The sequence below is a fragment of the Nicrophorus vespilloides genome, unplaced genomic scaffold (assembly GCF_001412225.1).
Source record: "Nicrophorus vespilloides isolate i.1.1-1 unplaced genomic scaffold, Nicve_v1.0, whole genome shotgun sequence".
Taxonomy (NCBI): Eukaryota; Metazoa; Arthropoda; class Insecta; order Coleoptera; family Silphidae; genus Nicrophorus; species Nicrophorus vespilloides.
In genome coordinates, this window is record NW_017095845.1 from 1 (window position 1) to 55,191 (window position 55,191).

Consider the following 55,191-nt stretch of genomic DNA (forward strand, 5'->3'; position numbering starts at 1 on the left):
TTTTTACATTTCAATGATTTACTCGAAAACTATAATACATAGATTGAATCCAAAAAATGCATATGAAAGCTGAATGTTTGGGGAATCCAGCAAGTATTGATGTATTACTGTGGTTTTATCCGTTTGGCTGTAATTCGTGTTCAAAATTTAAAAAATGCTCGAAAAAGCAGTGTTTTTACATTTTATTGATTTTCTCGAAAACTATAATACATAGATTGAATCCAAAAGATGCATATGAAAGCTGAATGTAGCAGTATAGATACATTCCTGTGCTCATATCCATATTGCTGTAATGCGCGTTCCTTTTATGAAAGGGACGGAGGCGTAGTAACTTCAAGTTTGGAAACCACTGCATTAATGAGATAGTAAACTACAGTTAAAGTAATTTATTTCAATTGCATCTGCCTGAGGACGGTGAAGGACGAGAAGGCTTTCTTCATGAACTGTAATCATTTATTTAATGTAATTAATTATTACGATCAAGTTGCAATTGGTTTGATTGGTTACCTCGAGGAAAGTGTCGTTTGCCAATGGTAGGATCTTTCCGGCGACGATCCTCACCGGTCTTTTCATGCGCATCAAGACTATGTGGTAGTTCTGCAGGAAACTCTTGTTGTTCACGACGTACCAAGGGACGGTGTACAGGGCGAGTCTCATCTCTTCGACGCTGGTGGAGAGCTGCTGCCCGAAATAGCAAAGCAAATAGATTTGCAGAACGCTGCCCAGACAGTACTGGCTTAGTCCCAAGTACAAACTGGTGTCGGATGTCTGAAGAAGAAAAAAAACGATCGAGGAGTTGTTTAAGCGATTTGAGTTAATTTACGGCGACGAAGACGTAGAGCGTGAAGATCATGTAGATGTAATTGAAGTACACTTCGATGACGAGGTTGGGCGAGACGAATCTCTGGTAAGCGGTGAAGAGATTCAACAGCTTCTGATGTTGTTCGATGCAACCGTTGAAGTTCTGCCGGAGACGACGTTGGAATTTGCTAGAGCGAACGATTGCATCGACGTTCATATCTAAATCTTCGAGCTGCTTCTGTGAGCAGCCGCAAGCGCGAAAAGCGTCTTCGACGGTGCTCGCAAAGTCTGCGGCCAGGATGCGAAACTGCTCGGCCGAGAGAACCATGAAGCACATGCTCAGCAGATCCAGATTGGAGAACGAGATGACCATGTTCAGCTGCGACATGGTCTGCAGGAAAATTGTTATCTGGTACGCTGGAGTCGTCTTCCAATCGTAGAACGTCCACACGGGTAGCACCATCTCCCTGCACAACATTACTTAAAAACTATACTTATCATTATTCATTGCGCTATTTATTTAAACCTTTCAGGATTCAGAACGACGGCTACGGCCATCATAAGCCCGGCGAAGATCACGAAGGCCGTCCACACCGTGAAGAACCTCTCGCACCATCTGTACGTGGCCTCCATGGTTACGGGTCGATTGGCCAGTTTGGTGCCGGGCTGAAACTCTTCTCGAATCTTTTGGATCAGCTTCTCGGCGGTGTCCAAGTTCAAGATGAAATGCATCGTTCTGATCGAGATGCTCGCAAAAAGACCTGCAAAAGAAGCAAAAAAATCCAGTCTTGCACTCAGTTTAAATATCTAAATTAATAAACCTAAGTGCATAAAGCTGATGCTTATGTACGTCATATCCTGTTTGCTCTCGTTCAGCGCGATCTCCAAGATCAGGTAGAAAACCGTGCTCAGCAGCGAATAGTACCAGATCGTACGCCAACAATAGTACAAGAGAGTTTGCAACCAATTCCATCGGGCATCAGTTTTGTACATCGACATTAACTTCAAAATAACCACGTTCTTCTTCAGATACTCGTACTGCATCTTCGATGTCCGAAAAGACTTCACTCCTCCACGATTCGTTCACATTTTATACTGACCCAACGTCGCCAATTAAAGGTAATTACAAGAAAGTTTGCGCGATCAACTACCATCTATCGTCCCACATTTCAATTATTCATCCCGAACAAATTTGTCACCTCAATTACACGACCAATTAAACTCTAAACTGTTCGTCCAGTGCAATTATCAGAATTTGATCGTCCAACCAAAGAAAATCAAATATTCATTCCCCGTACTTACACAAACATTTAACAAACAGTTCACCTATATTATAAATGCTCAAATTAACAAAGCAATAAAATCCAATTATCTAATAAATGATATATAATTCAATGTAGTTGTTAATAAAAAAAAAATCTTAATTAACTAATAACAATCAATGTAAAGTCAAATTATAGATATCTTAAGAATAAATTGCGTCCAAAAGATTACAAGATATACAAGCAATTTGAATGTTTGCAGTTTATGAAGTAAAACTAATTCAAACTTTTAAATTTCTCAAAGAAAATAACAGTTTACCAACCTGATTCGATCATTCATTCTTAGCTTTTCCTAAGAATTTTCTTTAAATTAAATGATGGCATTTCCTATTTCAAGTTTAACAATCAGATTTTTGTATGAAAATCATTGAAAATTAATTGTTTCATGAATTGCAAATTCTTATTATTTGCAATTGGTAGACTTGATTAAAGTGAATTCATTATGTTATTAGTGCATTTGTTTTATTTGTATAATAATTGGAATTATATAAATTAATAAAAAAAAAATCTTAATTAACGAATAACAATCAATGTAAAGTCAAATTATAGATATCTTAAGAATAAACTGCGTCCAAAAGAATACAAGATATTAACCGTTAATTGCAATTTGAATGTTTGCAGTTTATGAAGTAAAACTAATTCAAACTTTTAAATTTCTCAAAGAAAATAACAGTTTACCAACCTGATTCGATCATTCATTCTTAGCTTTTCCTAAGAATTTTCTTTAAATTAAATGATGGCATTTCGTATTTAAACCTTAACAATTAGATTTTTGTATGAAAATCATTGAAAATTATTGCTTCGTGAATTGCAAATTCTTATTATTTGCAGTTGGTAGTCTTGATTAAAGTGAATCATTATGTTATTAGTGCATTTGTTTTATTTGTATAATAATTGGAATTATATAAATTTCTAATATAATTCAAGATAAAAGCGTCGGTTTGTTGCATTGGTCTTGATTTGGTAAGCGGTTTTAGTCGTTTTGTATAATTTGTTTGTAAAGTTTTTAGGTTAAAGGATCATTGTTGATGATGGAAATTTCAAATTTTTTTGCGTTACCATGAGCAAAGCCTTCTGAGTTATATCATCGTTGTGCAAGTAAAATGTTAGCTGTATGTAAATAGAGGATATTTTGAAGATGAAGAATTATCAAGTTTGTTTCGCTGAAGACATCTTCCTGACAAATTGGTGAGTAATAATTGCTGAATTATTTATATTTATCTATTGTATCATAATTGTAAATAAGGTCATCCAAAATGAGAGCATAGTTTATTTTTATCATCAATCTCTGATCACCGAATGTATGCTGGAACTAGATAAGATAAGATACTCTTGTATTGATTTTGGATGATGTTTAGTTTAGTTTATTTGCACAATGTGAGCTCAGCTTAACTAACAGTGGATTAACTAACCGACACTCATTGCTTGTTATTATTACCAAATGTTGCAGGTCAACAATACCCCATTGGGATCACGCACATGATGCCCTGGAAACGCTCTCGGTCATCCTGCCATCGTTCCTGCTCACATACATCTCTGTCAATGTGTCATCTGCTCTGTTCTCGAGGAAGGATTACGTGAAGAGATTTGTGCTGGATTTGTTTGCAATCACTCTGCCGGTGATCTTAATGACAACAGTGCTGTTCCCTTACGTGGATAAAGTCAGTCTGGGATTGGCCCTGCTCAGTGTGGGGCTGTGCTTTGGTACGAGGGGCATGATCAATGCCTTTCGAGAGGTTGTGAAGGATGATGGGTCGGATTTGGGGAGGAAGAGTTTCGTGACGAACGCGAGATCTACGATAAACGTGCTGACCGCCGTCGCCATACTTGGAATTGATTTCAAGCTGTTTCCGAATCAGTTCCACAAGACGAAAAAGTATGGAATCAGCTTGATGGATGTGGGTGTCGGACTGTACGTGTACGCGAACGGGATCGTCGCGCCGGAGATTCGCGGTCACAAGGGGACTTTGCTGAAGACGATCTTGAACGTGTTACCTTTGCTGGTGATTGGGGTGCTGAGGTTCGTGATCACGCACGAGATTGATTACCATGTGAGCGTTACCGAGTACGGGGTGCATTGGAACTTCTTCATCACGCTGGCGGTGACAAAGCTAGTAAGTGCGCTGATCATGTTACCTATTAGGAATAGTTTCACGAGTTGCGCGATTTTGGGATTCGCGGTGCTGGGGCTCCACCAGGCCGGTCTCTACTGGGTTTTAGAGGATTGGGTTTTCAGTGGAGCGGCGCGCAGTAATTTTCTGGAAGCGAACCGGGAAGGTGTGGTGTCTTCGATAGGATACGTCGGGTTGTACTTTCTTTCGGTCGCGTTCGGGTTCGTCCTGCACGGCAGGAATAAACAGAAGACTAGGCTTTTGGGTGAGCTGTTTAGTTGCGTTTTATTCGTGGCGGTCTGCACTGTTTTGTTACACTCTTGGTTCAACATTTCGCGGTGCCTGGCGAACAGCACCTACTGCCTCTGGGTCCTCTTCATCGGCGTCCTCATGACGACCCTCTACTACTTCCTCGAGAACTTCTTACGTTTCTTCTACACCAACGTCGAGAACGTCATCCACGTGCCGTTCATCTTCGACGCCATCAACTACAACGGCCTCACGTTCTTCCTCGTCGCCAACCTCCTCACCGGATTCGTCAACATCGTATTCAAAACCAAGAGCATCACCGACCCCTACAGCTTGTTAATACTGACTATTTATATGACGGTGACGAATTTCGTCGTCTGTCTGTTACACGTTAAAAAAATAAAACTAAAATTATAAAGAGTATAAAGTTATCACAAGTTAATAAGAGATTCGAGATTTGTTAATGGCACACTTCAGAGTTCGTCTCTTAAGTCGAAATCGTACGATTCGTCGTACTCTATCGGTTCCGCGCTGCCGACGCTGCTGTACTCCACGCCCTCCAAACTCTCCACGAATCCGGGATGCTTCTTCACGTAATCTGCAGCTTTGGCGACCAATCGCGCGAACTCGTCCACGTCGAACGAGTAATTGGTGAATTTCGCGTGCGCCCCGCCCTCCGGGTGCGTCCCTTCGTCCTCGGCGAACAACTTCGAGTCGTCCTCCCAGGTCACGTACTTCAAGCCGCGCAATCTCGTCAGATCCATGTAACAATTGGCATCCTCACAATTGTACCTGCAATTTCGTAAACAACATTATTATATATATATAGAATGTTTGCTTTCATTTCAATCTAGATTCATCAAAGCACGAAATTATAAAAAAAAAAATAATTCAGATCATTTTTTATAATTATTTTTCCTTCCATGTCCCGATTTAGATGATTCTAGATTGTCTGAATCTCAATATGTATATATTACAATTCGAAAACTGCGGCCCAATCGGGTAAGAAGAGGGCGTGCGTTAGTCCCGCCCCATGGATACCAATGAGGACATCCGAATTTTTGATCACTTCCAGCTGCTTCTTGAAGCTGATCTCCTTGTTGAACACGACCCTCTCCACCGAATACTCTTCATTCCTCTCTAACGCCTCCACCAATTCCGCTTCGTTCAATATTTTCCTATACTTCGTGTCTCTGGACAGCAGCGTGATCTTGACTTTAGCGTCGGTTCGCTTAACCTGCGGAATTCTTAATCTGTGCAGCACGTGCTTCGAGAACGCGTTAAACAGACCGCTGTTCTGACACCCGTAAATGATGGGCGTGTTGTAGTACAACCCGAAGATCATACGTGGCAGTAACGGAAATATGATGTTCTTGAAGCACACCGTTCTTCCGCGGAAAGTCTTCAGATCCCAAATGGGGTTCTCGGTGAAAGCCTCGAAGGTTGCCTCGAACGCTGATTGATAGTTGAACGTCTCCCAGACGAGTATGTGGATGTCCGTGGAGAAGGCACCGGCTTCTGTCGCGTTCAAGTGCTGCGACGCGTACAGATTGAAGAAGTCACAGAAATGATGGTACATGTTGACTACTGGAACGAAACGGAATGGAGCGTGCAGCCGGAGTCTGGATGCAAAGAACTACTCACTTGCGTCGATCTTCATGATGAACGTCGGTTTCTCAATTACCACGTCGCAGCTGCCTTCCACTATGGGCCTCTCGTTCAATCTCGTGAAGAACCGCATCTCTGGCGCCCAACTTTGCAGAGGGCTCATATGATCCAAATTCTCGTTCAAACGTTCCTGATACAAATCGCAGTAACCACCTACAAGAAAACATCTCTTCAATAAAAGAACAAAAATGAACGGAGTGAGATTACCAATTTCGCCCATCTTCAGCACGTCCATTTTATAACGCAAAGGTTCGTCGCGCTGCGCCAACGCCGTGAAGTTCATCATCAAATTTCTTCCTCTGCAGAACCTCAGATGCTCAGAGCATTCCAGAGAGCTGTCATCGGGAAACATTGGCTCACACAGAACCATCATCTCCTTCATCTGCTGCTTCACGTACCCGAAATCAGCCTGCGTGTCGAACGTCCTCCCCTGATCCGCCTTCGTCTTGACCCAACCCCTATGGTCCCCCGGACACTCTGGTCTCAAGTACTTCCTCTCCTCTTCACACTTATCCTCGTAGCCCCAACATTTTGTCTCCTCAACGTAATCCTTGTAAGGACAATCCTCATCCTCGAGACACTCATCTCTCAGGGCTTCGTTGTTCGAGAAGAACGCGCTCAGATGTTCAGACGGAAGATTGATGGAGGCGTAATCGGCGCCGGACGCAGCGACCAAACACAACACGAAAAGAGATTCGAACATCGTGTTTACAATAATCTAAACTAAAAGCGCTACAAGTTTTACGGATCACATCTAAGAGTTTCCTGCAGGAATACCGAGCGTTCACTTCATATGTTCCATGTTTAAGGTTAAGGAAAACACCGTAAACGGTTTCGAATACATTAGCGATGAATGAATGAATAGATGATGAGGCGAAGAAGTGAATGGATCCGCTTGACCTTTTTCCGAATACTTTTTATAAATAATTATTACATAATAACGGAGGATTGCGTAACTAGAGGCATCATCGATTCGTGAAGAAACATCATTTCTTTTTGGTGTTTCAAATTGCCTTGGACACGCTACCAATAGATAGCATAATTCATCATTATCTTTGGTACCAGCTCACGAAGCGCATCGAATTTCGATCAAACTTTGTCCATAAAAGCTTCGTTGCCGCTTCCAAAATATCCTTATACGCAAACAGATGATTCATTTACGAAAAGTATGCTAATTCAAACAGAATATGTATATTATTATTATTACTCATCCGCTCTTTACGCAATCCACCTGTTATATAAACGGGGAAAGTATGCAACCAAACTTTCATCAAAGACCATTGTTTTCAAATTTGGTTTAAAATGGCAACCATTTACATTTTCTCTTAATTATAATTAAACGACGATGCTCATTAATTAATTACATATAATAAATAATTCATTTTTCTGGTACAAGTTATGCAACACAATGTTCATTGATAATACTATATGTTAAATTAAACTTAATCTAAACTGTATATAGTTTAGGTAAACTGTATAATAAACTTATTGTACTTAAGACTAGCAGTGGGAATCTAAAAGGGATGCAAAGTTTGTGAAATAGAACTGGCAACGTTGTTTGTTAGTTTCTCCCCCCACCACCAATATTTACACATCTGATATTTCCTGAAAAAACAAAAGGTGTATTTCAGGGGGTGGTAAACTAACTGAAACTAACTTTCACTCACTGTGGTTCCGTTGTGAGATGGTTGATAATAAAGTAGAGATGAGCGACGACGGTGAAAACTTCGTGACCGCCACCACGAACGATCCGAAGAACGTTCAAGAGCTAACCCAATATGTGAGTAGATGCTACAGATTCACGTTTATTTTTTTTTACTAATTGGGTGGTGTTTCAGGTGCAGACTCTGCTGCAAACAATACAGGAGAAGTTCCAGAACATGTCGGATCAGATATTGAATAGGATCGATGAGATGGGCACACGCATAGATGATCTGGAGAAGAACATCGGAGACCTGATGACTCAGGCCGGAGTTGAGGGTGCAGAGAAGTGAGAACAGAACACACTTAACATATTCACATCCAAAAAATTTATGTTCGCAAGTGAACATACAATGTAAGCCACCTTAGACATATTTATAATTTATATTTGTACATTTTATGTTGTTTATTAAAAAAAAAAAAAACGAAACAAACTGTAATGATAAAGACTATTTCGTGTATTGCTTGGCGATGAACGGATCCTCGTCCTCTTCGCTCTCCACTGAATCGCTTTCCGAATCCTCCCTGTTCACCTCATTCTCGCTCCTTGACAAATGCCTTTTCGATGCTAGACTTTGTTGACCTGAAGCAGGTTAAGATTTAGTGGAAATCGGAACAGTTTTCGATGCATTACCATTAATACCAGCGGATTTCTTTCTAGGCGTTGAGAAGATCGAGCTGAGAGAACCCAAAGAGCGGTTGCGGTGGCTCTTTTTGCCGGAATGCGGGATCGTGTCAGGTAAACGCAAAGACTTCTTGAACTCCTAAAAAACCAACGCAAAAGCAATTAACGTAACGCTCCACCCATTGTTATTTCCGTGAACCAATCAGAGTTTACCGATTCCATTTCTCCGGTTATTTTAAGAAAGTCCTGATAATAACAACAAATCAAGTTAACAATCAATCAGTCTGCGACGCCCACTTAATGTGTGTACGTGTACGTTCATTGGATGAATTCTATAGAACAACTACCTCTAGATCAGATTGCTCGTCGATCCTATAGATCTCGTTGTAGGCTTCGGTGAGCAGTTCTAAGACTTTCGCGTGGTACCCGAGCTCGGTGGAAACGAAATCCAACAGGATTGCCTTGACGTCGTGCAATTTTTGCCGCTCGAACGTTGTGATTTCCTCCTCCAAACCGTGCATGGTCTTGATGACTTCCGAAGTCGCTTGCACTAGCTCAGTTTCCGCTTGCACCTGACAAACAAGGCTTAAGATTTTCAGTTTATTAAGATCTTAAACTTACGATCTGTTGTCGATTCCTCGGGTTCTTATCGCGCACCTTATCCAGCGCCTTCTTTCGCGCCACCTCCTTGTCCCTCACCACGAAGATCTGTTTGACCTCATCCTTGGCATTCTTGCAGATGCCCTCGTACTGCGCCAGCTCCGCCACGATCTTCGTTTCTATGTTCTGGACGCGCTTATCGCCGTATCCTCCTGCTGCGCTCAGAATATCCGAAAACTTGGACAACCCTTGACTCAGACTCTTGTTGATGTCTTCGGATTCGGAGTACGCTAGAACCGCGTTGGCCAGTTCGTCGTTTTTATCGCGGAGACGGGCGGCCTTTCGCGAATACGCGCCGAACCCTTGGCTGAGACAAGCGACATTCCTTTCCACTGAGGCAATCCTGTCTTGAATGAATTTCGCCTCCTGCTCGCTAACAAACAAACAAAAACAAGAACTACAACATAAATAATATATGGAGAAGCGCGCTTCTTGTTGCGTGCTGCTAACATTATCAATAACTAAATCGGGTCAGAGGATATCGAGTGGCCTTTGCACGCAATAAACAACAATTGCAGAGGAAAAAAGGTGAAGCGAAATCCGCGACGCGATGGAATTCGCATTTTCGCGCACAAGTTATCGTTTTCAATTAACAGACTGGCTTCTATTGCCGTTCAATTAGAGAGCGCGCGCTTCGCGTAATAGAAATAACTCACCTGTTAATGTTCTTCATGCGGTTCAACATTTTTCGAAATGTCAACGTGCTGCTGTTGCTACGATACAAACAAAAATAGCAGCTGCCTCTGACGCGAATCGATTGTTTACATAACTAGGCGACGAGGGTGCATTCTTCTGTTTCACACAGTTTACGCCCACTCTGCATTGCCCGATGATACTTTTGTTATTGTTGTTGTTTCATAATTTTAATAAAAAAAAAAAGACATTTATATATATTCTTACATGCAAAATAAATAAAAAAAATCGTTTACTTTACATAAATTATAATTACATAATCCAAACTTTACAAAATTCTGAATGATTTAATTAATATATATATTTTTGCTATTTCATTATCTAATCTACAGGTGGATTCAATTCAATCAATCAATTCGAAATTCATAACATTTTTTATATAATTTAATTTGACCTAATTAACATTTCTTTCTTTTTTTTCTTCGACTATTACATTTAATTTAGTGTTATGAACATATTGTTATTATACAGAATTTACAAAATCAATTTGAAGTAAATTATGAGTGCACAATAAAAACGAAACTTTGTCTTTCGTTATATATCTCTACTTGTAAACTTTTCTAAACCATTATTATAATTATATTAAAAATTTGTAGTTTGTTATGCAGATCGGAAAAACGATTAGATGATTATAATAGTAGTAAGGCTGAAAAAACAGGTGTCTTGTAAAGTGGATGTGTGTGTGTCTGGGTTTAAGAACGATGGGAAATTGGGTCAAAGATTGCGTTGCTTTTGCGGTGGTCGCCTCGTAGAAATTGATTGCTCGCTTGTTTTGTTTGTTGTTTTTACCTTATCTTTATTTTACGTCCTGTATATAGATAGATGTATTTTTATAATTCGTATGCCAATTGTATTTATGTATATATACATATAAGAATTGCTAGAAACACCCGCTCGTATATATATATATAGAAATATTTATGTATGTACATGCATCACATTAAGTAATAATTCACCCCCGCACTCGCGCGTTTTTCGATTGTCTTTTTTTCTATGTGTACGTGTGTGTGTGTGTTTGTAAGATGATGTTGGTGTTTGCTTGCTGTTGAATCGTACGTTGTTGTTGTTATCTAATTGGAGATGTATTTTCATGTGTTTTGTGTCCATCCATCATTAATCTTTGCTTGTGCTTCTTGCTCGTCCTTATGTCTTTCCCAGCCTCCTTCTTTTCCTTTCTTGCTGTTACAGTTATTGCAATTTGCCAGAATTGTGTGTGTTTATATATGTGTGTGTTCGAATCGAATAACATATGTACATGTATCATATTTTATTATAAAAATACAGAATACACTAATTAAATCATTATAAAAATACTTAATAATATGAACATGAAAATATCGTAATTAAGATAATAAAGTAGATGAATAGAATGTTTTCGTTATTCGACGATCGCGAACGAATGACCTATACATGCGAAGGCGAGCTTGACCTTTTTATTGGCTAGGATTTGTTTGGGCTTGAAGACGTTGTCGGTGTCGTCGGTGCCGCAGTTACCGTGCTCGTTCCAGCCCCAAGTGAAGAGCTTACCGTCCTTGCTGACGGCGAGATTGTGCTCGGAGCCGCAGCTCAGCTGCACCACGTCACGGAACGCCGGTATCTTCTCCGGTTTATGGGAGACGGCATGCTGAGCGCCGAGCTGACCGTACGAGTTGCGACCCCAGGTGTACACCTCGCCGGAGCTCGTGAGGGCCGCCGTGTGCGTCCAACCAGCGGCCACCTGCTCCAACGACTCGTCGCTGAAGATCTCGGTGGGCACGAAGATGTTCGCCTTCGCCGAATCCAGTCCCAGTTGACCGTGCTTGTTCTCGCCCCAGGTCAAGACGGTGCCGTCGCTCTTCAGACAGACCGTGTGGTTCTGTCCAGCCGCTATCGACTTGACGCCCTCCAGATCGGGCACCTTCGATATACTCATGTACCCATCATCATTGTAATCGTCACCTATGCCCAGTTGGCCCTTGCTGCCGGTGCCTGCCACCAGCATCGCGTCCTCCTTCGTGATCATCGCCATGTGTCGCAGACCGCAGCTCACCCTCGTGAAGCCGGTCGCGAGCTTCTGGGAGACGTGAAGGCGCGACGGGATTCCCGTGCAGGTGATGCTCTTCGAAAGGCCGAGCTGCAGGTAGGCGTTGTTGCCCCACACGAAGAGCTTGCCGCAGGCGGTCAGCGCCGAACTAAAGTCCCATCCACACGACACGTGCACTATTTTGAATCCGGCGAGGATCTCGATCTGCTCGAACTTCAGGGTATCATCGGACAGACCCAGCTGTCCCTTCATGTTCCATCCGCAGCAGTACACATGCCCATTGTTGTCCAGCACCAAGGTGTGTCCGGCGCCCCCGGATATCTCCACAATGTTCTCCGCTCTCAGTCCAGTGCCCTCCAGGTGCACCTCCCTCGGCTCCAGCTGTGCATCTGCCTTCACACCCAATCCCAGTTGTCCGTAACTGTTTGCACCCTGCAATCAATCAAACATCCAAAAAACCAATTAAAAAAAAACAATAAATAAATAAAAAACAAACAAAAAATCAACATTGCAACTCATTTATATCAGAATGCGTCTCTTTCATCAAACTCACGCACACACAGCCATATGCAAACACACACACACACATACATGCATAAACTGTACGCGCTTGGTCGAGAATTTCAGATGCATCCGATGCAATAGTCGCGCGATGCTTCAATTAATTGTAGAACAGCGTACTCACCCATGCATATAATGGCATATTGCAGATTTGTTTCTGATAAAAGTCTGGCCTTATATCTGAAGTGAAATATGGAGCTTGCTAACACGCGTCCTTTCTTTTTCGGAAATATTGAGGTTAGGATCTTCTCAAATGTCAGCTGTTTTTCTACTTCTACCACTACAACAACACAACAATCCGCCGTTCGATTGCTTGCAACGACGCAATTCCATTAATTAAATCCCACTTCCTAAAACCAAATCCCGATTCAGATCGATTCACTTTTTATCGGATTATTATTATCTGTCTCCAATTGAATCCACGAATCGGAACAGCAACGGAACTGGACGGAATTGAAAGAGGAAAGGCAGAAGGAAGGAAAAAAAAAACTGAAAAAAAAAATACGCGCAACGAAACAAATGATACAATCGACGCAACGGTTCCGTGTAAATCAGGAATTGCACATTTATCGAACGGTGCAAATGTTTGATTACAGCAGGATCGAATTGTATCAGTTTTCCGGTTTTTTTTTTAGTTTTTTTTTCTTTCGGGGTCCACTTTCGACGGTCGTTTACTTCCAAAGACTACTGCTCGATATATTTCTTGATGTTCTTGCACTAGATTGCATCGGATCCGCGCGCGCGAGACGACGACCACGGAACACTCACTTGAAGTTAGCACCGAAATGAGTCCTCGGAAAACTCATCGCCGATTCTCCCCCTGATCGAATCGTAGGACTTTAAACCCTTCAAAACGCATCGCCCGGCTCCTCTTTTTATAGGAAAATTAGTCAGAGCTGGAAAATGCACGCGACTTGCAACCCAACTAACACAGCTAATACACGGGTTGCCTACATCAGACTCATTTAAATTCCCGTTATTCTATTGAAAGGGTTAATTGTTGTAATCTTATAACAACAGATTATTATTAAGTTCATACGTAACAAAAGTTGCAGAAAATTAATAAATACAATCATATATCATTTATATATATATTGAGTTTATTTCTTATATTATACATATCACCAATAAATTATATTTATACACATATAGTTGACTTAAATCAATGTTAATTCAGTAATTGAAACACCGATTTTGTCGAGTGTTTAGCAATTACGAAATAATTTTGAAGACGTACTAAATAATAAATGCCTCCTCATCAAGATCCGCACTTGCGAAAATGATACATAATAATTGTAATGATAATAATTAAAGCCATTCTAGACGACAACGAATTACATGAACAAATAATAAAAAAAAAACAACAACAACAACGTCGTTCATCTCTCATATTTTTCCACCTTCTTTTTGGTACTGAAGCTCTCCTCACTTAAGCTTAGAAACTAGTATAAAATCGGTTATGCATCATTGTTTTTACATCTACCGAAATTGGTAAATGTCAGGAATTCCAAAAACCCCTGAAACAAGTGCATTCGTAAAAAAATATATACTTCTCGTTGTAGATTTGGTTATATTAATTATTGTTTTTTTTTCTTTCTTCTTCTTGTTCTCTTGTGTTCGTGCGAAATGTATCTTATTGTCGTTCTTGGTTCCGATAATCGGTAAACAATTGGATGTACCTGTGCAGGAGGTTGTTGTTGTCGTCGGCGGCGCGGAAGTAGGCGTACAGCCCGAATAATACTGTCGCAGCGACGAACGCGAGGCCGTAACGGTTGCGGTAGTGCAGGAACAACCAATCGGGGATGCAGCCGTAGACACGCCTCCACACCGTCTTGTTCTTGTTGAGGCGGCTCCTGACGCGACGCTCCTCCCTCTTCTGACGCTCCGCCCTGCAAACAGAGGCGAGGTGGTGAAGAGCAAAAAACGCGTCACTGACGAGAGATTCATTTATTGGAAAGCTCACACAGACTCACACGATATTTACAAGAGTGCGAATGAGATTGCAAAATAAAACGAGTTTTTAAAGCGTGAATTATAATGCGGATTTTGTTAAATTTAATTTTTTGATCTTTTTTAGTTGCTTGCGAAGAAGCTTTTTCATGAGCAGTGGCAGTTTACGGAAAGCGATTATTAAATCATTGAATACGTACTCTCGTTTGACGCGGATCTTGACCTCCGATTCGAGCTTCTCCGGAGGATACTTAACGTACAGCTTGGAGGCACGCCTCAGCACCGCCTCGAAATCCATATCGTCGGGGATTATCGATAGCAGACAATGGATTAGGGCCATATCGCATCCTGTTTCTAGAACCTCCTCCCGTCTGTGTATCACCAATGACGCGGCGGCGTAAATTGGCATTAGGGGCGGAGACGCGAGGAAGAAGTCGTACAGTCGGACGACATCGCTGTACCGTTTCAGCGAGTGCCCGAACCACGTCAAGTACCAAGGTAAGGCGAATATCGTGCCCAGCATTGCTCTGCAAGTATTACAAATACAATTAGAACATACATTTACACACATGATTCGATCAATTTACCCATCCATAACCTTGTACAAATCCTTATCCACCTTCTGTATCAGCGGGTAAATGTACGACAACCTGTACGACGTCTTTTCCATCGTGGCCTCCATACACTCATGCAAATGATCCGTGCTGAGCCTCTCCATAATTCTAAACGAGACAGTCTCACCAACAACCAGCAAGAAAGTGATTGCCACATCATGATAACCCTTAAAAACATCACAATTGTAAAAAAATCACAATTTAACACGACTGAAACTCACCTGATAATATCTGAGATGTGGATATTTCATAATAACTCTTAGTATTAACACAGTCAATTGATCTTGCAAAGCTAACCTCTGTTTATAAGGAATGCCTATCGTGCGAGTTTTTAATTAATACGAAACCAACAACAACAACAATATTTACCTGGAGGAAATCTCTTCAGCGATCTGTTCACATCCAACACCACCTGATTGTATTCACAATGATTGATCAGATCACTCAGCAGAGGCACTTTCTCTGAATCTGTTGGATCAACTTCCAGCAGAAGTGGCCAAATCTCTCTCCGCAAATCATCTAAAAAAAAAACAAATAACGTAAACACAATTCTCACAATTAATAGTATTTACACGTACCATTGACTAATCCGTGCTCCTCGAGAGCCAACCTCTGCCAAGTCTGCAGATTGCTGTTGCCATCTGCTAGGGCCTCCGCGATCCTCTCACGTTTCAGCCTCTCCCCATCACTTTCGATCACTGCCAAATCAACACACAATCAACCTTTGTAACGCACAGATTCGCGATACGAAACTTACCTTCGTCGAACTTGAGTTCGCTCCTCGTATCCTCCTCGCAGTCCGAGATGTTTACGTCCTCGAACACATCGAAACTTTCCACTTCTTCGTCCATCTTCTCGGCCTCCTATAAATATCACGCACTCAAACCGCTTATTTCGCCGCTAAACTGCTAATAATGAAAACATCACCCTCCCTTCGCTCGCAAAAACACAACACTAACATGTAAATAACCTACTGTCAGTTCCAGTCAGTTCTGCCAAATCAATAATCGCGTTGATTGATGGCGCGTCCGGTAGTTCAAAAGTTACAGACGATCACGTCCCGCATTTATTTAGAATACACTCGAATCATGAGTCACAAATTGAAAAGCTATAAATAATTCAATTATCTAATTAAGTACAGGTTATTACTATGTTACATATGGCTCGATTTTTAATAATTTCAAATACGAGCATCACTGGTTGCCTATATCAATAATAATTTAAATTTAAAATTTCATTAATTTACAATTAAAAAATTATTTTCTTATATTTCTTTTATTAATACAAAATAATAATATTTAATAATAAGACAATCGTAATATATTTTGTTGTTACACATAATACAGATAAACGAGATAAGTTACATACTTTTATTAATCTACAATATATATATTATCTAAATTAATTAACGATAAGTATTGTGAGAGAAATGATACATTTTTAACAAAAGTTTCTACTATAATTCCATTGATTTTCGTCTGAAGTTTTGATGTATTGATTTTATTTGTATATTATTGAGATTTCGCGTTAAATTTAACCTAAGGATTCTATATTATATAGAACTTAATACAAAAAAGGATACAAAAAAATATATATTTGTTAGACTGTTATTGATTTTCTTTGGATGGAAATGCTTTATTCGATGGCGACTGTGGCGCAACCGTTGATGCCTTGAATCTCCTTGGAGTTGAAATTGGCGACGATGGAGCGCTGACCGAGTCGCTTCGGTGTGAAGAATTCGGAAAATTCGACGACCTCGCTGGGACCGACGTCCGGCTTCGAGATGGTCTTCGGCTTGCTGAGGCCCGGACCTTCGACGGTGACGGTGCATTCGGTCAGAGGCATATCCTCCAAGGGATTCCTGAAGCTGAACCTGACGCACGACTCCATTCCGACGATGAACGGAGAGTCGTGATCGATGTTGAGTGTCGGTTTCGTCAGTGTGAAGTCGTCCTCCTCGCTCCACGTCTGCCGCGTCTCCTTGACGTTCGCGATCGAGTAGATCTTGATTAAGCTGTGATCGACGAGCTTGTCCAAGTACTCTTCGCGCTTCACGTGCACTCTGAGCACTTCAGTTTCACCGGCTTTGACGGCGAAGACGCCTTGCGCCCTTTTGATCGGTTTGGCCGTGGCTCCGGTGTAATACACGGAGAAGGCGGAGAGGATGGCGCTTATATTCCTCGTCTCTTCAGATTCGTTCCGGATGTTCACCACCAGATCGAAGTTCTCCCCGAAGGGAACCGATTCGATGTCCACCAGATCGAAGAACACGTCTTCATCCTCCTTGTTGGGCATCTCGTAGAACTGCTGCGCCTTCGGCACTCCTTTAACAGCGTTGTAAACGGCCAACCTCTCCGCTTCAGTTCCTTCCGGGTTCTTAAACGAGCGCGTTATGTCCAACAGATCCGAATCACCATCATCATCGTTCACGTCTATCGCTTTAGTTATGATCCTTCTCCCAACGCTGCAATTATTATTAACATTTAAATTACAAAATTTAGAATTTGTGTTATTTACATACTGGTATTGGTTGACGGATGTGCGGCTGAATCCCCAATCGGATTCTTCGTCCTCTTGGAAGTGGCAGACATCCGCGTTCACCTCGGCGAAGACGAAGGGTGTATCGAACATGTACCCGACTTCACCTCTGCGGACGGCCTCCACCGAAGCCGGGCCGCACCTGAAGATGCCGCCGCTTGCTTCCTGCGGGGTCGCATCGATGACCTGCCACCCTCCGTAACCAGCAGGAAGATCAGGTCTCGTCATCCACACGTCGTTCCACACGTGGAAGTTCCAGCAGGAATCGTTCGCGCCGTCCGGACCTTCCTCGATCTTATTTCCAAACAGATCGAAATATCTAAACCGAGAGTAGAATCGTGCATCTGGATATGTGTTTCGATTTTCTTTGCTTACTTATCGACTGTTAAAGAGCAATTCGTGTCGTGAGCCGAAACGTAGTTGGTGGTGGATCTGCAGGGGATGCCGAGAGCTCTGCAAACAGTCACCGTCGCAGCGGAGAAGACCCAGCATTGGCCGTACTTTATTGGTTGACCACCGGTTGCGAGGTACAGATCCAGGATGGCCGTGGATCCGGTCCAAGCGTGCGGAGAAGTTCCGTCCTCGTACTGGCCGTCCCATCTGCCTTCCAGCAAACCGCTATCATCAACAGAATTGATCTGAAATGATGTTAATTATACTTATGTAATAATCGCAAGATGATATAATCCTTACGATGGCTGAAATCGCCCTGGAGACAGCGACAGGAGAAGCGCGATCCGTGACAGGAATACCGGCCTTCTCCAAGAGGAACACGGATGCCGGTAGAACAACATCGTCGAACTGTCCGAAGATCCACTTCTTTCCTTTCGGATTCTTGAACGTTCCGCACCAGATCTTTCCGGTCTCGTTCATGATGTACTCCTTCAACTCGTCCTCGCTCTCCATGAAGACTCCGTCCTCCCTACACCACGGGTTGAACAAGATGTAGATGTCTTCAACGACCTGATGATCCTGTCTCCTGGTTCTATCGCCTTTGATGTTCGTCTGCACGGAGCAGTGCCAGATTCCTACAGGAACGTTCGCCGGGATTCTGAGCGTCAGCATCAGCGTGTTGCCGTACTGCTGGTTCAAGCACATCTCCCATCTGTCCAGATTCTTGTTGTTCAATGTTTTCTTGTTGGGGAAGACTGGAAGGATGGCGCGCGTACCTTGAAGCACGTGCGGTTTCTCGCCTAACGAAGCGACAACAATTAATAATAATTTGAAATCATCTTTTTTGGATCAAACTAACCGAATCCGAAGCTGATTCGCACGACGTCCTGTTCCTCGTCGTAATCTCTGGTGAAGCGGACGGCGAAGACGACGTTGCAACCTCTTCGGAAGACCGGAGTCGCCACGTCCGGATTGTTGACCAACTCGTACTCTTCGGTGCGTGATTCACGCGCATTGTCACGCGGATAGAATTCCGTCATCTCAACTTCCAAAGGCTCCATTTTTTCTTTTTCTTCACCTCTAAAGAAAACATCGAAAAAAAAAAAACTTGTTGAAGAAGATATGGTTACGTATCGCATTATCGCCTGAATGTACACGCAATCAAATTCACAACCACAACGAATAAGATCGTTTTGGTCTCATGATCTCTCATGAAAAATGATCAATTACAAAAAAAAAAAACTTTATAATAGCATTGAATTAATTATACTTTCGGTGACATTGATGATTGTTTGAATGCAAGAAAAATATCTTTAATTACTTTGCTATTATTTTTTTTTTCAATCAGATTCCTAAACGACAAAGAATTTGATAATTAGCTAATTACAAATCGTAATCGATAAATTAGTATGCGCGGAATGTTGAAACAATAGCAAATCTGATAATTAGAATGCAATAATCTTGACATTTCTTGATATTTTTTTTGTTGTTGTCTTATGATGTTTAGATAAAATAACAAATAAATTATGTTGTCAAGGTAACATATTTTTGTACAATTTAAGTATAAGAGTGTCATGAAAGAAGCATCACTGTTTTGTTTTGAAGCCATTTTTGTTCTAATTAGGTTATGTTAATATTCTAATGAGAACCATAAAAAATCATCGCTGAATGTGTGTAGACTGAAAAGTTTATTATTTTGTTTATAATTAATCATTATGTCCCAAATAATTTGACAATTAAAAATTGTTAAAACAAAAGTCAAAAGTCAAAACAAACGCATCATCTATATAATAAGTTTATGGTTTCCTAGCGACGAATTGAAAACAATTGAACTTATCTTCATTAATAGTTTAGCGGTCCGTTGAATAATAAACGACAGTCGCTTGCATGCATTAATATTGAACGTCTCATCTGACTTTCAAATCGTTACTAATTACTATTATGAACGCAGATTAACGATAAGAAAATTATATAGTATTTTCCATTTATTTCCTTTATTACATTGTTAACTAACATTAATCATTTAAACTATCGATTTTATAGAAATTTTTATCAAAATGTGGCAATAATTATTAATAGATTTCAACAGTTGCATATGAAAGTTGAAATACATTTATATTTACTTTTTGTATCCATGGAAACGAAACATGTGGATTGTTTCAATTGCCAACGTTTCTGGATTATTCTATTCTTTTTTTTCAATCGTTTCTCTTATGTTTCCATATGTAGCTTGTTTATATATTTACTATTTAGTCATCAATTGTGTCATACTGTGAGACCGCACGTTTTGAAAAAAAAAGAAAAGGAATCACGAATGTATGAATGGAGCAATTAATTCCGTTTAACGAGAAGATGACAAATGTACTGGGGATTCGTGCGGAGTGTTAAACGTTTATCGTATAATGCTCTTCACGTGTAATTGTTGGAACTGGAATTTGAATAACGAACGTTTAAAAATAGACCATATGATTTATGATTTATTACAGAATGACATGTCATAAGACGTCAAAAGTTTTACTGTTTCTAACGTTAATTGATTAATTGAAAACTTGATTGATTAACTGAAATTTTCAGCATATTTCAAAACAATTGTTTAAAACTGGAACAATGCCAATATGATTTGATCTATTTGTTACTGATTGACAACTGACATTAGACGTCAAATTTTGTTTTTTATTGTTACGTCAAAGGTTCGAACTGATAGTCAGTTTTAACAGTTTTTTACTGATTGACAACTGACAATGTTATGACATTAGACGTCAAAAGTTTTACTGTTTCTAACGTGAATTAATTAACTGAAAACTTGATTAATTAACTGAAATTTTCAGCATATTTTTACCGAAATTTCAAAACAATTGTTTAAAACTGGAATAAGGCGAATATGATTTGATCTATTTGTTACTGATTGACAACTGACATTAGACGTCAAATTTTGTTTTTTTATTGTTACGTCAAAAGTTCGAACTGATAGTCAGTTTTAACAGTTCGTTACTGATTGACAACTGACAATGTAATGACATTAGACGTCAAAAGTTTTACTGTTTCTAACGTGATTTGATTAACTTAAAACTTGATTGATTAACTGAAATTTTCAACATATTTTTACCAAAATTTCAAAACAATTGTTTAAAACTGGAATAATACGAATACGATTTTATCTATTTGTTACTGATTGACAACTGACATTAGACGTCAAATTTTGTTTTTTATTATTACGTCAAAGGTTCGAACTGATTGTCAGTTTTAACAGTTTGTTACTAATTGACAACTGACAATGTAATGACATTAGACGTCAAAAGTTTTACTGTTTCTAACGTAAATTGATTAATTGAAAACTTGATTGTTTAACTGAAATTTTCAGCATATTTTTACCGAAATTTCAAAAGAATTGTTTAAAATTGGAATAATGCGAATATGATTTGATCTATTTGTTACTGATTGACAACTGACATTAGACGTCAATTTTGTTTTTTATTGTTACGTCATAGGTTCGAACTGATAGTCAGTTTTAAAAGAGTATAACTAAAAGTTGCATATAATATCATTATTTGTTAGAAATTAACAAAAAAAAAGAACTTGAATATTTAGATCTGATGCAACGGGAATTTCGCCGGCAGTTGCTAACTAATAAAATCTAATTTCGTGAATTCTCTACACATATTTTCACGTACGCGAGTTCATCTCTCTCTCTATTTTTTTCTTGGCCTTCGTTCAGAATTTACATACAACAATAATTCACGTGTAATTGATGTGCCTTACGCAAAAAGATGAAGAAGCGAAGAAGTGAGTGTGTATAAATAATGTTTATAGAAAAAAAGTAATTGTATTTGTGATTTGATTGCTTGTAGGAAGCAATTTGCTAACGTCAAATAAAGCAGAAGCAATTATCCGTGATTGCTTTGTTTATTCGCAGACTTCTTGATGCATCGACAGTTTTAACTGAAGATTTTAGCGAAAAAGTCTTTGGAATGTAAATTTCTAATAATAAACACATTAAAAAGACGTTATTAATCGATATTCAATTTGATTAAGTAATGAAGTTAGCAAATTTATATCTCAAAAGTTGATTTGTTTACAGCAAATTAAAAAATGTTTATATTTACACTAAATAATCAAGTTATTTATGAAACAAAAAAAAACACATATGAATGATCAAAATTTGAAGGAATTTCTTAATAACTGATTCATTCAGATTTCAACTAATAATTAAATAGTTTATAATAAGTTTGTAATGCAGTTTTAGTCAAATTAATAATTGATTATCAAAATTAAAAATTCATGCAAATATTTTTATAAAAACACATGTTTACATCAGTGAATATATTTTGATACTAAATTAAAGATATTTAGAAACATTTTTATATTAATATAAAAGCTTAATAACAAAAATAAACAAGTTTTAGAATCTAATTTATTTCTCGTAATTAGCTTTTAAAATTCCATTGTTTATTTTTATAAAATCAAGTATTTTAATTTTATCATAATAGTAAAACTATAAAAAATAAGTGGTGTTTATTTAAATTATTTTAAAATCTACACATCTTTCCCAATTTGAACGAATGAAATTTTGAGAAATCGAAAAACTAATTTAACGTTTGATTATATTTCAAGTAAACTATAGCAGTTAGAGTTACAATTAAAAATGCATATTAAAGCTAAAACTATAGAGAATAAACTGTGTTTATTTAACTATTTCCAAAATCTACAAATTTTGTATAATTTTCTTTCTCAATTTGAACGAATGAAATTTTTAGAAATCGAAAAACTAACTTTACGTTTCATTATATTTATAGTAAACTATAATAGTTAGAGTAATAATTCAATATGCATATTAAAGCTAAAACTATAGAGAATAAATGGTGTGTATTTGAATTATTCCAAAATCTACAAATTTTGTATAATTTTCTTTCCCAATTTGAACGAATGAAATTTGCGAGATCTAAAAACTAATTTTACATTTTATTATATTTTTAGTAAACTATAATAGTTAGAGTTATAATTAAAAATGCATAATAAAGATTAATCTATAGAGAATAAATGGTGCGTATCTGAATTATTCCAAAATCTACACGTTTTGTATAATTTTCTATCCCAATTTACACAAATGAAATTTTGCGAAATCGAAAAACTAATTTTACGTTTCATTATATATCTAGTAAACTATAACAGTTAGAGTTATAATTAAAAATGCATATTAAAGCTAAAACTATGCAGAATAAATGATGCTTATTTGAATTATTTCAAAATCTACGATTTTTGTATAATTTTCTATCCCAATTTGAACGAATGAAATTTTGAGAAATGAAAAAACTAATTTTACGTTTCATTATATTAGTAAACTATAACAGTTAGAGTTATAATTAAAAATGCATATTAAAGGTAAAACTATAGAGAATAAATTGTGTTTATTTAACTATTTCCAAAATCTACAAATTTTGTATAATTTTCTTTCTCAATTTGAACGAATGAAATTTTGAGAAATCGAAAAACTAACTTTACGTTTCATTATATTTCTAGTAAACTATAATAGTTAGAGTTATAATTCAATATGCATATTAAAGCTAAAACTATAGAGAAGAAATTGTGTTTATTTAAATTTTTCCAAAATCTACGAATTTTGTATAATTTTATTTCCAATTTGAACGAATGAAATTTTCAGAAATCGAAAAACTAACTTTACGTTTTATTATATTTCTAGTAAACTATAATAGTTAGAGTTATAATTCAATATGCATATTAAAACTAAAATTATAGAGAATAAATGATGCATATTTGAATTATTCAAAAATCTACAAATGTTGTATTTTTTTTCCCAATTTGAACAATAGAAATTTTGCAAAATTGAAAAACTAATTTTACGTTTTATTAAATTTATAGTAAGCTATAACAGTTAGAGTTATAATTATAAATGCATATTAAAGCTAAAACTATAGAAAATAAATGGCTTATTTCTAAATTATTGCAATTTTTACGAATTTTGTATAATTTTGTTTCTATTTTTATATATTTTTTTAATCATTATTCACATTATTAATAAAATTAAAAATTTAAGAATTAGAAATTGTTTGCAAGGATTAAATGTTTGTATTTCATTATCTCAAATTCTTATAAAATTAGTATGATAAAACTTCCACAGATTCATTACACAATATTTACTTACTCGAAAAAACAAACAAAAAATATATATAAATATAAATTTTATTTCTTTCTACAATCTCAAATCGGCAATTAAAATGATAAGTTCAAAATCTAGTTCACTAGTCTCTCAAAACATGACAACAGTCCGGACACGTACTGAACTAAATTAGGTTATAATTAGGGAAACTAATTAGAATTATCTATTGTTTTTTTAATAACAAAATTTTGTTTTTTTGTTTTTCATAAACTTCTTGTTGAATAACAAAAATTATTAACATTCTCAACTTACGTTTTTTTCTTCTCTTTCTTGATTAGTTGCAAACAAGATTTGGATTCACACACAAAATAATAAAATGTTGTTTGTATTAGGCGAGAGTGTTGGTGTTTTTGGGATTGGCACGGTGCGCCGGTCGCGGATTAACTGACGAATAGAGAGACGCCTTGCGTATTTATAAAAGTGAGTTAAGTCGAGTTAAAGAAAGAAGGAAGAAGGAAGGAAAGATCCGAATGCATCCAGCGTGCATTACGACACGATTACCAGGGTTCGTTTTCAGAGAAAGAAAAACGAAAAACGCGAAAAACAATTGAAACACGAAACTGTGGCGCCGCCTTGGATCGTTCGGCGATCCGATTTATTTTCGGGGAAAATACAAAAATACTCTTACGCAATCGCCGATGCGAATTATTATGTGTATTTCGTCTGCTACATTATGTGGGACAAGTGATTCAGACATAAATTTAACTTAGTCATCGATGGATGTTTAAATTTGTGTATTTCTCTTTGCATTTATTTAATATTGATAAGATTTGAGTGTATTTCTTGAAAATTATTTGATTTAAATCTGAGATATCAAAGATAAATGTATAGAGAATGAATATTGTATATTAATATTATTGTATAATGTGTGGTTTTTGTGTAATTTTGTTTCAAAGTTGAATGAATAAAATTTTACGTTTTCTTATATTTCTAGTAAACGATAAAAGTTAGAGTTTGAATTAAAAATGCATATTGAAGCTAAAACTATAGACAATAGATGGTGTGTATCAGAATTATTCCAAAATCTACGAATTTGGTATAATTTTGTTTACAAATTTGAATGAATATGAATGAGAAAAACTAATTTTACGTTTTCTTATATTTTTAATAAAAATTACAGTTTGAATTAAAAATGCATATAAAAGCTAAAACTATAGACAATAAATGATGTGTATCAGAATTATTCCAAAATCTACGAATTTGGTATAATTTTGTTTACAAAATGAATGAATATGAATGTGAAAAAGTAATTTTACGTTTTCTTATATTTCTAGTAAACCGAAATAGTTACACTTATAGTGAAACATGTATATTAAAGCAAAATTATAGAGAATAAATTGTGTGTATCAGAATTATTCTAAAATCTACGAATGTGGTATAATTTTGTTTACAAAGTTGAATGAATTTTAATGAGAAAAAGTAATTTTACGTTTTCTTATATTTCTAGTAAACCGAAATAGTTACACTTATAATGAAACATGCATATTAAAGCTAAAACTATAGAGAATAAATGGTGTGTATCAAAATCATTACAAAATCTACGAATTTGGTATAATTTTGTTTCCAAATTTGAAAGAAAAAGTTATAAAAAAAAACTTTAATTTTTATATTTTTAGTAAACCATTATAGTTACATTTGTAATTAAATACGCAAATTATAGCTAAAACAATATAAAATAAATGATTTATAATTAAGTTTTTGAGCAAGGTTGATTAAATTTCACAAAAAAATGATTTTGTTATGTGAAAAAAAAACAATATTTTACATTTCTTTATGTTTCTGGAAAACTGTAATAGTTATTAATATAATTAAATATAGAGATTGAAGCTAAAACTATAGAGAATAAATGATTTATATGAGAATTATTCTAAAATTTGTGAATTAGATACAATTTCGTTTACAAAATTGAAAAAATATGAATGAGAAAAGTAGTTTTACGTTTTATTATATTTCTAGTAAACCATAACAGTTACACCTATAATTAAACATGCATATTACAGCGAAAACTATAGAGAATAAATGGTGTGTATCAAAATTATTACAAAATCTATGAATCTGGTATAATTGTTTACAAATTTGAACGAATAAAATCGAAAAAGTTTATTTAAAGTTTTCTTATATTTCTACTAAACCATAATAGTTAACGTTGTGATTAAAAACGTAATTTACAGCTAAAACTATATATAATAAATTATTTATAATTATATTAAGTTTTTGAGCAAATTTGATTACATTTCACAAAAAATGATTTTTCTATATTGAAAAAAAAACAATATCTTTACATTTCTTTATATTTCAAGAAAACTAAAAAAGTTATAGATTCAATAAAATATGCACATTGAAGCTAAAACTATAGCGAAAACATAGTCAATATCTGATTTAATGTACAAAGTACAGATTTTGTGTTTTTTTAATATCAAAATTGAAATAATTAAATTTGCAACTTACAGACTTTTCATTATATTTCATAAAATCTCTGATAGTTATAACTATAATAATTTATACATTTTGAAGCTAAGATTATATAGAATAAATAATGTACATTATAATTGTTGTATCAACTGCGAAATTTCAGTAATTTCATTCAAAGGAATAAAAGGATGAAACAAATAGTGTTTCTTAGTATTTCAAGAGTATTGCAATAGTTATAGTTACAATTAAACATTCATATTAAAGCTAAAACTATAGAGAATATAATTCGATAACAATTTTTGTGAATTTCTGAAAGAAAACAACATTTTTAATAAGATAAAAGTCTTGGTAATAAATATAAAGTATCTGCTTAATCATTTTTTTACGTAATACACAATAATCAAAAATTTAAATAACAAACTACTTTTACATATATTTTTAATGATAATTTACATATTAAAATAGAAACTGCTGCGAATAATAGATAAAAAGGTGCATTTGCATGATTGTCACGTTTAAATGAAATTCATGTTTTTCCAGTTTTTCTGTAAAACTGTTAAGAGTATAAATAAATGATGAAGTAGATAAATTATAGCTGAAACAATGTAAATTATTATAATATATGATTGAATAATGGATTTGTTTTGCAAATTTATTTTTAAATTTCATCAGTTTGTTAAAGATTTTAAAACTTCCGAAATGCAATCAAGAAAATTTCACTGTTGAATTTAGTGGATTTAGAAAGAATAATTAAAATTGACTAAAATGTAACGTGATGTACAGTGTTTTCATTATTCAATTAAATTGAATGCAATCTAGTGACCTCGACGCAATCAACGAGTGATTTATACCCATCTGGAAATAATTGAATATACATATATTTTTGTTTTGGACAGAATCAATAAACTATGCGTTTCTGGCGAATTCGAAGTTATTCAAATACATGATTCACATGGATTTAGAGCAAAAAAGAAACGTATTTTGGTTACGTTTGCTAAAATTTTGGGAATTCGTGTGAATTTTGTGCATACGGCACTATCTGAAATCATGACGTTTCTAACCTCTGATCCTTTGAGAAAGAGAGAGACTAATTTAATTAAAAAAAAAGCGAATCTACGAAAATATTGTTATATAACGAGTGCACGTTTCTTTTAAATCAAGTTTTCTTTAATTTCTGACATTTCACAGGAAATAGGTTGTCATTTATGACGTTTCTCAAGAAATAGATTGTCATAACTGACGTTTCCCAATAAGTTGTCATTTTTGACGTTTTCCAGGAAAACAAGTAATTTTTTCAACTATAAAAGAGTCTAAATTGAAAATTGCATTCGAATCTTTGGAATATAACGAGTGGACGTTTCTTTTAAATCATGTTTTCTCTAATTTCTGACATTTCACAAGAAATTGGTTGACATTTCTGACGTTTCTCAAGAAATAAGTTGTCATAACTGACGTTTCCCAATGAGTTGTCATTTTTGACGTTTTCCAGGAAAACAAGTAATTTTTTCAACTATTTTTAGCGTTGTTTTTCTCCCGAACGCAAAGAACACCTGATAAAACAGTCTAAATTGAAAATTGCATTCGAATCTTCGGAATGCACTTGAATTTTGTTTTCGGCGGAGCTGCACAGTGCGTTTATATTTAGTTTTCGACCGTGCGAATTATTGTTCCGTTCGATCGGCGTCGCGACGCCCCGCATCCAGAACATCCCGAAAATAATCGTGACATAACGAACGGAGGTTGTTGTGTCATCGCGGTTCGCAGTCTCCGCGCAATCCTAAAACAGGAAACAATGGATGAACGTTATAAATCATTATTTATCGATTAGTGAGGAATCGTGTAATTTAAGAATTAAGCGAACATGATTGAACGTAGTCTATGTTTTATTCTATTACACGTGAATTCCGTTCCTCAGTAATTTTATTAATTTATGAGCGACCATTTGAAACTCTGCCAGAATTAGTGTAACTGTGCAATTTATCTGTTATTTAATGGGCAATTCACAAGGATACATACTTGGACCTATTAGTCCATTAGATAAATTAAACTTTTGAAAAAGCAGTCTTTAGATTTTTGTGAATTTCTCACGAACCACAATAGTTGGAGTCAATAACAAATATGCATTTTGAAGTTAAATAAATAGAGAATTAATTGAGTAATATGAAGTAATTGAAATATCTATACATTTTTGTGTAATTTGATGTCTAACTTTGAGTTATGAAATTTACGCAGTGTCTTCACATTTTTTTAAATTTCTTATAAACTACAAGGGTTATAGCTAATAACAAATATGCATATTGAAGTTAAATAAATAGAGAATTAATTGAGTAATATGAAGTAATTGAAATATCTATACATTTTTGTGTAATTTGATGTCTAACTTTGAGTTATGAAATTTACGAAGTGTCTTCACATTTTTTTTAATTTCTCATTAACTAGAAGGGTTATAGTCAATAACAAATATGCATATTGAAGTTAAATAAATAGAGAATTAATTGAGTAATATGAAGTAATCGAGATACCTATACATTTTTGTGTAATTTGATGTCAAACTTTGAGTTATGAAATTTACGCAGTGTCTTCACATTTTTTTAAATTTCTCATAAACTAGAAGGGTTATAGGCAACAACAAATAAGCATATTGAAGTTAAATAAATAGAGAATTAATTGAGTAATATGAAATAATTGAAATATCTGTACATGTTTGTGTAATTTGATGTCAAACTTTGAGTTATGAAATTTACGCAGTGTGTTCACATTTTTTTAAATTTCTCATAAACTAGAAGGGTTATCAGTTGTCAATAAGAAATATGCATATTGAATTTAAATAAATAGAGAATTAATTGATTAATATGAAGTAAATGAAATATCTGTACATGTTTGTGTAATTTTTTGTCAAAGTTTGAGTTATGAAATTTACGCAGTGTCTTTACATTTTTTTAAATTTCTCATAAACTAGAAGAGTTATAGTCAATAAGAAATATGCATATTGAAGTTAAATAAATAGAGAATCAACTGAGTTATATGAACTAATTGAAATATCTATACATGTTTGTGTAATTTGATGTCAAACTTTGAGTTATGAAATTTACGCAGTGTCTTCAGATTTTTTTAAATTTCTTATAAACTAGAAGGGTTATAGTGAATAACAAATATGCATATTGAAGCTAAATAAATAGAGAATTTATTGAGTAATATGAAGTAATTGAAATATCTATACATGTTTGTGTAATTTGATGTCAAACTTTGAGTTATGAAATTTACGAAGTGTCTTCACATTTTTTTAAATTTCTCATAAACTAGAAGAGTTATAGTCAATAAGAAATATGCATATTGAAGTTAAATAAATAGAGAATCAACTGAGTTATATGAACTAATTGAAATATCTATACATTTTTGTGTAATTTGATGTCAAACTTTGAGTTTTAAAATTCACTTTTTTTTTTAAATTTCTCACAAACTACAAGGATTATAGTTGTACTAAAACATCTATATTAAAGATAAGTCTATAGTTAATAGAAGACGTAAAAAGTAGAATGTTTTAGTTTATTTTTCTAGCTTTGAGCCGACAAATGATTATCACGAGATTTTTCCATTATAATTAATTTATAAGCAACAGCTCGAGGCTTCGGCTGCAATCCGGAAATCTGTACATATTCGATCATTAATTATACGTTCGTAAAACACAAATGCTTACCTCTGTGATTATTTTACGACCAGTTTATCCTCGTCTTCGAAAAACTACGATTATTAAACCATCAACAGAAGTAGAAAAAAAAATAGACAACAGTTTAAGAACAGCTTAAGAAACATAAATTTTATAACTTTATATTTAAAAGTATAAAGAATCAAGGAAAGCCGTTTATTCATTTGTTTTGTTTATTAGCTTATATAGTTATTAGGCAAGTTTTGACCCAAATATTATTTCTAAATTTGTCCAAAAAAAAATATATACTTAATACTAATTTATAGTAAAGTTTATTAGAAAATCGTATAAATTTGTATGTAAATTTGATAACCTCCAATCAGTTTTTTTTTCTGGATTATATAAAAAAAACACAAGACTTTCACTTTTGTTTTTTGGTACATTTAAATTTCTTAAAGTTTTTAATTTAATTTAAATATTTAATTTTTTTTTCTAAAGCAATTACAATCATTTGTTTTGTCTAATTAATTGCATTAAACGTGAATAAATTGTTGTTGTATAAAAGTTGACAACTTTATTGCCGTGTCCCGACGTAAATCTTACATCCATCGATTAATTGCAATCAAAGAAGCGTGCGAAACAATGGAACGATGAAAGTAATTTGCGTGCGTGACTAAGTATTTTGTAAATAAAAAAAATAATAATAAAGTTGGCGTGGGCATCGTTTGTTTACGTTTCCGGTTGCGGTGGCAACGCTTCGTCCGCGTGTTTACAAACAAAGTAGCGGCTTCATTTTTATTTAAGATTCGCTTAGATTTATTTGTAGATTTTTTTGTACATTAAGTTAATTAGTTTGGAGGTGAAAGATGTTGGTGGTGGACGTTTACGAGAGTAATCTGAGGATTGTGCACAAAGCAACATTCTTCTCGAAAACTGCGTGGTTCGTTTTCGCTGTTTCCTGTCTCTCCCTGATATTCCCATTCGTTTTCTCATACAGAAGTCGAGGTAATTACAAAATTTCAATAATTATTAACAGTTTTTGTAGTTTTATAATGATTTACAAATGGGAATTTAATTCGTAATTGTTAGAAACAAAAGAAAAATTAGTAGAAACGTCATTAATGACGTTTCTCCTAATCGTCATCAATGACATTTCTCCTTATTTGGGTATTTAATAATATTAATTTGGTAATATTGTTTTTAAGTTACATAAAATAATTTTCAAATATTAAATTGTTACTATAACTTTTCATTGGAAAATCGCTCTGGAAATGATTTTAATGTAAAAATGTGATGGTTTTCTTGTAGGTTTTTGGTTGAAGCATGACACGTTCTTCGAGCAACCGGACGTGCGATTCAGAGGGGAATTCCTATTCGTCGGCATAACGAACAACCTGAGCAACTTGATCATCTGCAATAACTTCAATTACGTTCAGGAATTCCAAGCGTTCGATACATGTACAACAGTCAAGGTAAAAAAAAAGCTGAATTACGTTTTATATTTGTTAGAATTTGTCTGCATTTGGACTTTCTCCATTCAACTTAACGCACGAAAGGAATCATGATTCATGGCGTTCAAATTAATTGATTATTTTTAAAAGTGATTCTTTCATCTCTAGAGATGCTCACACTCTAAGCCAGTGGTTTCCAAACTTGAAGTTATTACGCCTCCCTCAAAAGTATGTAATCATTTGGCGCCTCCCCTTTCATAAAAGGAACGCGCATTACAGCAATATGGATAAGAGCACAGGAATATACTTGCTAGATTCCCCAAACATTCAGCTTTCATATGCATCTTTTGGATTCATTCTATCTATTATAGTTTTCGAGAAAATCAATGAAATGTAACAACACTGCTTTTTCGAGCATTTTTAAAACTTTGAACACGAATTACAGCCAGACGGCTAAAACCACAGTAATATATCGATACTTGCTAGATTGCCCAAACATTCAGCTTTCATATGCATCTTTTGGATTCATTCTATGTATTATAGTTTTCGAGTAACAATGAATCGATACTTGCTAGATTCCCCAAACATTTAGAAGATATTTGGAAAATTGCTCACTGCTACTAATATTCGCGCCTCCCCTTAGACTAGTTTACGCCTCCCCAGGGAGGCGCGCCTCACAGTTTGGAAAACGCTGCTCTAAGCTTCAGTTGATACGTCAAGTATTTGACAACTTGCACAAGTTACTTGACTACTTTTGAGTGTATCAACATTTAATATATGAAATTGATGGAGAAATTATTGTTTATTTGCAGGTCAGGGAGATTGACTACAACTTCGATAAGAGAATTGACACTTTCGGCTTCCAAATGAACGTGAATCTTCCAATCGATGAGCAACTGCAGCGTTTCACTTTAATTTTAGGTTTAGATTATAAGCTTCAAGTAAGAAAACTTAAGTTATTATCAATCTCTAAGTAACTCTCTTAATTGTAGTCAACTTGTCCGTTGGTTATGCAATCTGCGATCATAATCCAAGAGGATTCTATAAGAGATTCCCAAGCTTTCGATCTGCGAGCCAATTTACACCTGCACCAGAATTCTCCACTGAAATGCATCAATAAGCGAACGGATTACACCTACAACTTCAATATCTTCGACTCTGATCAAGACTACGAGAATTACCGGATCGAAACTATACTCCGACAATACTTGGAACGGAATGGTGCGAGATTTATTATAAGAATCTATTTGATTAAGTTATTTTTTTTGGTTTACAGTGAGTACGCATCTGGGGGAAGTGTACAAATTCGCAAAGCCCGGAAACGGAGAGGAATTTCGCATCGAGTTGACTGTGCACTATCCGGAAGTCAAAGTCAACTATAAGACGAGTTTCTGGCAGGTCGTGAAATTCGCCTGGATTCAATATTTGGCTGTTTACGTGGTCTTCGCATACATTGCTAAAAGAATCGTGCAATACGTCTTCGACAATAACTTGCTTCTGCATTACAAGCTTTGTCCGTTCAAGAAGAAAGATTGAAAGTAAAACTCAAAGATTTATTAATTTGCTATTGCTATATATAAAAAAAATTTGGTTGATCACATGAGAAGCTCGGTGGGCGCTTGCACCGTCTGATATCTGTTATCCTCTAAAACTATCACATTCCTAGCCATGTCGTCGACCTGCACCAGCAAGTAGCGATACTCGAAATCCCCAGATGCGTTCTAAAACAAATCCAAAGTTTAATACTCAAAGATTCAAAACCACACGAATCGATTACTTCGATCATCTCCAACTGCGCCGTTCCCTTATGGTAAGTGCCTTGCAAATAGAACTGCATCCTCAAGTGCTTCTTTCCATCTTTTCCGATGAACCCTGAGTAGTTCGGGTGTTGCCTCCTACCTCTCCTCGTCTCCTCACCGTAAGCCTTAATGGGATACCCCAATTTATCTTCAATCCTTGTATCTGCTAAGCATTTTTTCACAGCGGCTGTGTAAATATTGTTTGGGCTACGACTCGAGAACAACTCATTGAATACAGCATAGAACAGAGTGCCGGTGACACCCACGCCTAGCAGTATAACACCCAAGTAAGATGCAGTCTTCGTCGTCTCTTTAACCTTCTCTGCCAAAGGTCTTACATCAGTTCCAACCTCTGACCCTGCCGAAGATTTCGTTAAACTACTCTTCGTGCTTTTGTATCGGTTGAATATTGCGTTGAAATTCCTCACTTCCAATGGGTTTCTGCGTCTGAGCGCCGGAAACAGCAGTTTCGAGATCATCTTGTGCACCGGGTAATGTATTATTAGTTACAGGTAAACATAACCTAACTTTATCAGGTGTTAGCAACATTCAGAGCTATAGGCAACTCTATATACATACTTGTATAATTTAAGTATTTTTCAAACTTGTAATTTTAATTATAACGTATTTCATTACAATTATAGTAGTATCATGATGTATGCAAAACTTCTATTATGTAATTTAATGGAAAAATTCTTATTTTTTGATTGATATAAATTTGAAAAAGTTTTCTACTTCAATTTAGTTGGGCGAAAGGTCGATAGAGGGCAAAACTTGTTGATCTTTGTTAATTAATGAAATTCTCGTCGTTCCCACGTTATAAACTATTGTATTGTTCGCTAATGTTGTTGAGGATTGATTTTGATACATGTTGTAGATTTCAGATGTTGTTTTCGTTGTCTTCGGATATCGCTTTAAGGGAAGGAGGATGGAAATCAGCTGTACTTGACATTCGCATCTGACGTGAAATGTCAGTCTGACACTTGAGTGAATAGGCCACCTGCTTGTGGAAGTGGGGCAGCCGAGTGTGCCGAGCAGCAGTGCGGTGCAAAACATGGTACTGGTGTGAGGTGTTTCCCCATATTTTTTTTTCCTTCTCACCACTGCAGAAAGGACTCCTCTCTGATCAGGATGGATTGGGTGATATCGGATGAGCTGTCCCTGACAGTGGGCCACCTTGTTGGCTGGGTGAGCGCAGGTGCCATGATCATCGGTGGTGTCATCCCCTACATACCGCAGTACAAGCAGATCAAACAGACCCAGGATGCTGAAGGTTTCTCGCTGCTCGTTTGTCTTGCCCTCCTCATTGCCAACACACTCAGGATCATGTTTTGGTGAGTATCATCAGCAACCCAATAGGTCACTTCTTTCACACCACAAAGTGGAGCAGATAAAGTGTTGATAAGTACAAGAACTATGAACCCATGAAACTATTTCATAAACAATTCAATAAAAGAATTTCATTTGTTATCTCTCAGTTGAGTTATACAATTATTATGTGGACAGCAGCAGCCTTGATTCAGAATTTCATACTTTATTGAATTATTCCTGTCCAGCAATTATTTGCATCTACTTAAATTTATAACTCAATTATGCGATGACTTCACTTGTTTCACATGCAAAGCCTCTTGATTTATTACATGCAGTATTTCATTTCACATCAAATAAAAAAATTATACAATTTTTATAAACAATTCTCAGCAAAACTTTTAATTTTGTTAAAAAAAAAACATCAAATTACGTGAAACAAGCTAAAAAAAAAATCGAATTGCCTCAATCGAATTACTCGAAATATTTTTGATACGATTGTTTTTTTTTGTTTGTTATCAAATCGTATAATTAATAGTAGGCGACCTTGGATCTAATTGTTTCAAACTTCGCAAGCTTTGATTTTAAAAGCAATCAAATTATTTTATAATTTAACTTAATTAATACAAGTGAAATATTGTTTTTTTTCTATGGATATTTCTTAAATTTATTCATGGTTTTAACTATTTTTTAGTAAATTGTTCCAAGAAAATGAGAAAAATTGCGAATAAAACAGTTGAATTTTATGTTAATTAATAGTAGGCGACCTTGGATCTAATTGTTTCAAACTTCGCAAGCTTTGATTTTAAAAGCAATAAATTATTTTATAATTTAACTTAATTAATACAAGTGAAATATTGTTTTTTTTCTATGGATATTTCTTAAATTTATTCATGGTTTTAACTATTTTTTAGTAAATTGTTCCAAGAAAATGAGAAAAATTGCGAATAAAACAGTTGAATTTTATGTTAATTAATTGTAGGCGACCTTGGATCTAATTGTTTCAAACTTCGCAAGCTTTGATTTTAAAAGCAATGAAATTATTTTATAATTTAACTTAATTAATACAAGTGAAATATTGTTTTTTTTCTATGGATATTTCTTAAATTTATTCATGGTTTTAACTATTTTTTAGTAAATTGTTCCAAGAAAATGAGAAAAATTGCGAATAAAACTGTTGAATTTTCTGTTTTCAGGTTCGGTAAACATTTTGAATACCCTTTGCTGATCCAAAGCTTCATCATGAACATAACAATGTTCACTATGATCCATCTGTGTGTCCGTGTCCGAAATAAGAATCAAATCATGCAGGCCCGTCAGCGCATCTTCACAGGTAAAGAAACACATTTAAACTATTTTTAAATCTTTGTTTTATTTACGTTTTCCATCTTATTTTATTGTTTCTGTTTGTTGTTATCTTTTTGTTGTTGTTGTTGTTGTTTTTCTGTTGTGACTTTCTTCTTTTTGGCAGCGAGACCGAGCGAAGTGGTCAGGTTGCTTCAGGCTAAGCCTCCGTGCTGCGTGCACAGTATCTACGGTAAACAAGAACAAACGAGTTAATCTTCGCTTTTGCAACTGTTTATTTATTTAAAAAAAAATAAATTTCAATAGTCTTTTCACGCAATTCGTTCCATGGGTTTAATCATATCTTTTTACATTCATCTATCAATTGTTTCATTATATATGATTACACAAGGGATGTTTCAAAAGTTGTAGTCTTGGCAACGTCATGAATTGTTGCAATTGTTGCAAAAATGAGAATGACATCAGCCGCCTTGACTTTACTATTGTGATTTACTGAAATTACAATATTCAATGAGAGATTGTCGCAATTAGCGTTAACGCAATTTACACTTATCTGTCGGATAAATGAGGCACGCGTTTCAACTACTCACTGTACTCGCTCACTGTTTCCTTTGTTTTTTTTTGTAAATTATTATTTGGGAGTCGTTAGATTACGTGGTTTATGCATGCTTGCTTGAAATTATCACTAGATTACGTCTGCTTGCTTTAAACTTCACCAGATAACGAGCGAAATCAAATAAACCAAGGACTATCATGAATCACCCTATATATATATATACACATACATATTTATGAATATTGATAATGATAGTAGTGAGAGAGATACAGTGTAAAAATCGAACATTTACTTATTTTCTACGATTCGCATGATCTAATAACTACTTACTAACGTTTCGTTATGTTCCCTCGAACCTGGGATCGTCGGCACGCCAGACACACGTGACTTTTGTTTCTCTCATAGCTTACATGATTTTTAACAGTCCATTTCATAATGCATGTTTTCCTTTCTTTTCGATTATTTATAGAGTACTTTCATAATCGAATAAGTAGATTTATTTTTCTGTATATTCGATTACAGTATTACGTAAGATTATAGTCGCTGAAAACTGAGAATGTTTTCAAATTTTCTAAAATAGTTAATTGATTACATTATGAAAAGTTCTGTTATTTGTTTTTAATTGCTTTCTCAATCACGTAACAAAACGACGAGTGTAAATGCAATTCAATTGTTTCGTTTCATGAGTTTCAAAAGTAAATACGACGCATTTTTGTCGTTGTTGTTGAACTGCATTTACTTTTATTCTATTTGGGGAAAAAATTCAGCTGAAGCCAAAATGAAACCGAAATAATTTCATTTCTTAAACCTTTCAGCAATTTTTCTTTTCGTTTTCATTGCGAATGACTCATTATTAGATTTATCTAAACTCTAATTATTATTAACTCCGCATGTTGGGATTACTTTTTTTTTCATGATAGTTTCTGATGGTTTTGTTAATTTGTTTTTTGCTTCTTTTTCTTTAGATTTCGACTCGAAGTTCTTCTGGAATTGGACAGATTTCCAGTCGTACATGGACTGCATGCTCGTCTTCACGATCGTCTCGTCCTTCCTCATGTACCTCCTCATGGATTACGTGATCTTCGTGGAGACGGTCGGATTCCTCGCGGTGTTCACCGAGGCGATGCTCGGCGCTCCGCAGCTGGTGAAGAACTTCAAGAATAAGTCGACGGAGGGCATGAGGTTTGTTCTAAATCATAATCGACGTTCTGTCAACTCGAATCAAAGAAAAAACGTTATAAGAGTGCTTTTTCATTCATTTCTTTATCAAAGCACACTTATATGAGCTTGTTTTAATCCTTTGCGGACGAGCGGCGGGTATATCCACTATATCTTTTACACAGCAGACTTTGATTATGAAAAAATAGACGCAAAATAATATTGAATAGCAGTTTCGCAGAAAACAATTGAAAATGGGACATTTAACGTTGATTTTGTATAGTTTTTTTTTAGCGTTTAATTGTTTAATTAGAAATTCAAAAGATCACTTTCTTTGCTGCATATCTATTCGTTGTTTTTACTATCATTCCGAAAAGTCATTATTCAATGGGAGGGCATAAAGAAGTGTTTAATATGATTTGCATTAAAACTTTAGTTTAGACTTCTGGGACACGTCATTAAATGTCAAAGGGTTAAAAATCTTTGTCCGCAAAGGGTTAATTCTTGATTTCTATTGAAAATAGAATATAATTGAAAACAGCCAGAAGATGGCGACATGATAATACGTTTGAGAAACGCCGATTTAAAGTTTTCGAAGCACACTTATATAAGCATGTTTTAATCCTTTGCGGACGAACGGCGGGTATATCCACTAAATCTTTTACACAGCAAATTTCGCTTGTGACTTATCATTCCGAAAAGTCATTATTCAATACTTGTAATAGGGCATAAAGAAGTGTTTAATATGATTTGCATTAAAACTTTACTGGTTATTATTTTTATTCTTAATTCATTGTAAAAATCTTTGTCCGCAAAGGGTTAATTCTTGATTTGTATTGAAAATAGAATATAATTGAAAAAACAGCCAGAAGATGGCGACATGATAATACGTTTGAGAAACGCCGATTTAAAGTTTTCGAAGCACACTTATATGAGCATGTTTTAATCCTTTGCGGACGAGCGGCGGGTATATCCACTATATCTTTTACACAGCATACTTCGCTTATGACTTATCATTCCGAAAAGTCAATACTTTAATACTTGTAAGAGGGCATACAGAAGTGTTTAATATGATTTGCATTAAAACTTTACTGGTTATTATTTTCATTCTTAATTCATTGTAAAAATCTTTGTCCGCAAAGGGTCAATTCTTGATTTCTATTGAAAATAATATAATTGAAAAAACAGCCAGAAGATGGCGACATGATAATACGTTTGAGAAACGCCGATTTAAAGTTTGAATGGAAGCGATGAGACGTTTAGACAGTGGGTGCAGAGCGTGTTAGATTGGATCGTGTGATTAGCTGTTGAGGTTTTACTGCGGTCGGGCCCATCGTTCTATTTCGGTGCGATCTAATCAAAAATCGATGTGGATTCCCCCCTTTGGGGACGACCTTTGCCTTCGGCTCCGCCAAAGGGCGCGACATTCATTTGCTATTATAGATATGTCAGAGGTGTGTATCCGGATATTTTTAGCATAACCATGGTCGCCCTCTGGACGTTCGGGGACATCTTCAAGACGGCCTACTTCTTCATCCGGGAGGCGCCCCTGCAGTTCTGGATATGCGGCTGCCTGCAGGTCTCCATCGACTTGCTCATCCTGCTGCAGGTGTACATCTACAGGTGCAACGAGGAGCCGAAGCGGAGCCGATCCCGTCGAGGGGATTGAGTAGTTATCATTTGGACACACGACACTGAGGAGGGCAAGACACAACAGCAGCAGCAGCAACAACAAAAACGAGACGAGAACGATGAAGAGGAAGACGATGAGGAGGAGCGCGATGATGATGAGGAAGAGATGATGGAGCAGGGGATGAACGAGGAGGAGGAGCAGGAGGATGACGAGGGTAATATATTGACTTGCGTAAAGTCGGTTAAAGATGATGATGATGGGGGTTTGGAAAACACTGATCCGGAGGACTCTCAGATCAACGGAACGGCCGTGATCTGCAGGAATTTCGAGGTGGACGTCGAGATCCACGCGGACGGCGACGGCGTCGATCCGCCGCTCCGCCGTCCCCCGCGAATTCCTAATAGTAATAATAATAATAATATTCATAGTAATAATAATAATCCTAGGTACAAAAAGCCTCCAAGAAATGTTAGTATGCTTATACACAGGCATACCTTATGACGCATCGTACGTTTCCATTTTCGCGGACGGTAATTTCTGTGATCCCACCAAAGATCATTAAAGACATTTTTTTTTTAAATAATCGAAACGCGCGCGGCAATCTACCACCAACTATCATACAAACATTTTCCTCCCCAAAAAAAAACAAGTAAATAACAAGTATTAGTAAACTAAAGCATCACCAATTAAAACCCTAATCCCTAGTAATAATTAGGCTTAATGTGACATTTCAATTAATTAGTTAAAATGCTCATAGTAGATGGCGCTAACAACAATAATAGCGTTTAAGATTCGCGCGTTGAAAATGAATTGATTCGTTGAAAAGGGAATGCCTTTACACGAAAATATAAAGGTTACAGTGAGCGGGACACTGGGACAGCGTGACAGCTGTCACCGGTGATTGATTGTGTGCTTAGTTGGTGGTTTTGTTCCGAGCAACGGGCGTCGCGATTAAAGTGTATAAAATAAACAAAATAATAATTATTATATTATTAAATATATGTATAAATTTAAGACGAGTGGAAAAACGTGGCATGCATCAACACAAACACATATATTCGAAAACCCTAGTCTCTACATAAAATATTTTTATATGTATTTTTTAATTTATTTAAGGAAAAGAAACAAACAAATCCCCCTGAAAAAAAAAGAAAAGAAATTTAAAGAGTATTTAGAGGAGAAATCATCGTAAAAAAGAGGTTAGCAAATTGAAGAATTGAAGAGTAATCGAAATAATAAATATTATATATGAATTTGTATATGTAAATTATATCATGTATTAGTCAATTACGAGATGGATAAAAAAAAATTAATTAATTAATTAACGAGAATCAATCATTACTTCTTCGTTTTGGGTATATTAGCACAAATCTAGTTGCCGTAATGCGTGATTAGAGTTTAGGCAATCGCTGTGCGAGGAGAGCGAAACCGGTGCGCGTTTGGTTGCCGGCACCGATGAGAACCCGGAAGTTGTTCGGGTTCGTTAAACAAAAATTAAGTTACCTCGATTAGTTAATAAATAATAATAATAATAACAATAACGAAATACAAAAAGGAAGGAGAAAAGTACATTATTAATTAATGAATTAATCTGGATTTTATACGGCGAATTCTCTTGATCTTCCATTTTACCTAACTGTTTTCATTATGTTCATTATTTTTCAACATTCCACATTGGATTCAATTTAAGTTTTATTTTTGTTATCGTGATCAATTGTCTTTTAGAACTTATAACGTTGGCAATATGAGCTTACAACTCATTGTATTGTTGCTTTTTTTTTCTAGTACGTTTTTTGTTTTAAATACTGCAGCGCTCCGAGATTCCAATATCCTAGACATAATTAATCTCCGTTGGTAACGGTTTCCATAGTAATTAACGCATGCATTGAGTGTAAATAACTTAGTCGCATCTGTTAAGGGGAAGATAACTTGATTACACCAGATTATTAATTAAGAATGAAACGTAAATCTGTGTACGTGTGAAACGTTTAATTAATTATTTAATTAAGAATTACGTTTATAGAAGAAACCTAAGCAATAAGCTTCCATAGAGACAAGACGTTGTTTGTAATTAGTTTATATACGATGATTCCTAATTGTAATAGCATGCCAAAATTATGTTATTTTTCTTTCTTCTCCCTCAATTATTATTAATAATTCTCAATCAACGTTTGCCATATTAGTTTTAAATTTGGAAATTAATAAATTTTATTTAATTTTTATATTGTATAATTATTTTCTGCTACTTCTCAATGTTCTCTCTTTACATATCTTTGTTGTCATTCTCTGTTTTTTTTTCAAATTATTATTATTTCGAGCTGGAGGTTTGCAGGGTAGAAACAAAAGAATTTGAAAATGAACGAAACAAAAGAGAGAAGCGACGAGAAAATGTTTCATGCTCGGTGATCGATAAACCCTGTATTCGAGTTGACAGCGAAACGAGAAACATTTCTGTGAATATGTAAATACGTGTATAAAAGTAAAAGGGAATACGATTAGCGATGAATATGCGAAAGAAATAAAGAAATCTAATTGAAAATAAACACAAATATTCTCATTTTTCCTTTCCATATAATCCTTACCATACAAATCCATACAAAATATATTATATAACAGTGTTTTTTTTAAATAATTTAATCATAATCGAATCAAATTGAGTGACAGTAATAATAAAACAAAAACAGTTACATAAAAATTGCTTTCGGTTACCATGGAACGTATCCATGGATTTCAGTTGCTTTAGCAACTTGTTACATGGATTTCATTTGCCAAAAATTTTTCGTCCACTCAAGTCCGTTCCACTTGTGTCGTGCTAATTTGATATCACCTTAATTAACAGGTCTCATTCAACAGGTAAAGAAAAGGATGAATCAACATGTTCGTGAAATCTACTATTTTTACAATTCACACTAAATATTGCTTATGAAATTATTATATTTAACGATTCTTAAAGAATCCTTCTTCATGGAAATCTATTCTACTCATGTAATTAATCAATTAACAAATTTAAATTATTTTCAAAATTTTAATGTGTATGTTTGGTTGCCTATTATGTTTGTGCCACAATTTCTTTTATTGAATTAACTATGAGATTAATTGCAATTAAAGAGTATACTTTTGTTAGGAAAGTTCAATTTTAACTGAGTATCAACTACAAAGTTCTTGAATGAATTGAATGTTATAACTTTGACAATGTTAACATAATCACCAATTCCAATACGATTCATAAAATACATTGTTTAACTTTTTGTATTGAAAGACGTTTTATCAATCAATTGTAAAAGAAAAGTTTTAATAACGTCTTATTTTATTTATATATTTTTTCTAAAGTTTAGAAAATAAGTATTTTTATTTCATACTGAATATTGTATATATTTATTTAAGGTTTCCATGGAACAAAATAACAAAATCGACATTTTGTTTTTACTTTTTAAATCAATTAATTAATGTTTCCATAGATACCAAACAGAAAATAAAAACAAAATGAGAATATCCATAATTTTGTTTTCCTTTTCAACTGTTTTATTCGGATTTCAATTCCTTTTTTCTGTTTTGATGTTGCTGCTTTTGAAGAAGTCGATGAAACCGGAACTGAGATTTACCTGTGACGATAAATCCCTCTCGACGAAACGGTCGTATCTAATTATGGAAAAGGTCAGAGGGTCTCGCCTCGTCCCCATGCATATTCATCCGATGGCGCAACTATATTTAGATCGTCGTTCCGATTTTGCTGCGAAATATAATTAAGTCGAAACCATTGTTTCATAGCTCTGTATGGCAATGATTCATATATATATATATAAACGTCGCATAGGAAGATCGGATTCTAATGCGAAAACTGGAGCAAACGGGACGGAGAAAGCCGTACAAGTGAATGATGATAGGGTTCATCCCTAATTATCCCATTACTAAATCTATATTGAATAAACATATTAAATTCAATTATTTAATTGTCAGATTTCCATGACAACCAATTCAAGTGTTTATTTATTTAGAATTAGCAATAAGAAGGAACTGCATACAATTGAATAGTGTACATTTTTTTATGCAAATCCACACTATTCGTGACTTCAGTAATAAATGTTTATCAGCTGAACTAATTATGTACACAAGACAACACATATTTTTGTATGATAAACGTTTGCATTTGGTGCATCTGATTGCAAATTAATGTACAATGTCACGCACACTGTAGATCAGCGTTTCTCAACATTTTTGTCGCGTGTCCCAACATATTTGTTTATAGCATAGGGTGACAGCTGTCATTACACATGTTCTATTCCCTTTGACACATGATGACAGCTGTCATTTTGCGTTCCAATATTGGGTTACGGCTAAAATGTTAAGATGCAGATGGAGCATTATATAATTGTGTTAGGTAAAAATGGATTAAGATTAAATTAAATATTGTTTATTAAATATCTGAAATTATTTTGTAATTGTAATGTATCGTGTCCAAACATATTTGTTTATAGAATAAGGTGACAGCTGTCATTATCCAAGTTCTACTCCCTTTGACACAAGATGACAGCTGTCATTTTGCGTTCCAATATTGGGTTACGACTAAAATGTTGAGATGCAGATGGAGCATTATATAATTGCGGTAGTTAAAAATGGATTAAGATGAAATTTATTGTAAAATAAAGATTCTAGTTCAAAATCTTAAGAAATAAATTAGTTGTAAGAAAAATGTAATTTATTTATTGTCGTTTACAATTACCATGACAACCAGTATAATAAACAATTGTTACATACAGTAATATTTGTATGATATTGTAATTATCAATAATTTTTATATTCGATAAATTGAAATATTCTTTATTAAATATTTGAAATTATTTTGTAATTCTATTGTGTCGTGTCCCAACATTTTTGTTTATAGCATAAGGTGACAGCTGTCATTGTCCAAGTTCTATTCCCTTTGACACAAGATGACAGCTGTCATGACCAAAATGTTGAGATGCAGATGGTGCATTATATAATTGTGTTAGTTAAAAATGGATTAAGATTAAATGAAATATTGTTTATTAAATATCTGAAATTATTTTTTTTTAATAAAATATCATATTTTTGACATGACATGACATGAAACGTCATTTTATTTATTGTTAATTTGTTAAAAAAATGTCATCTTTTTGTCACCCTGACAACCAATATAATTGACTAAAACTTCTCAATGTTCACTATCAAATAGAAGTGTTTTTGCTCCAATTCGATAGTTTCCATTTAATAATCAGCCGAAAGAAAGTACACTTTATTTTTAGAACGAAATAAATATGAATCGTTGCAAAGTGTTGTGATAATGGTGGAAATGCGATTTACGATAGAATGCTTATGGAGAAATGTTGTTTTCGGTGGAGCACGTTTCGGTGATGGGGGCGCCGGTGCTGCCGTCGCGATGGGCGCAATCGTGAGAAGCGGGGGGCGGCTGTTGTGTAAAAGGCGCACCGGAATCGATCGTTTTCAGTACGTCAGCGCGATCCAAGAGTGCAACAACAAACATCGACGCATCGGAGGGTCACGGTTTTTATGTTGCCGTTGTTGTTATCGACTGGAGTTTATCGAATGGAATAATAAACGAGTAAGTAAAGCAACCAACTTTAACTTTAACCTCGGTCATTAGCCTAAAACAGAACAATAAACAAACCGTTTCCAAAACAACGCAACGGTTGTTGTTGTTGTTGTTATTGAATCCTTTGTTTCGTTGCTCTTCTGTTTACAACAACAACGCCGATTGACGCACTCTCCATTGATAGATAAGCCTTGATATCAATCGAATTCTTCAATGCATCAATTCATATATTATTTTTTTTAAATCTTAATTTCAATCTGCAAATTTAAAAACCAGACATAATTCAATATGCAAATCATCTTTCCGATTGAACGTAACCAAATGATTTGTCTACCTGAGAGTTAACGAGGTGAGAGAGCGCACGTTGATTGCGGCTCGCCCGGCGCCTCCACCAAAAATAATAATAACTTCCGTCTCCAATTTATTTCCTCGGTCTTCATTAAATTATCATCGCCGCTCGGGAAAGAAGAAAAACATCGTTTATCTGAAATCCATCGACACGAATCAAGTATTGTTTATCAATATATGCAAAGTACGTAAGCAAAGGCAACTCGATACAATTTTCGTAAACATTTCATTACGATTATGTAATTAGATTTGCAACTTGAAAACATGCCAAAAATTATAGATGTGTTTCGCTTATTTGTGTACAAATCGATTCAAGTTTTAATCAAAACAATATTTCTTTTATAATTTTATTGCAATGGAATTGAATATCATTTAAAATATAATTATTTATAAGATTTTGACAGTTTGAGAAAGAAGTTTAATAAAAATCAGATGTCACTAGAAAATGACAGAATAATCATGCTTTCACTGTATAAGAGTTTGACAGTCTGAGGAAGAAATTTCTTAAAAATCAAATGTCACTAGAAAATGACGGATTAATCATGTTTTCACTGTATAAGAGTTTGACAGTTTAAGAAAGAACTTTTGTAAAAATCAAATGTTAATAGAAAATGACAGATTAATCATGTTTTCACTGTATAAGAGTTTGACAAAGAAATTTCATAATAATCAAATGTCACTAGAAAATGACAGATTAATCATGTTTTCAGTGTATCAGAGTTTGACAGTTTGAGAAAGAAATTTCATAAAAATCAAATGTCACTAGAAATTGACAGATTAAACATGTTTTCACTGCATAAGAGTTTGACAGTTTGAGAAATAAATTTCATAACAGTCAAATGTCACTAGAAAATGACAGATTATTTATGTTTGACAGTTTGAGAAAGAAATTTCATAAAAAACAAATTTCATAACAATCAAATTTCACTAGAAAAAATGACAGATTAATCATGTTTTCACTGTATAAGAGTTTGAAAGTTTGAGAAAGAAATTTCCTAAAAATCAAATGTCACTAGAAAATGACAGATTAATCATGTTTTCACTGTATAAGAGTTTGACAGTTTGAGAAAGAACTTTCGTTAAAATCAAATGTCACTGGAAAATAACAGAATATTTATGTTTTCACTGTATAAGTGCTTGAAATGTTGAGAAAGAAATTTCATAACAATCAAATGTCACTAGAAAATGACAGATTAATCATGGTTTCAATGTATAAGAGTTTGACAGTTTGAGATTTTTTTTTATAAAAATCAAATGTCATTAGAAAATGACAGATTAATCATGTTTTCACTGTATAAGAGTTTGACAGTTTGAGAAAGAAATATTTTGTAATCAATATTTTTTACATTTTCAATATATCTAATCAAACTATTTGTCATATTATGACAAATTTGTCATTTGAATGAAGTTACATTCGTTTTTCTTCATATTTCATCTATCACTTTAAAAAAAAAATTAAACCATTTTTTTTTACATTTCCATATATTTAATCAATGTTATCATATGGAAAACTTTCTTGATTTGAATTACATTATATATCGAATTTATTTCATTCATTCATCTATTGAAAATCAGTGTGTTATTCAAAAGTTTCCAAGGCTCGATTTGAGAAGGGTCACTTATAACTGTAGCGAAGTGAAATTTTGTCTATTCAGAAGAATTGAGTAGAAATTTTTCATTCCATTCTGTAAAGTATTGACAGTTTCAGAATTAAATTTCAGACGTCACAATTAACAACTGTCACTTTGTAATTCCATTTATGAAATAAGATAGTTTAGTTGCATAACTTATGTATAGTAAAGAGTTAAATTATGATTTTTTTTTTTAAATTTTACCATGATATTAATATTTTTTTTTAAATTCGCATTTTCAAAATAATCAAATTGAATTGAGAATATTTACATGAGAATTTATGTTTTATAATAAAAGAAAAACTATATTTATTATCTTTCTAACAAATTGTAGAGTGTAGCCGTCATTAGTACTGACAATTTGCTCCAGTTTAAGCTATACAAATTGCAGATCCCTGGAGTGCTTAGCAACGATGTTTCTGCTCCGTTCTTCCGCGAAACACATTCGCCGTGTTTACTCAGCTTTCGACCCTCCAGAATAAATAAATTACGAGTACGCGTTTTTATTTTTTTTTTCCTCCCCTTCTAGACTACAGAACGTAATTAAATCGTCCCACTCTAAATATAATACACGTGCCTTTCATAATATATATATATATATTTGATTTTTGTTTTCTTCTCTTGTTTTCGTTGCTTTCTGTTTCAATTCACCGCGCGCTACGATATAGGATAACAAATGGCTCGAGTCGGATCAATATTCAATTAAACTTTGAAATCATATTTAATCCCTCGTTTCGTTTCGTAATTAAATGCAGGATCTCCGTGAACGCAGGACTTCTCGTTAAGTTATTCATCACTAATTAGCGAGGAGGCTTTGGATCCTTCAAACAAAAACAAAAAAAAAAAAAATTAATGAACGATAAAAAACAAAAGCGAATGCGTTATATTAGTGCTGAGCAAACAGCGGGACAAAACAAAAATGTATGGGGGGATATGGGGGGAAATCCGTTGAATATTTATTCGACGAGTTGTCGGGTTATCCCCGCAAAAGCTATATTCTGCACATTCTGGAACTGCAAAGAAGAGCGTAACACTGATGGACGATCAATAATGGTCCAAGCCGGAGTTTGGAAACTTCGCGAAACATGCGACACTGAAGGAACGGCCTGAAGCCAAGTCGGGATTCCGGCGACTCCGGGAAATCCACCGAATTCCTTCCTAGTCTTAAACAGATTCCAAGAAACAAATCCCGCATTGTTTGGTGATAGTGGCGCTTAGATGTTATGAAATACGTGTATCTGTAATGCTGTCAATGTCATTTAAAATATGACGTCTTATTTTATCGTAGATGTCACAATGCAAACTGTCACTGTCACATACAACCTCTGTATACAAAATTGTAACTAAGAATTAGCCAGGAATACTTGGACATTCAAATTTCTCAGTGTAACGCATATCAATATTGAAACTCTAAAATGCGTTAGGCATAGCTTTTAAACTATTTTTTTTTATTACGGTCCTGAACTATTTGTAAGTCAATTAAAAAGATAGTTTGGTTGCCTAATATATTTGTAATAAGAAAATGTTAATAATATGATTGTTTCAAACAATAACTATGTTCGAAATAAGAAAATATTAATTAATTAAATTAATTAATCAATCTTACTTACGAGTTTATGATGCAATTGTGATTTAAAAAGTTAATAGATAATGTCAAAATTAAGTGAGTTAAGTTATATAATTTTATTATTTCCAACTTATGTATGATTGGTTATCAACATTGATTTAATCGTTTTTGTAATACTTCTGTAATTTGTTATTAATATTTGATATTTACTCTACATTTGCTGATTCAATCATTAAATATTCGAATTAGCGTTACAATATATAAATTGATTTTTTTTAGTTGTTGTTGTTGTTATGAAAACAATATGCGTGGAGTTTATGTGTTTTCATTTATTTGCTTTGTAACAAAAAACTCGCTGATAAACACGTTGGCTTTGTTTCATTTCCGAATGGATCAATATTTGAACGTCCCGAGTATACATTCAAATATTGTTATTTTCGATTAAATTTCAACGATATTTACTATTTTTATCAACAACAACAAACAAAGTATACTTTACACATTTTTTTTGTATCTATCAAATTGATTTCCATTAAAACTTTGGAAGGAAATAATAATTTTATATCTTTACTTTTACACTTTCCTCAACGAACAAAAGAAAAAATATCATCGCTCTGGATCAATTTTTCGCTTCGACTGACCGTATTATCTCATTTTTGACTGAAAATAACTTTCGTCACGCTTGATTCATGGCAGCTTTGATTAATCGATTACGTTGAAAATTTTCAGTTTTTTTTACTCTTTTGTTTTATTACTCTTTTTTTTTCCTTGGGTCACTAATCTATTTTATGTACATATACGTGCTTTGAGTTACGGAAAATGGGCCATCCCTGTCCCATTTTATTTATGGCTTTTATATCGAGACTACGTGATGTTTCTCTATGCACGCGACGAGATAAAAATGCCCTCATCCCATTTATTTTTTTTTTTCACCCTATTGATTTCGACGCTCCAAACGAAACTAAAAACAAAACACATCATTTTATTTTTCAATATTGGTACAATTTGCAATAAACAATTCTAATGCATTGTCTATTCATAGATGGCGATAAAAAAAAATCAAAGAAAACTAGATTATTTGTTCAAAGTTTTCATTTAACAGTCATTCTTTGGACGTTGCGTGCGTTGCATAAGAGATAATTGACTTGCGCTGCATTTAAATGATTTCATTTAAAACTTTGCACAGCTCCATTGGCACGGATTAAACTAGGTTCTAAAGCGGCTTTGCTTCTCAGACACAAAGGGCTTTGTTCGTTGCTCGCGCGAGAGTTCTCCTCAAGGGACGGATCTGAATTAAAATAATAATAATACTGGGCGTGCGAGATAAGTAACGTGCATTGCTGAATTATACAAGAAAAGGTATCTTGTCTTGACTTATGACCTTAATATAAAACGTGTTTATTAGCGTAATAAGTAACGAATAAATTGTGTTTAGAAGAATATATGTACTTGCTATAGTTTTTATGTAATTTGAATAATTAAGTGAAATATAAAGACTTTATATTTCAATGAATTTCTCGTAAACCATCAAGGTTACAATCATGAATTAATATGCATATTAAAGTTAAATAAATAGAGAATAAATTGAGTATACTGTGATAATTGTATCTTATATAGATTTTGTGTTATTTAATGTCAAACTTTGTCAAATTTTATTTGTAAAATTTGTTGATATCTATTGTAAATAATTGTGACATAGTTCAAGTGTTCAATTTGGGTAAGATGATTTATTTTCGTATTTTTGCCCCCCTACGAAAAGGCAATAACCGTTCCAAATGAAAACTGAAACTCGCATCATTTACGTTCATTTGCATCTAATCAGAGGGACGTAACAAGTTCTGCTCGGCGACGCCGGGAAATTGAAAATTAGGCAACAATAACATTCTGATTGTACCGCAAATTGCATACACACACACTCATCGTCAGTTGAAAATGGATTATGATGCGAAAACGTGTAGTAAAGGGTAAAGACGAAGAGATAAATTAAATTTTCCCCAAAATAAATTGGTTCCAAATTCAATTACCATCATTTTTTTATTATAATGGTAAATTGTAATAGTTAATAGGAACTGCAACCGTTTGCTCTTTGTCGGTAATGCGGTTGCATTATTCCAAGATGCTTGACATAAATTTACTCAAATGCACTCAACCCGCTTTTCGGAGATGCGCGTAACGTTGCATAACGAAACGTCAGAAGGCCATTTGCTGTGGCGAATGGAGCGTTAAAAGTTAATCTTTATTGTCTGCGGTAAAAGAACCATCGTCGCCTACATTTTGGCGTAGGTTCTGTAATTGCGGAGATTATAAAAGCCCACTTTCATCCTCACACAACACATTTCACCCTGTGTTTCTCTTAATATTAAGAAGCCGACGAAATATATATTCCCACATAATATAAACTTTACGATCCCAGTGTGCGCAATAAAGGAATTCTTTCAGTTTTTTTTTCTGAACCAAACCATACTTTATTTTTTCTGTTCAGGTTGAAACGCTTTTTCCTCTCTCCGCTTCTCTTCCACATTGTTTCGTAATGGCCCCAGCAGTCCTGCACTCTGGCTTTATTATTTGTCCCGGCCACATACAGATGCGCGACGAAACAACGGTCGAGATTTACAAGCAAAATCCATTTTCTCATAATCGGGAAATATTTATGAAACGACCCGAAAACATGCCGCATCGAAGTTCTTTTTGTGTGTACGTTACATCAGAATGTTTTATTTGGAATATTTTTGCTGTAACAGCGAAATGTAAATATTTATTAAAATTTAGTTTTCTTTGATTGGTAACATTGATCATTTTATTTGTCTTTATCATTGTCATTTAACTTTCATTATGCTCTGTATAATTGGTTGCAAGACTTCTCTCCTACTCTGTCTGTCTGGTTGCGGTCCTATCTACAAGCACAACATCGTCAATTGTTAAATAAGATTCAATCTTGAATAAAAAAACAAAAATACATCATATTAAGGTTATGTTGTAGCTTTGTTTTAAGGTTCTTCAGCAACTCGCTTGGAGGCGCCACTTGATTTACAGATTTTCAAAGGCACGCCACCACATGTTTCATTAGTTTTCGATAAGAATAAAAATAGAGATTTAGTACATATGAAGACGTGTTTCAAACTTGGGCTTTAGAGATTCAATACTGTTGGAGAAGGAAAGGTATAATTATACGTTACTTAATATATTAGCTTATGCAACGGTAATATTAGTAATTTGACAGATCATACTTGGGCAATATGTCAATTGAAACGCCATCTTTTGAATTGTTTTACGAACTTTTTTTAGTTATTTAAATCCATTAAGAAGGCTAGATAGCACACGTCGCTTAATACCATCGATTATTCATCCCCCTCATGTTTACTACCACATTATAATGTGTGTATTTTTTTTGTTGTACTCATTCGGATTTTCCAGTAATCCACGGATTTGACGTCTGCATGCAGCGAGTGGATGAGTGTGTGCACTCGTGAAATAGGTATGCAAATATGGTTGAAAATGGATTTGGCGTTAGCCTACTCGTGTCTAGTCAACTGTGCATATCGTACGGGGATGCAGTGTGGACTTCTTTTGTTTCTCGTTCGGATTGGATTACTCGGTGAACAACACTTGGAGCTCGCAAAAAGCTTTTAGCCGAATCAAAAGTTTCGCTCGAACGATGAGACGATCACCAACAACACGTGACCAACGTAACAACAACAAAAAAACAAATATTTTTAGAACGGATTACGTGATGGCAGTTGTTAACGTAATCCGCGTTCGATTACGTTAAAGCCGGTGCTCTGATGCGCGCAATCTGGATTTGACTGTGGAGAGCTGCTCCGAAGGTTGGAGGAGGAATGTGGATGTAATTATGCATTACAAGGATCCGCAGTTATTTCTGTTCGTGAACAGATCCTGAGTGTGACGTGCGGCGGGGGTGGGTGGGGGAGTTTCTTGCATCGGTCCTTGTTTATCGTCTTCAAATGTTTCAACATGGCGACGGATGCCCCACGTTAGGCGCCAAAAAACTAAAAATTCAATTTTCTCAGAAACTATAATAGATAGAATCAAACCAAAAGATGGAAATTAAAGTTGGATGTATGGGGAATATAAGGTGTATTCAATCATTGCTGTAGTTTCATCCATTTGGCTGTAATTGGTGTTCAAAAATGAACGATTGAAAATGCAATGTTTCCACATTTTATTGATTTTCTCAGAAACTATAGTAGATTGGAAGGATCTAAATAATGTATATGAGAGTTGGATATTTGCGGAATGTATCTAGTATGCAAACATTGCTGTAGTTTCGTCCATTTGGCTGTAATTCGTGTTCAAAAATGAAAGCTTGAAAATGCAGTGTTTCCACATTTTAGTGATTTTCTCAGAAACTATTGTAGATTGAAATGATCTAAATAATGTATACGAAAGTTGGATATTTGCGGAATGTATCTAGTATACAAACATTGCTGTAGTTTCATCCATTTGGCTGTAATTTGTGTTCAAAAATGAACGATTGAAAATGCAGTGTTTCCACATTTTAGTGATTTTCTCAGAAACTATTGTAGATTGAAAGGATCTAAATAATGTATATGAAAGTTGGATATTTGCGGAATGTATCTAGTATTCAAACATTGCTGTAGTTTCATCCATTTGGCTGTAATTCGTGTTCAAAAATGAACGCTTGAAAATGCAGTCTTTCCACATTTTAATGATTTTCTCAGAAACTATAGTAGATTGAAAGAATCTAAATAATGTATATGAAAGTTGGATATCTGCGGAATGTATCTAGTATTTAAACATTGCTGAGATTTCATCCATTTGGCTGTAATTTGTGTTCAAAAATGAAAACTTGAAAATGCAGTGTTTCCATATTTTATTGATTTTCTCAGAAATTATAGTAGATTGAAAGGATCTAAATAATGTATATAAAAGTTGGATATTTGCGGAATGTATCTAGTATTCTAACATTGCTGTAGTTTCATCCATTTGGCTGTAATTTGTGTTAAAAAATGATCGCTTGAAAATGCAGTGTTTCCACATTTTAGTGATTTTCTCAGAAACTATAGTAGATTGAAAAAATCTAAATAATGTATATGAAAGTTAGATATTTGCGGAATGTTTCTAGTATTCAAACATTGCTGTGGTTTCATCCATTTTGACTGTAATTAGTGTTCAAAAATGAACGCTTGAAAATGCAGTGTTTCCACATTTTAGTGATTTTCTCAGAAACTATAGTAGATTGAGAGGATCTAAATAATGTATATGAAAGTTCGATATTTGCGGAATGTATCTAGTATTCAAACATTGCTGAGGTTTCATCCATATTGACTGCAATTTGTATTCAAATATGAAGTATTGAAAAATTAACGCTCGAAAATGCAATTAATTAACTTCTCATAGTGCGGCTTCCATTAGTCCGGATTTCGTTTTTTTTACTAATTGTATTATTAAATTAAAACAAATTTTCGCTACGTTCTGTTTCTCAACAGTCTCTCTCTGTGTGTGTGTATTTTTTTCGTTCGCCGTCGTTCTCATTAAAACTTAATTTAATATTTATGAAATTTCTCGCAAACAGGGTTGAAGGGGCGAAGCGCTACGACAAAATAATAATGATAATGTAAAAAAACAACAACAACAACAAAGCAGAATGAAGAGAAAAAAGAGTAGAGAATGTGCGCATTCCGACGGGACAAATATTTGCAGCAGTTTATTAAAACGCGAAGTGAATGATCGGGGGAGATGAAATAAAAGCATTTGATTAAACGCTTTCGTCGCGGAGAAGAAGTTTAGCTAATTCTTATTTACGAGCTGAAGGGAGAGAGTATAAATCATTCGTCTCGGTGTAATTTGTAGTCGGAACGCGAAGTTTTCGGAATCGAATCAATATGCACGAAGTAACATTGTTATTCTATGAAAACATTAAATTGTTATCTATAATTGTTATTTTTGGGTTGTTTTATCATAATTTAAAAAAGTTTGATTGTGAAACCAGTTGAATATGTTGTTAACGCAACACAATTCGTAATTGGCATTAATTAATAAACCATCATCAATTTCGCTTTGCGTGAATCTGCATGCAATCATAATTATCCACGTGAATGCAGATCGACCCTTGTCCATGTTTGCCAATATAGGACTCGCTTTGTTTCAAACGCATATTGTATATAAAATATGCATATGAAAATTGGATGTTTGGGAGCATCACTCGCGTTCAAAGTTCAAAATAACGTTCGAAAAAGCAGTGTTTTCACATTTCATTGATTATCTCGTAAACTATAATACATAGAATGAATCCAAAAGATGCATATGAAAGCTGAATGTTTGGGGAATCTAGCAAGTATCGATATATTACTGTGGTTTTAGCCGTTTGGCTGTAATTCGTGATACATACAATTAATCCAAAAGATGCATATGAAATTGGAATGTTTGGGAGAACTCTCAAAGCACTTGAAAAAGCAGTGTTTTCACATTTCATTGATTTTCTCGAAAACTATAATAGATAGAATGAATCCAAAAGATGCATATGAAAGCTGAATGTTTGGGGAATCTAGCAAGTATAGATATATTACTGTGGTTTTATCGTTTGGCTGTAATTCACGTTCAAAGTTCAAAAAATGCTCGAAAAAGCAGTGTTTTCACATTTCATTGATTTTCTCGAAAACTATAATACATAGAATGAATCCAAAAGATGCATATGAAAGCTGAATGTTTGGGGAATCTAGCAGTATTGATATATTACTGT

At 34.7% G+C, this 55,191-nt stretch overlaps 11 protein-coding genes across 18 annotated transcripts; 4 read left to right on the forward strand and 7 right to left on the reverse strand.

Annotated features, from left to right (window-relative positions):
• Nucleotides 1–386: 386 nt before the first annotated feature.
• Nucleotides 387–1,845, reverse strand: LOC108566554 (odorant receptor 83a-like). Its single transcript, XM_017926507.1, has 5 exons — nucleotides 1,623–1,845; nucleotides 1,328–1,562; nucleotides 824–1,268; nucleotides 508–768; nucleotides 387–443 (listed from the first exon to the last, which is right to left on the reverse strand). Exons 1-5 carry the CDS (start codon nucleotides 1,843–1,845, stop codon nucleotides 387–389), a joined length of 1,221 nt encoding a protein of 406 aa, XP_017781996.1.
• A 1,168-nt stretch (nucleotides 1,846–3,013) lies between these two features.
• On the forward strand, nucleotides 3,014–4,969 carry LOC108566603 (uncharacterized protein At4g17910-like). Of its 2 annotated transcripts, XM_017926594.1 has the most exons (3): nucleotides 3,014–3,086; nucleotides 3,141–3,311; nucleotides 3,574–4,969. In XM_017926594.1, the coding sequence occupies exons 2-3, from the start codon at nucleotides 3,262–3,264 to the stop codon at nucleotides 4,898–4,900; spliced, it is 1,377 nt and encodes a 458-aa protein (XP_017782083.1). In that variant the 5' UTR covers nucleotides 3,014–3,086; nucleotides 3,141–3,261; the 3' UTR covers nucleotides 4,901–4,969. The 2 variants fall into 2 exon arrangements, with proteins under 2 accessions (XP_017782083.1, XP_017782074.1); XM_017926585.1 differs by having other exon boundaries at nucleotides 3,067–3,311.
• On the reverse strand, nucleotides 4,867–7,416 carry LOC108566587 (EGF domain-specific O-linked N-acetylglucosamine transferase). Of its 2 annotated transcripts, none has more exons than XM_017926572.1 (4): nucleotides 6,359–7,416; nucleotides 6,128–6,304; nucleotides 5,461–6,067; nucleotides 4,867–5,275 (listed from the first exon to the last, which is right to left on the reverse strand). In XM_017926572.1, the coding sequence occupies exons 1-4, from the start codon at nucleotides 6,852–6,854 to the stop codon at nucleotides 4,957–4,959; spliced, it is 1,599 nt and encodes a 532-aa protein (XP_017782061.1). In that variant the 5' UTR covers nucleotides 6,855–7,416; the 3' UTR covers nucleotides 4,867–4,956. The 2 variants fall into 2 exon arrangements, with proteins under 2 accessions (XP_017782061.1, XP_017782053.1); XM_017926564.1 differs by having other exon boundaries at nucleotides 5,461–6,070; nucleotides 6,359–7,414.
• Nucleotides 7,417–7,704: 288 nt separating this feature from the next.
• On the forward strand, nucleotides 7,705–8,240 carry LOC108566638 (heat shock factor-binding protein 1). Of its 2 annotated transcripts, none has more exons than XM_017926638.1 (2): nucleotides 7,705–7,931; nucleotides 7,996–8,240. In XM_017926638.1, the coding sequence occupies exons 1-2, from the start codon at nucleotides 7,836–7,838 to the stop codon at nucleotides 8,143–8,145; spliced, it is 246 nt and encodes an 81-aa protein (XP_017782127.1). In that variant the 5' UTR covers nucleotides 7,705–7,835; the 3' UTR covers nucleotides 8,146–8,240. The 2 variants fall into 2 exon arrangements, with proteins under 2 accessions (XP_017782127.1, XP_017782120.1); XM_017926631.1 differs by having other exon boundaries at nucleotides 7,709–7,931; nucleotides 7,990–8,240.
• Nucleotides 8,241–8,293: 53 nt separating this feature from the next.
• On the reverse strand, nucleotides 8,294–9,984 carry LOC108566615 (protein FAM92A1). Of its 3 annotated transcripts, none has more exons than XM_017926613.1 (6): nucleotides 9,794–9,984; nucleotides 9,099–9,510; nucleotides 8,825–9,049; nucleotides 8,691–8,723; nucleotides 8,496–8,616; nucleotides 8,294–8,435 (listed from the first exon to the last, which is right to left on the reverse strand). In XM_017926613.1, exons 1-6 carry the CDS (start codon nucleotides 9,820–9,822, stop codon nucleotides 8,302–8,304), a joined length of 954 nt encoding a protein of 317 aa, XP_017782102.1. In that variant the 5' UTR covers nucleotides 9,823–9,984; the 3' UTR covers nucleotides 8,294–8,301. The 3 variants fall into 3 exon arrangements, with proteins under 3 accessions (XP_017782102.1, XP_017782095.1, XP_017782109.1); XM_017926606.1 differs by having other exon boundaries at nucleotides 8,487–8,616; XM_017926620.1 differs by lacking the exon at nucleotides 8,691–8,723 and having other exon boundaries at nucleotides 8,487–8,616.
• Nucleotides 9,985–10,609: 625 nt separating this feature from the next.
• LOC108566673 (ultraviolet-B receptor UVR8) lies at nucleotides 10,610–13,303 on the reverse strand. The gene is made up of 2 exons (XM_017926664.1): nucleotides 12,539–13,303; nucleotides 10,610–12,285 (listed from the first exon to the last, which is right to left on the reverse strand). The coding sequence occupies exons 1-2, from the start codon at nucleotides 12,554–12,556 to the stop codon at nucleotides 11,209–11,211; spliced, it is 1,095 nt and encodes a 364-aa protein (XP_017782153.1). The 5' UTR covers nucleotides 12,557–13,303; the 3' UTR covers nucleotides 10,610–11,208.
• A 223-nt stretch (nucleotides 13,304–13,526) lies between these two features.
• LOC108566559 (TBC1 domain family member 20) lies at nucleotides 13,527–15,993 on the reverse strand. Of its 2 annotated transcripts, XM_017926530.1 has the most exons (8): nucleotides 15,736–15,993; nucleotides 15,557–15,676; nucleotides 15,348–15,497; nucleotides 15,200–15,294; nucleotides 14,952–15,145; nucleotides 14,565–14,891; nucleotides 14,094–14,303; nucleotides 13,527–13,931 (listed from the first exon to the last, which is right to left on the reverse strand). In XM_017926530.1, exons 1-8 carry the CDS (start codon nucleotides 15,827–15,829, stop codon nucleotides 13,913–13,915), a joined length of 1,209 nt encoding a protein of 402 aa, XP_017782019.1. In that variant the 5' UTR covers nucleotides 15,830–15,993; the 3' UTR covers nucleotides 13,527–13,912. The 2 variants fall into 2 exon arrangements, with proteins under 2 accessions (XP_017782019.1, XP_017782009.1); XM_017926520.1 differs by lacking the exon at nucleotides 13,527–13,931 and having other exon boundaries at nucleotides 13,969–14,303.
• Nucleotides 15,994–16,425: 432 nt separating this feature from the next.
• On the reverse strand, nucleotides 16,426–24,482 carry LOC108566682 (hemocyte protein-glutamine gamma-glutamyltransferase-like). The gene is made up of 6 exons (XM_017926678.1): nucleotides 24,337–24,482; nucleotides 18,769–18,989; nucleotides 18,210–18,709; nucleotides 17,892–18,154; nucleotides 17,500–17,835; nucleotides 16,426–17,442 (listed from the first exon to the last, which is right to left on the reverse strand). The coding sequence occupies exons 2-6, from the start codon at nucleotides 18,968–18,970 to the stop codon at nucleotides 16,614–16,616; spliced, it is 2,130 nt and encodes a 709-aa protein (XP_017782167.1). The 5' UTR covers nucleotides 18,971–18,989; nucleotides 24,337–24,482; the 3' UTR covers nucleotides 16,426–16,613.
• Nucleotides 24,483–30,675: 6,193 nt separating this feature from the next.
• On the forward strand, nucleotides 30,676–33,150 carry LOC108566573 (transmembrane protein 231-like). Its single transcript, XM_017926541.1, has 5 exons — nucleotides 30,676–31,147; nucleotides 31,451–31,614; nucleotides 32,406–32,534; nucleotides 32,586–32,814; nucleotides 32,870–33,150. The coding sequence occupies exons 1-5, from the start codon at nucleotides 31,009–31,011 to the stop codon at nucleotides 33,127–33,129; spliced, it is 921 nt and encodes a 306-aa protein (XP_017782030.1). The 5' UTR covers nucleotides 30,676–31,008; the 3' UTR covers nucleotides 33,130–33,150.
• A 3-nt stretch (nucleotides 33,151–33,153) lies between these two features.
• On the reverse strand, nucleotides 33,154–33,938 carry LOC108566580 (mitochondrial import inner membrane translocase subunit Tim21). Its single transcript, XM_017926552.1, has 2 exons — nucleotides 33,371–33,938; nucleotides 33,154–33,314 (listed from the first exon to the last, which is right to left on the reverse strand). Exons 1-2 carry the CDS (start codon nucleotides 33,869–33,871, stop codon nucleotides 33,189–33,191), a joined length of 627 nt encoding a protein of 208 aa, XP_017782041.1. The 5' UTR covers nucleotides 33,872–33,938; the 3' UTR covers nucleotides 33,154–33,188.
• A 301-nt stretch (nucleotides 33,939–34,239) lies between these two features.
• LOC108566658 (PQ-loop repeat-containing protein 1) lies at nucleotides 34,240–39,998 on the forward strand. 2 transcript variants are annotated; one of them, XM_017926646.1, is made up of 5 exons: nucleotides 34,240–34,726; nucleotides 35,897–36,033; nucleotides 36,172–36,237; nucleotides 37,527–37,743; nucleotides 39,196–39,998. In XM_017926646.1, exons 1-5 carry the CDS (start codon nucleotides 34,524–34,526, stop codon nucleotides 39,386–39,388), a joined length of 816 nt encoding a protein of 271 aa, XP_017782135.1. In that variant the 5' UTR covers nucleotides 34,240–34,523; the 3' UTR covers nucleotides 39,389–39,998. The 2 variants fall into 2 exon arrangements, with proteins under 2 accessions (XP_017782135.1, XP_017782142.1); XM_017926653.1 differs by lacking the exon at nucleotides 36,172–36,237 and having other exon boundaries at nucleotides 34,248–34,726.
• Nucleotides 39,999–55,191: the final 15,193 nt, after the last annotated feature.

Coding starts and splice junctions, on each gene's coding strand:
- LOC108566638 (XM_017926631.1), top strand. CDS start 7,836: ATGGTTGATAATAAAGTAGAGATGAGCGACGACGGTGAAAACTTCGTG. Junction 7,932..7,989: donor TTCAAGAGCTAACCCAATAT/GTGAGTAGATGC, acceptor GTGGTGTTTCAG/GTGCAGACTCTGCTGCAAAC.
- LOC108566580 (XM_017926552.1), bottom strand. CDS start 33,871: ATGATCTCGAAACTGCTGTTTCCGGCGCTCAGACGCAGAAACCCATTG. Junction 33,315..33,370: donor CGCAGTTGGAGATGATCGAA/GTAATCGATTCG, acceptor GATTTGTTTTAG/AACGCATCTGGGGATTTCGA.
- LOC108566682 (XM_017926678.1), bottom strand. CDS start 18,970: ATGGAGCCTTTGGAAGTTGAGATGACGGAATTCTATCCGCGTGACAAT. Junction 18,710..18,768: donor GCGAATCAGCTTCGGATTCG/GTTAGTTTGATC, acceptor TCGCTTCGTTAG/GCGAGAAACCGCACGTGCTT. Junction 17,443..17,499: donor ACATCCGTCAACCAATACCA/GTATGTAAATAA, acceptor TAATAATTGCAG/CGTTGGGAGAAGGATCATAA.
- LOC108566658 (XM_017926646.1), top strand. CDS start 34,524: ATGGATTGGGTGATATCGGATGAGCTGTCCCTGACAGTGGGCCACCTT. Junction 36,238..37,526: donor CTGCGTGCACAGTATCTACG/GTAAACAAGAAC, acceptor CTTTTTCTTTAG/ATTTCGACTCGAAGTTCTTC. Junction 37,744..39,195: donor AAGTCGACGGAGGGCATGAG/GTTTGTTCTAAA, acceptor GGATATTTTTAG/CATAACCATGGTCGCCCTCT.
- LOC108566615 (XM_017926606.1), bottom strand. CDS start 9,822: ATGTTGAACCGCATGAAGAACATTAACAG. Junction 8,724..8,824: donor ACGAGCAATCTGATCTAGAG/GTAGTTGTTCTA, acceptor TGTTATTATCAG/GACTTTCTTAAAATAACCGG. Junction 8,436..8,486: donor GAAATCCGCTGGTATTAATG/GTAATGCATCGA, acceptor AACCTGCTTCAG/GTCAACAAAGTCTAGCATCG.
- LOC108566573 (XM_017926541.1), top strand. CDS start 31,009: ATGTTGGTGGTGGACGTTTACGAGAGTAATCTGAGGATTGTGCACAAA. Junction 31,148..31,450: donor TTTCTCATACAGAAGTCGAG/GTAATTACAAAA, acceptor GTTTTCTTGTAG/GTTTTTGGTTGAAGCATGAC. Junction 31,615..32,405: donor ATACATGTACAACAGTCAAG/GTAAAAAAAAAG, acceptor GTTTATTTGCAG/GTCAGGGAGATTGACTACAA.
- LOC108566559 (XM_017926520.1), bottom strand. CDS start 15,829: ATGGACGAAGAAGTGGAAAGTTTCGATGTGTTCGAGGACGTAAACATC. Junction 15,498..15,556: donor GGAGCACGGATTAGTCAATG/GTACGTGTAAAT, acceptor TTTTTTTTTTAG/ATGATTTGCGGAGAGAGATT. Junction 14,892..14,951: donor TTGTACAAGGTTATGGATGG/GTAAATTGATCG, acceptor TAATACTTGCAG/AGCAATGCTGGGCACGATAT.
- LOC108566554 (XM_017926507.1), bottom strand. CDS start 1,845: ATGCAGTACGAGTATCTGAAGAAGAACGTGGTTATTTTGAAGTTAATG. Junction 1,269..1,327: donor GTCGTTCTGAATCCTGAAAG/GTTTAAATAAAT, acceptor AATGTTGTGCAG/GGAGATGGTGCTACCCGTGT. Junction 444..507: donor CAAACGACACTTTCCTCGAG/GTAACCAATCAA, acceptor AAATGATTACAG/TTCATGAAGAAAGCCTTCTC.
- LOC108566587 (XM_017926564.1), bottom strand. CDS start 6,854: ATGTTCGAATCTCTTTTCGTGTTGTGTTTGGTCGCTGCGTCCGGCGCC. Junction 6,305..6,358: donor GCTGAAGATGGGCGAAATTG/GTAATCTCACTC, acceptor GTTTTCTTGTAG/GTGGTTACTGCGATTTGTAT. Junction 6,071..6,127: donor CATCATGAAGATCGACGCAA/GTGAGTAGTTCT, acceptor GTTTCGTTCCAG/TAGTCAACATGTACCATCAT.
- LOC108566603 (XM_017926594.1), top strand. CDS start 3,262: ATGAAGAATTATCAAGTTTGTTTCGCTGAAGACATCTTCCTGACAAAT. Junction 3,312..3,573: donor GACATCTTCCTGACAAATTG/GTGAGTAATAAT, acceptor CAAATGTTGCAG/GTCAACAATACCCCATTGGG.